Here is a 50,613-nt window from a genome sequence, read left to right on the forward strand (position 1 = left end):
CTTCACTCTAGTTAGTTTTTAGCTTTAGATTCAAATAGTTTGGACCTAAGCTGATATTGTATGAACAAATTTCGTATTTAAAAATAGGGGGTGTACCCTGTTCCACCCCTTATTTTTTGTCAAACAGATAGATTTAAACACATATTTTGATTGTTTCTGTTTAAGAATAGAGTCATCTAGAGCCAGGCAAATTTTGAGACTTAAGTGCTTAATAACTCAAATTTGCCATCATGTTGCATTTCACATCAACAAGACTTCGGTTTTGCGAAATTGCATAATCTATCAGCTTTGTAGCAGTTAAAACAAAAAACTTTTCAGTTATGAATATTATTTTGATTGTAATAACTGACACATCCATAGCTCAACATTCTCAGCAAGTTTGAGCTTAATTTTTGGAATAGTTAAAATTTTAACTGAGATTGTATGAATGCACTGTATATGAAAAATTAGGGGGGGTACCCTGTTCTACTTCTGTTTTTGTTTAACTCTGCCCATAAATTTCTAATTTTATTGTTTATTATGCTTCCATATATAATAAATAAAGACATTGCAAAGTTATAACAAATTTGACCATATGGTTTACAAGCTAGGACAATTTTAGTAAACGCTTAAAAAAACTCTATCACAGAAATTGGAAAAAATCCTATGTTAAAAAAATCACATTTTTTAATACGAAAAAAAATCATAACTATTTAACCGTTTGAGCTACATCAAAAAGGAAAACTGTTCTGTTATTGTAATTTTCTGCTCCTTTTAACTGTAGTAGTTGTTTCCCTAAAAAAACAATATTAAAAATTTATCCTAGTACCTAATCTAATCATAGCTACTAATGTTATATAAAATATGTTTTACTTTGCTAAGAAAATAATCGATTTACAACACATATCAATGCATACGTTGTTTCTGAAAAAAAATTAGTTATTGATTTAGACATACAATTTTGATGACATCATGAATGAATCATCGTCTCATGGATTCTTTTCCGTGTTTGTGCGCATGCGCAATGACATTCTGGTACGGGCTTTCACTAATCCAATATGGCGCCCATCACTGAGAAGGAAGACAAGATGGGCAATTTGAAGGAGGGAAATAATACCGATGACGCTGAAAATTTATGGTTCGTGCATCGCATAGAACATTATAACTTGATTAACGAATTAATGAAGTTTTCATCATCAGTTGTTTCATTTAAGCAAACTATTTCTGTTGCTTTATTCTTCTTCTCTTACTCTTGTTTTGACTGCAAAAAAAATGTAGCAAATGATGTTTTCCTTCTTACTGATCAACCTAATGAAAAGCGTAGACAAGAATGTTTACCCATCACGAAACCTGATGTTTAAGTTAAATTAAGGCTACATAGTACATAATGCAATAAAACCAAAGAGTGTTACTACTTAACTGGCATATGATATTTGTAAGCTTACTTTACTTACTTAGTACTTACTACTGCAGTCAAGAAGCCCTGCCCGCCTGGCTTAAATCTGGAATCTAATTTAATTAATTTTATGCAGGGTAGATCTAGACTAGATTTCTAGATCTATTCTAGATTTAGATTTTAAAAATTTAATCTCTTGTTACAAAAAACACATCACAAACTTGAATATTGATAAAGTAAACATTAGGCCTACATTCAAGAAATACTTGAATCAGGCTATTTAGTATTTATTCATCTAGATTCTAGATCTAGTCCTAACCTAAACAGGTTATTCTTTTACTATCACAAGGCCTTGCCTAAATAAAAGTTGGACCTTAGGCCTACTAAAAATAACTGAAATTGCATCGTAGTCATTGCCAGATGACATCCCCACAGCCCATTTTATTTTCTTGTCAGTTGTCTGCACCAGTGAGAAAAGTTTGATTGATGATTTTATTGTTGTTGTTATTTCATTCGGTAATGGAGGATCTAGCATGAGCATGTTGACCCCAACAATAGGTCTACAGTCTACTTCTAACTTAGTAGTATAATCCACCAAATGAAGTTGATTTCAGTTTTGTTTACCTTATCCTCAGTCTGTAGGCCTAATGTGTTAATGTAGCCTACTTTTTGGGTTTAAATTAAGCATAAAGTTTTTTTATGAAACATAAACTAGCGTAATTACTTTTCTTTTTGAAGGTTTATTTATTTATCTGGTTCTTAGGCCTTATTGAAACAATTCATTCTTTAGTCTAAAGATTAAATTTGTTTTTTTATTTTGTAAATTGAGACACCAATAAATGAATAACCTTTAAATTCAATAAACTTATTCAGTCGTTAGGATTCAAAAATTTTTAACTTTAACATTTGTTTAGATGAGTATGAGCTGTCAGATTTGCACAATTTATAGGCATACATGTAAATATGCCTAAACATGACAATTGAAAATTATAAAATAGGTCTTGGTCATAGACATTTATTTGGGGGAGTTTTTTTTTCCAGCAAATCCTACCTAAGACAAAAATGCACAAACAGCACTTTGTTATTCATCACTACTAGATTATTTTAATCTATATTCTGACTGGTGAGATGTACAATCAACCCCGAAAAACTTCAGTTGCAAAATGCCGTTTCAATTTACAAAAAAACAAGTTGCCTTAGCAACAGTGAAGATATATTTAATTTACTCTGTTAATTCCCATTACTTCAGGTACATGAATACAACTAATTAAAACTAAACCAACTTGTGTTTCAGGGCTGACATCCTTAGTGAGGTACAGTCAGGGTCTGCGTCCAAACTACCAACTACTAGAACTGTTCTTGTATTAGGTAAAATAAAAATTTTAATAGCCATATCTATCACATACTACTTTTAAGAAATATTTCAATTTCATACAGTAATGTTTATCAAATGTCAAGTAATTAAATTAAATATTTTAGGAAGGTATTCTTATGTGTGCATTATTTTTAAACTGTCTTATTAATATCCTTAAATTTAGGTGACAATGATTCAGGGAAGACAACATTAATAGCCAAGCTTCAAGGTTTAGAAGAACCTAAAAAAGGTTCTGGCTTAGAATACTATTATATTGACGTGAAAGACGAGTATAGAGATGGCAAGTATCTTTACTTAACAATGTTTTTTTTAAATTGACAATAAATAAAATAGCCTAACAAGGGCTGCTAATTTAAGGTGAGATATAAAAATAGGTTAGTATGTCTACAATGTGAGTACCATCATGGTGTTTCACGCAGTCATAAAAAAAATACTCTTCAATTCTTTTTTTATGCTTTTAAAATCATTTTAAATATTAATATTATTTTTTAAAATAACTTTTCAGAGCAAGCGAGGTTAAATGTATGGGTTCTGGATGGTGACCCTAACCATACCGGACTATTGAAGTATGCTCTTAAAGAGGATACCTTCAGTGATACTCTAGTCATGCTAGTTGTTTCGATGGCCCAGCCATGGTCTCTCTTGGAAACTCTGAATAAGTGGGCAGATGTGTTGAGAAATCATGTGGATAAGCTGAGGATCCCTGGCGAGAAAAAAATGGAATATGAACAAAGTTGTAAGTTGAAATCAAGATTAAATGTCATCTGTCAAAATAGAGTTAAGTGCTGGTTTAACTATATTATGCCACAAGGTTAGATTCTGTAAAGGTCAGAAATTGTATGTTGTAGTTCCATAATGCAAATATATAACTATTATTATTTATATTGGATCTTGCCTATTTGTAACAAAATGTTCTATATTTAAAAATTAAATTAAGCAATATTTGCTTGTTTATAAGCTGAATAAAGCCCATCACTCTTATAATGAAAGTGATTTCCTTGACATAGCATATTCATTGATACTAGTTTTCTGTGTTTTAATGTGTTCATCATGTATGTGTTCATTTTTATTATAAAGAAATTAACTTTTTTTCCAAGCTATGCTAAACTTAGTTTATCATTAGTGGTAACAGGGAGTGTTATTGGAAACTATTTTAAATAGCTTTTGACACTCTAGCCTGTAGTCATCATTCCACCAATGAAAAAACAAGCACTTAAAGTGTATTTTTATTTTTGTGTTTAAGCTTTTATTTAAGCTTTTATTTTCTAGTATACTTAATGCTTGAGTCATATTTTCAGTCTAGAATCTTTACTTAATTGATGAAAAATTCTAAACATAATTATAATTAGCTGATGAATTAATTTGCAGATTGTATTTTTTAAAAAGCAAAACAATTTTATTTCAAATAATTTTTTTGCCTTGTCACCTACGTTTTGCAATTTTTTAAATATAATAAATTACATAATAATTTTAGTACAATTATTTTCGCTTTGGTAGCTTTATGTATTCTAGCTTATTATCTTCCCTTGACTTTTGCTTTAACTTTTATAGAACAGCCAATTCCAAACGTATATCACTCCACCTGCTTTAAAAACCAAATTCCCCTTAGTGCTTGAAAAATCAATCAATATCTGCATCTTTCATGGTATTTGTCTAACCTACACAGAAATGAACAGTCTGGTTAAACAGAGTTAGAAAAGAAATAAAATAGTAACTTCTGCTGTAGAATAGATACATTGCAAAAATAAATTGTTTCTGGAGACAATATGTAATTTTTATGATATATTCCATATAGGCTTACTTTTACTAATGTATATTTTATATTTTTATTGATAGACTACATTTCTGTGAAATATTTTCGCCTCCACTTGCACTAGTCTACTCTTTAGTCTCCTAGTTTGGACATTACTATTTCCTTGGATAAACCGTTTTTTCTTTTGTTTTACGGTCATATTATTATAAATATTATAAAAATATTTAAAATACCTTTAGCTAACTTTGATGAAGTGAAATGGATTACTCGGTCATTAGCACAGGCATGGAAGTTAAGCAAGGCTGTTATTATATTTTTTAAATTTTAAATAAATTTATTTCAATAAGTTACAAAACACCATATGTACACATTGAAGAATCAAAAGTTTGTCATTTAGAAATTAATATAATTAAAAATATAAATGTAATATGAATTAATGCTGCTTAATTTAAACAAAAAAAACCAATGATCTTGTTAATACGGGTATGTTATGTTCACTGAGCTCATTCTTGTTTTTGCAGGATTATGTACTTAATTATTTAGTTGTTTTACACTGGTTGCTTAAAGTCTAAATGCATGCAGGACATTTCACCGTAATAACATATTTTGTGGGTATATAAGTTGATTGAGGCACTCACTGTGTGGCCATACATATTAATACATTTTTTTTTCTTTTTGTTATGAAGTATTGATCTTTTATTGGGTGTAACAGTTTGCATTGAGATTGCTTAGTGTTTAAAGTAATGTAAGTCAATAGTGTGCAACACATGCCCACTAGTTGATATCCTGAATTTCCATTGTGCACAGCTTTATTTAAATTAAGAAAAGAATAATCACAAATAGTATTTTGTCTATAAAATATAGCTTTTCAACAAAATTTAAAAATGAATATTTATTTTTTGGTAACAATTGAAGTTTTGAGGGGTAGAAATAAACTTCCATTTTATTGACCTGTTAAGTATTTCCATGGTAGTTTGGCCCATGTGGATTACATGAAATGGTTGTCCATATCTGATTTTTTTTTGGTTCCTATCTAGTCAGCACCTGTAGTGTTTAGATGTTATTCTTACCTTTTTCATTCATGAAAAATTATTGTATTTTCAAACTTACAATGCAGCATTACATTTATTAGTGGGTGTTTTTGATTGAGCACTTTCGTTGTAGAAATTTAATAGATAATTTCAAAACAAAAAGGTTTATGTAATTAGTGACAGCTGGTTTAGTAAACATTTCAAATACCTACTTTTTTTTTATTATGACCATCCTGTTATTCATATATCCTCACAATTATTAGCACCTTTGACCTTTGTTTACTGATTTCTTGAACCCTTGTAATCTTTTATTTTTCTTATAACAGTCTTTTATCCTACGTTATGAAATTGGTACTATCTTATCCATATTTTTCAAAATAGTTCCACCTGTTTTATAACCTTTTTTCACTATTTTTGCATTATAAAACAATATTATTACAAAATTCTAATTTAAAAAAAAATAAAGATATCTTTTCGACCAATAATATCAAACTTAATTTCAATATTTGTAACCTTTTATACTTGCTTGGTAACAGTTTAAATTTAAAGCAAACCACAGTTTTGTTTTCAGTTTTGAGCTTTATTTGTTATTTGATGCAGTTACTTAAAAAGAATAAACCACCTGTAATAACTGATTGTGTTTCAGTAATCAGGGTCTATCAAGCTTATACTGAGCCTGGGGATGGCCCTATAGTCACACAGGGTCCCCCTAGAGGAGACATCAACCCCCTCCACCCTCCAGCTGCTGGTACAGAGGAGGAGAGTGTTTTACCCCTGGGGGAACTGACTTTATCACAGAACTTAGGAATTCCTATAGTAGTTGTAGTTACAAAGGTGGGTGTGTAAACCTCTATCATGTTAGTTTGTGGAGAAATACAGTCATATCACTGGTCCAAACAAATTGTTTTAGCTCAAAGGGTTTCAGGGTTTACATCAGCTGGTGTAGTCGAGCACGATTGATGAAGTTATTGTGTTGGGGGGTCTTGTGTGGTGATTGACTACAAAGTGTTTGTACAGAAACAAAACCCTTTTATTTTATCTCCACAGAGTGATGCAATCTCAATGTTGGAAAAAGAATTGGACTTTAAAGATGAACATCTAGATTTTATTCAACAACATATTAGGAAATTTTGTTTAAAATGTATCCTTTATATGGAATAACTTAAGTTCTTTTCCCAATGCTATTGTTTCCTACTATTTGCTTCTTAATTTTTCACCTTTTTGTTATCTTTTTCTTTGTTTTGTAGTTTTCATTTTTAATTAATTGTTCTTATAATGCTCTCTGGTTTGTAGTGGATTCTGCATATTTTGAAAAATATGGATAAGATAGTACTGGTTTCATTTCTTATCTTATCTAGGATCAAATACAAAGTGTACATTAATCTTGTATTGTCATGTTGTGTTTGTTCAGTGCTAGAACCCTTAACTCTTTTAAAAGATGGTGCGGCAATGTTTTACACATCAGTGAAAGATGAAAGGAACTGTGATTTGTTGTATAGATACCTAGTTCACAGAATATATGGGTTCCCATTCACATCTCCTGCTCTTGTTGTTGAGAAGGATTCAGTCTTTGTGTGAGTACCTTTTCTTAGAAAAAAATTGTGTGGCTTTATACAGGTAAACTTAACATTCATCAAATTGATGACTATTATTAGGTTTTATTTACTTATCCATTTGGGAGATAATCTTTAGTGAACAATTTTTAACTGCTCTAAAACATTTTAACACAATTTGAAAGCATCCAGTTAAAATATAATTTATTTTACATAAATAGTGCTATGTGATTTTTCACTCATTATGTTTTGTGCCATAGTTAACACTTGTAGAAATATTTTTCATATCTTGTTTTGTAGTCCATCTGGATGGGACAATGAGAAAAAAATTAGCATATTGTATGAAAACATGACCACAATGAAACCAGACGACTCTTTCGAAGATGTTATCATCAAACCTTCCACAAGAAAGGTAATTTTAATTTATTGTTTATCCAAGTAATTGCATTTTTTAACTAGCTTGTCAAAATTATGAATCTTATTCTTGTGCCTATCCTATTATTAGATTGTAATGATTAAAGTAATAACTGCACATGAAAAATTAAGTTGATGCAGAAGTGTTGTAATAAGATTCAGTTTTCTTCTGTGGGCAAGTTTCTAAATACAAGCACTATAATAAAATCACTTAATTTTTAGAAGTATTATTATGATGACATTGTAAGAAATAATTTCTAGTGCATGTTCACTTTACCATGTCAGGTTGTGCAACGTGATGCAGAGATAGTGGCAGAGGACGAGCAGGTTTTCCTCATGAAACAACAGTCTCAGCTAGCTAAACAAGTAGCACCAGGGACTCCTCCTACTGCTGCAGCTGTGAGTTCTTGTTCTCTGAGAGTTTGAGCTGGATAAAGTAAAGTAAATTATGTCTTTGAGCCAAGATTTTATACATTTTGTTTATTCAATCTGTATTTTTTCTTATCTTACAAGGAACCTGCTGCTCCCAGACAACAAAGGCCTCAAGTTCATAAAACACCAGAGAGAACACCAGTACCTGCAAACACAGGCACACCAACAAGAGCTAAAGTAAGGCTTTATTTTCTTTATTTGGTCAAATACCTGAGTTGTTGCTGCTGCCATATTTCACTTCTTTGCTACCATAGTGATTGAATGCTAAACCACCTATGTTCAAAATACACCATGAATTTCCTGCTGTTCTTAGTCATTTAATTTTTTATAGTTACTGCAAATACTGTATAGTTGTTTATCATAAACTGTTGCAACTTCTTAAATGCTAATTTTATTTAGCATTAGCAATGTTAGTAGTAATCCGAGCTGGTTTTCACACCTGTGCTACAAATAAGAGTAAAAAAAACCCATTAAAACCAGTTTTATATAAGTTCTTCTGATTTCTATGCATGAATGAATGTTTTAAAATATTTAATTGAATGTGTTTATGTTTAGCACCATAACAAAAAGTTGTGTTTTTTTTTTCTGTTGCAATGTTTTGTTTGTATGATCAGGATACTCGAGCACCCCCAGGCAATACAACAGAGGGCATGCTGGCCAACTTTTTCAATAGTTTATTGAGCAAAACTCCAGGACAACCAGGACCAAGTGAGTTTCTCTCATCAGTTTTAAATGCTCCCAATTTCTCTTTGTCTCTGCTCCTTTTCATTCTTTTTCTGTTGTCTTTCGCATCATTGAAGTAGAGGTTTCACTTCCTCCAGTGTAGAAAACTGATGGCCGGGCTTGGACTTGACAGATTAAGTCTCATTCAGAAAGCTTTTCTTGTGTGCATTGTTCATTTTTATACAAATCATGTGGTTGAGGGACTCCCTTCTTTTTTTTTTAAATAAAAAAAAATCCAGCTTAAATACTACTCTTTGGAGTAGATATTAATATTCTCTCATTAATCTCTCCAAATATTTAGCATCAATGAGTGGAGCTGAGCATATTGGTAGGACATTTTTTGTTTGTATGTAGATTAGAAGAATAAATTGGTTTTTTTAAAGCTGTGAATTGTGCTGGTTACATGTCTGTTCATGTGGGTATTTCTGTATATGATTCTTATTTGAGTCGAGCTTTTGTTCAGCTTTCAGTTTATGTGGGGTGATGTATTTTTTTTAGCCCGCTACAATTTGTTGGTGAATTAGAATGTACTTGAAAAAGGTTGTGAGCAGGTATATTTGTTGAGGTGCGTTTAGCTTGTTTTAACAAACCTGTATTTTTTTTTTCTTGTTTCTTTTACAGACAAAGCTGCTGTGACGCGGGATGCGGCCGCTGAGCTGGAACGCATGACAAGAGGGAAAAAGTCAATCGACTCAAACAACACATCCACAGACTCACAAGGACCACCATCTTGATGATTAGAGTTAGACGTTTTATTTTAGTTGCCCTGACACATTCGTTTGATACTAGTACCAATGCTAAGAGATTCTTTTGACCCCCACTGTCTGAAGGTGTTGTTTTGTTTTCATTTAAATTTATCTTGATATAAAATTCAGTGACATGTATAGCGACAATCATGTCAGTTTTAACTTGGTATTTAGGTTATTATAATGGGTTATTTTTAAGTCCAATGGGAAATTAAAATGTTTATAGTAAATTGACTGACATCATAACTGACTAGGTTAACTTTTTACAACCTAGTAGGTTTAAAGTAAATGTTAATGGACGATGAGATGTAAAATTAACATGTGAAATCCAAGGTCAAACATATTAGAAAGTTTTTGCTGGTTAAATACTTTTCTATTATTTGTTTAGATTTATCACAGCTCCCTGCTCCCCTACAAATCAGGTCCTAAACAAGTCTTAAGTTATCACAACTGATAATGAAAAAAAAATAATAAATAAATTGAAAAAAAATGTAGAAAGATTTGGTACAATATGTTCATCTTTAGAACCCTGTCAACATTTTTCTAAATTTTGCTGTCGGTGATTGTATTTCCCCTAACATCAATTTAGTGTTTTTGCACCGTAGTGTACTGCTTTTAAATTAATATGTTGATTTTTTTTTAATGTGAATATTCATAGTCAATTAGTGTTTTATATTACCTCAAAAAGGAATTTAGAATTTTACATAACCATTTTCATAAGAAAATATTAAGTCATAATAGCTAAGCTTCACTTATATTTTACATGCATTTTTTAACAGTGGTGTAGATATGATGTTTAATTTATTAGCCTGTATCTCTGTAATTAACAACTTCAGGAAGATTTAGGGGATTTGTTTTCTTTAGGATAATTTAAAAGAAAATTTGATTTAAGACAGATAAGCCATTATCTATATATTTTTGTGTACATAAATAATACAAACCAGTAGTAGCTTTGAATTTCTGAAATATCCATGAAAAATATTGCCTCTTTCTTCTGAGAGATTTCAATGGGATTGGTCTTCCTTTTGTCCCCTTTCTTGCAGTACAGTTGTGTATTTATCTTTGACTTTCACAATTTTTTTTACCACCCTCCCCACATTTTGTCGTACATATTGGTCTTTCATCCCTCCTCAGTGTCTCTCACCTTTTGCTGCAAGCCATCATTGTAGTTGGGTGCAGTGGCATTATTCCAATCAAGTAAAAATGAACTTCTTCATCGTCAGGTTGATTGATTTATGCTCATCATTTCTGTTCTGGGTTTGACTGTTGTAGATAACAAACTAGTTATCCTGCATGTGATATTTGAGTGAGTGATTATTTTTTTTTTCATATTTTTTGGTGCTGTACATAGGTATAAATTTGTTAGCTTTATTCAATTGCATTATTTAAAAAATATCAATGTATGGTTATGATAAGTGTTGAATATGTTTTGCGATTTTTGTGTGAGGTTGTTGTATGTAGGTTGCATTTCAGTGATGGTTTTCATCATTTGATCACAGTCAAGAAACCTTTTAATTTTCAATACTCAATTAACTGTCTCCATTTTTGTTTCATTTATAGTGAACAGTTGTAATAAATCAAAAGTTAAATTTTAGTAGATGCAGATAAAGGAAAAATGAAATAACTAACCATTTTTTTTTAATTCTATTAGCATAACATTAAAAACATTTACACCAAATAACTTGGATTATAAAAGCCTAATTAAATGTTTTGATCTATTATGTAAGCCTAGTATCTGACACATAATTCAACATTTTGAAAGATTTAAGTAATGGTTTTAAAAAATCTGGATTATCATTTTCCTCTTAGGTTTAAAATTTGTTGGCTCAGCCTGCTGCTAACTTAATTGTGTGATTGTAGTGCTGTCTTGATTCTCCTTGAATGGGGTTCTGTAAGTCAATCATTCCTAGTCTTACACTACTCCTTTTTAGCTTAGGCTTCTCCTTGGTGGAGTTAGTCAATGGATGCCTGGATATAATTTTTCCTGTTTTCTGGATTACACAGTGAGTAGAGTATTGTGCCACTTGAGCACAATCTTTAAAGTTTCATCGAAAACAAGTAATGTGCTCTATATACATTTTTTTTTACATCTGCTAAACTGGAAATTTGGTTTTCAGCAAATCTTATTTTGAAATTTTTGTAAGCAGTGATACACATATCCTTGAATTGTAAGAAAATTAAAATTTTCTTTTTTACTTGTTTTTCCTAATGAACAGTTATTACAACACAAAAAAAAAGTTACTTGATATGGCATTGTTTATCTCTTACAAATCCTGAATGAATGAATGTAGTTCACTGAATTTGAAAATGTCCTCAAGAATATTTCTTTATTGTTTGAAAAGTTTGTAATATTTCTTTAGCTGTTTGCTAATCTTGTAAATAGTGTGAAGTACATTTCAGTTTGTCAAGTGTGAACAAAACAAGGTCTTGAACATTGCCAAAAACAAGTGTTGTCAGTCATTCTTTTAACTCACCACTGCAAATACAACTACAAAATTGTTTTTTTTTTGCTTAATTTTATTAAAAAGCTATGAAAAATATTTTTAGTAATATTTTTGGATTGTAATTGTTATATAATGACAAGTGTGTAAGATTCTCTTAATAGTTGAATGAAATAAATTACTCAATGAAGTAAATTATATTATTTCATTGACAAGAAACTAAATACAAAAAATAAACATGTTCTTAATTTGATTTTCATTTCATCTTGTCCCCTACGTCTTCATGAGTTTTTGCTGCACATGTATATTGATTCATGTATAATGCTAAGGATATGAATGAAGTGAAGATTATGTTACAAAATCGCTTGTCTGGCTTTTTAATTTATTATACATGCCTAAAAATAATATGAAATATATAAATATATATATCTTAAGAATAATGTGCATGTATATTTTTAGCATTTAGGAATGCGTGTAGCTTTTTCTAGTATTTGTTGTGGTGATGTTTGTGTACGTCTGTCACATTTTCTTTGCGAAATGGTGTTCTCATCTTTTTTAATTGCTTTTTATTACAAAAAGAAGCTTAAGATAATTTTATGCAAACATGATTCTCTTGTTGACTTGGCTAGTTCAGCTTAAAACTCTTTTTCTAAAAACTCCATATGGACATTTTCAGAACAGGTGGTCATTAGTTTCATTACTTTCAACATTTTGTTGAAGGTGTAGGAAATAAAATTTAAAAGCTGAGGACTTGTTTGTAGCTTTTCAACATATCTCTTACATGAGAGCTAAAAAAAAAGGGGGGTGTTACCCCTTTCATTCTGGATAAGGCACGCCCTTACCTTGCTAGTGATGTCAAGTCAAACCTTGCTAGTGATGTCAAGTCAATATTTTCTTTATTTTTGAGCTGCTGCTGTTGCCCAGTCTGATTGAAGCTCAGGTAGAAACAGGATCATTCAAGAAATTTTTTTATTTATATTTGTTCCGGAGTGTTGGGTGGATTTTTTTTTTTATTAGACAATGTTGCTGTAAGGCATTAAGTTAGCTGTAAGGTGGAAATGGGCGTGGTTCCTGTTTCTGCCTGAGACCCAAGAGTTGTATGTTGGACCCAAAGACTAGGTACAGTACACCCAAGTATGTAGTGTTGATGTCATTGTTGTTACGGCAACCACTGCCTTACCCAGTTCCACAACTTGTTCCTTCTGCATCTGTGGCTTAAGGTTGTTTGTTTTTAAATACTTAATTGGGTACAAGCAAAATAATTCTGCAATTTTAAAAAAATATTTTTATGCTCTTTATTTCCTAATAGGATTCATTTAATAGAAAAATAAGTTTTCTTATGTGATTTGAAAAAAATGCTATGGATCTGTGAAGCTACTTGTGTACAGGTGTTTACATGCCAAGGATTTTTGTACAAGGAACAAGTTGTGTTGCTAGGGTAAGATAAATTCATGTAAAACAGTTGAGCCTCAACACTTGTGCAATAAAACAAATTATGAAACAATTTTTATCTTGACTTCTTTTATTCAATCTGTATACATTGGTCTTAATTCATTGTAATTCATTCGTACGTTTTAACAACTATTGCCACAGTTAAAAAAACCTATGTACTAGGTTATAGAATTGTGTGTTTAAAGACAAATTGCTCCCCTAAAATATTTTAACTTCTCTGAGTACCACTGGGACTCAGAGCACATCCCACTTATAGAATATGTACACATTGCGTTGATCACACTATCTCTTATTCTGTAGTCACAGAAGTGGATAACTACATTCATCTGTTCATGGATGTAACTTTCATACTAAGATATTTTATGATCATTAGATAAGATGTATTGAAAGGAGCTAAATGGATAAGTAAGCTTTATTCACAAACTTCAATAAAAATTGATGTAAATATTTGTAAGTCAGCTTACAATCTGTGTATTCAAAATCTTAAATTAATGTAATTTTTTAAAATATCACCATATAAAAATATTCACAAAACATACATTGCATATGGTTTTTCAGTTAAGTAAAACTGAGGTGATACAAATGTAAGCTGTTACTTAACATATAATGATTAAAAATGTAAGTACATTTATGGTGAAAAATGTAAGGGGTAAATCAAACAAAAGTTTAAAAACCAAATGAACACTGGCTTAGCGAAACAAAAAAAAAGATAAAATAAAAAAGAATAGTGCTGGTTTATTTATCGATGCCCACATGTGGTGGAGACAGACAGATAGGTAGCTTTAGATGTACCGCAAAGGTTGGTGTGTGATACAAATCTGAGAAGGTTAAGACAACTCATTACTGATGTATTATCCCATTGTTAGCCTTCATGTCCACCTAGTTAACCATCATGTCTGATCAGTATTGTACTAGAAATCATAAGTACTAAGCTCAATTTAAGGGTGTTCTAGCTAGAAGAAAGGATTCTAACAAAGCATTCATAAATCAGTATATTGGAAAACACCTTGAATTCTAACAGTCCCTGAAGATCCTAAACTACAACCAATATTTATCTATTGAAAATAAATGTAAAATTTAAAAAAAAAATTTAAACTAGAGCTTACTTCAGGTTATAACTTCAGTAAACTCAAGTCCTGGCAGCTTAAATTTTGACAACATTGTGATATCAAAAGATATCATAAACATACTGGAATTTTTTTCAGAAATATTTGGAGGTGTTGAAAGAAAAATGCATACATTGACTTTTTAAGGCAACAAACAAATATCTAAAAAATGGTTTCAACAAGTAAATTTTAAAAAATAGTTTTAGGGATAAAGAAAAAAGTGACAATTTTCATGTGCATGCTTCATGAATGTCAAGTTCATGGATGTCAAGTAGTTGAGTAAGCTGTTGGTGTAAACAAATATGTTTACCTTTTAATGACAAACATAATAAGCAGTTAAAGTAAAAAATGTTAGAGTGTTTTGTAAAAATAAAGGAACTTAGAGGGGTATCATAGAGTAACAAATATTTGGTGAATAAAAAGTATATACATCATTATGCTCATTTTGTAAAAACAGTTTGCAAAAGGTTAATTAATAAATTTCAAGAACTGTTCTATATAATTTATATTAGCCTTGAAATAACTGAATTATACATAATGGAGAAATCTGTTTAAGATCTGGAAAATTCTAAAAGTGAGCAAGTAATGGAAACACATAAGCAATAAGTTAGACTTAATTGCATAAAATTGTATAGATTTCAAAACATTTAAAAGATTAATTGATGCCTTAAAATAATAAATAAAAACAGTTTTCAGTCTACAATTTTGAAATCAATTTGATTGTTTACATTTAGTTTTAAAAAATAAGTCAAAGCTGAGACAGACATTTTAAAAAATTATCCCCCCCCCCCTCCCTCAAATCTATTTAAAAATGCTCTAAAGATGGCAAAACAAGATTCTAACATCAATCTAGCATTTTGTCATACCTGATAATAATAACTTAAATAAGTACTTTAAACAAAGACAAAGCATTATATTATTGTATCAAAGTGGGTTTTGTTAATGCCTTGATTGCTTTTAGGCTTAGAATGATGATTAGAGGTATGCCTAAGGCTAGAGGGAGATTTAGAGAAAAGGCTATTCAATAGGTCCTGCAAGTGATCTTAGATGTATCAGTTCATAGCAGTCGTTGTAAAATGTCAAAATTTTAAAAGAACAAACTTAGCAATAAGTGAGAAAATATCTAGCAACAATCGCTGCAAGAATTATAGATATATAACGAAATAGTTGAAATACTTTGAAATTTAATTTAGGTTTTAAACAACAACTTTGGCACATAAACCCTTAACTGAAAGCTAACATATTGATGTATTTCAATGACTAAGTTTCTTTCACCTATTTTTACCTAAAGTTGCATTATAAACAAATACAGCTCTCATGTTGGGTATTGTTTATAGCAGCTTGCCTGCTACAGTAAAAAGTAAAAGAAAATTACTTATACTGAGCAATTGTAGAATAAACAATTGTTATCCAATTCAATAAGATAATGACTGAAAGGATAAACTACTAACCTAAAACCAAACTAAGTTAAAACTTAAAAAACATTTGTGATGACACAATTTTACTGAGGCTTGAAAAAACATCAAACAGGTGGTGGGTCTGAGAGGTTTTCTAAAGATGCTGCGCCCAGATACCAGAAGAGGAGCATATACCCTGACGAACACACCAAAATAATTGCACCTATCCATAAAACAATGACCTGAGAAATAAAAAAAACAATTTTACAAGCCAAGTTAAATTGCTCTGTCTGTCAAATATGGTCCTAAACTGGTCCTCACAATAAAGCCTAGCCTCCAATGTTGTTGTATCAATGTTGTCTTCATTTTCATAGATTCAACATTCAGAACATAAAAAATATCAGTTACAACATTCTTTAGACTATACAGAGTTATTCCTCTGTGTGAGGTCACACAAGTCAGCTTGCATTATATATTGATTCTAGCAGATATATATATATATATATATATATATATATATATATATATATATATATATATATATATATATATATATATACAGATATATATATATATATACAGATATATATATATATCATACGATGCTATTTAGTTGTTTAATTTTCTACTTTTCGGTAATCCATAATTTGAATGCTGCCACTGAAAATATTTGCTTTAAAACACTAAAACCCTCCTTTCCCCCAACCCCCCCCCCCCCCCGTGAAAGCAGCCTCCTCTTAGTTACCTCCCCTAAGTTTAAAATTGTTTCAAACTAAATTATATGCCCCCAATAGCCATCACTAAACCCGGCTCTACGATTGTAAACATTTAGCGTGAAACACAGCTCACCAGACAATGTGGGGGTGGGGGTGGTTGCGATATGCCTAGAGAGGAAGAGAGGGGGCTGCTAGGAGGTGTGCTTACAGCTTGGTGTTTTCTATGGTCTCCAAGAAGAGAATTATATATATAGATATTCTTATACAATTAATAGTTTATAGACATTTATATGACATTACCTGAGGTGTGTATTCATTAGAATATTCTGATCTAGATTTCATGCTTCTGATTTCTTTCTTTGATTTTTTCCAGTCCTGTTTTCCTGTTGTAATAAATATTTGCATAATGTTGGTATTGAATTAAGTTGGCTTAACTATTTTGTTTGTGAATGCTTTGTCTATGAAGGGAGTTTATTTTTTTTTGCCAGCTTGCTCTGTGGCCTGATGTATGTTATTATAATTATATGAAAATCATTTTGAGATTGTTTTGTGTTTACATTTTGATGATTTTAATGAATGCAACAAGCTCACCAGATGGTTGAGGCTCAGCCAAGGGGAATGCGTTCTGCTAGGGATTCAACAGGATGGTTCTTATTGTCATCCCAAAAATCTAAAATTGATAATTAAAAAAAATAGATACCTATTTGTTTTCTATACTGTTCCAAGGGTTGGCTGCGATTAGCGGATGCATCTTTTTTACCCATTTTACATACAAGATCAGCATCAAGCTTTGTAGTTCTTAATTGCCTGGGTAATAAACTTGATAGTAACAATAATAATAAATAATAAGTTAATAACTAAGCCTAAGGTATTAAATTAGGATTAAAAGTCTCTCCATCTCTCTCTTGATTTGTTTTAAATTTTAAATGACACTACTGACTACTTCACTACTCACTCCAGTCACTTCTGACTACTAAAGTACTACTCTACTTAGATTCACACAGTAGACTTAAGTCTTAGTCGTCTTAAAAGTAGACTAAATCTAGTCAGTAGTACTAGAATCTGGACTAGTACTAACTAACTACTAACTCTACTAAAAAACTAGATCTAGAGTTAGAGTACTGTTACTCTGTTAGAGTGAGAGAATCTACTACTTGACTAAAATCTAGATTCTAGTACTAGTACTATTACTATTTACTAATCATAGTCGTTAATTTGAATACGTGCCTTAGATTTATTTATAAATCTTGTCAGTTGAAAGCAGGACTAAACACTTAACTTCACAACTAATTGAACTATACTTAGAAAATCGTTAGGGGAAAAATGTGCCGTGTTGTCAAACAAAAAGGTGAAAGGTCATTTTTAATGCGATCTTTTAAAAAGTCTGCTGGAATTTTATTCTCGAAAAAATTAACAACGAACAGTAGTGAAGAAAAGGGGGTTGGCCGTAAATGACGTCAGACTCCTAGGGGGGAGGGGGGGGGGATCCGTAATGTTGTGACGGTGTGTGATGAGGGGGAGCGGGGTGGGTTCAGATGGTGTGACGTCACACTTTTACATTATAAAAAAGCAATGTTAGAAAACGAGTTTTAGTCGTTATTTCGCGTTTTCGAAAACGGTTTTAATAAATTGTAATAGAAATTGATGAAAATACTCTATGTTGACAGAGTTCACACAAGATGTTGGAAAAATATCGAGGTTTTAAGAAAAATTCAACAGCAATTTTTTTTTTGGGGGGGGGGGGGGCTGTTGGCTTTATGTGACGTCATTTTAGGGGGGGGGGTCTGGCTTTTTGAGACGTGTGACCGAGGGGGGGGGGGGGGGGGGTAAAAATCCTAAAATAAAGCATGACGTCATTCATGGATGACCCCAAAGACCAAATTATTAACACCTAGATCTAGCTAGCTAGATTCTAGACTCTAGATCTGGATCTAGCTTCTAGATAAATTAAAAGTTAAATATATTTTGGTGCTGGGATACTATTTAAGAATTAAAAAAATAAAATACAGTTACAGTTATTTAAAATAAAGGTTATTGGAAACAGTGGCTTAGCCAGGATCGTCTCTTAATACTTAATAACAGAGATAAACGATAAGAATAAATCACGGTATGCAGGTGATTTAGACCCAATAGATGTCATTGAATTAGTATACCGAGAGGTGTATCCAGCTTTGTGGACATCCACTCCGCATAGAAAGGTATAGGGGATACAAAAATCCAAAATATTTCTATAGATGATCCACACAGAGGCGTAGCGACCTCTCCCGGCGCCCGCGGGGCGAACTTTCATTCTTTCATTTTGCCCCCCCCCCTATATATATATATATATATATATATATATATATATATATATATATATATATATATATATATATATATATATATATATATATATATGTGTGTGTGTGTGTGTGTGTGTGTGTGTGTGCGACAGAAATTTAATAATTGCCATGTATGATTGTCGTTCCCTAAAACTTTACGGGGCGCCAATTAAATTCCCCTTAAAAATCATTTATAATATCAGAAATAAATAAACCTCATCTGAGTTTAGAGGGAAGTTTGTAGCAGGTGCTAATTCGATTAGGGCAGTCTTTTTATATTTATCTTTGGAATAGTCTCTGTTATATAGTACATAGTTGGATTATAAGTTTGTTAGATTGGCATACAACAATAGCAAATTATTGTACACACTGGAATACGATATGGGGTATTTCGTTGACTGGTTGATTGTGTAATGAAACAGGCTAGAGGAAACAAACTGGAATCCAACGGACACAACACCTCGAAGTCTTGGATTTATCAGATGTGCACTGCCTTCTCGCACACAGTCAACAACAAGTAGAATTAACTGTACTGGTTTAATAAGTTGTAATATCCGGTTGAATGATAGTGGCACCTCCGGTGACGTTCTTATTCGAATCAGCAGCGATAAAATGCGTATTAACGTTCTAAGTCAATGTGGAATTCAGGATATATAGCTAAATATGTGTTATCCATTACTCATCACTGTATGGGTCGGAGCTAGGTCAAATACAGTGGACAATGAAAAGGTGGTGGTTTGGACACAATATGAGAAAGACAAAACAGTCCACGGGGAAAGAGGAAGAGAAAAAGAAAAAAGCGCCCCCCCCCCCCCCCCCCACCATCTAGGAAAGCTGGAAAGCGTTTTTTTTTCGGGTCACTGTATCTTACGGGTATGTTTTACAGTTATATATTCAAGGTAGAAAACAGTTACAACCGTATGCAAAGGCTCTTCTTAACTTTGACTGTTTATAATTAAAAAATGCAGTTTAAAATTAGCTTTTAATTTTTTTTCTATCCCTTTTTGCGCCCCCCCCCCCCTAGTGTCGGCGCCCGGGGAGACCGCCCTTCCGTATACTTAATTGTGTTGGAGGGGATCCCTTCCAACACTAAAATTAAGAACGAAGAAGGAGAACCACTTAAATAAAACAAAACAATCACACAAATTACATTTGTAACAATTCTCACATGCCCATTTATGTAACAAAGGCAGTTACATGTTATAAACATAAGAAAAAAAGTGGACAACTTCACACGAGATCATTGCTATGGTAGTAGATTAATTTTTATTCAGTAAAAAAAAAACAACAATACAAAAATTGCACTGATGCAACCAAATGATGCAATAATGAAAAATACAAGTCTTTAGTTTATTTTTTGCATCGTTTAACAAACTTGTTAGTTCGCAACTTAGAGGGTACTAGTGATGTCTGGTTTGAGAACCATTGAGATGGGGGTATGTATGTGATGAGGATTCCTCGCAGTCTTGTCTCGGCTGTATTCTTTCTTCAACAGATGATGTAGACCTTTTAGATAAGGCGATTTTTAGGCTTAGTCGTTTTATCTTTGAAATGAGGCTGTTCGTACACATGATCAAGATGTCTTTGAAATGAGGCGATTCATTGACATGGTCAAGATGTCTTTAAAATGAGGCGATTCATTGACATGGTCAAGATGTCTTTAAAATGAGGCGATTCATTGACATGGTTAAGATGTCTTTAATATGTAGCGATTCATTGACATGGTTAAGATGTCTTTAAAATGAGGAGATTTATTGACATGGTCAAGATGTCTTTGAAATGAGGCGATTCATTGACATGTTCAAGATGTCTTTAAAATGAGGCGATTCATTGACATGGTCAAGATGTCTTTGAATGAGGCGATTCATTGACATGGTCAAGATGTCTTTGAATGAGGCAAGTCGTAGGCTTATTGAGGTAGAGTTTAAAAACGTCAGAGTTATAGTGTAAGCATTGGCCGATGTTCAAAGACAGTGTAGGCACTGGCCTATGTTCAGAGTTATAGTGTAGGCACTGGCCTATGTTCAGAGTTATAGTGTAGGCATTGGCCGATGTTCAGAACTATAATGTAGGCATTGGCCGATGTTCAGAATTATAGTGTAGGCATTGGCCCATGTTCAGAGTTATAGTTTAGGCACTCTTACAGTGTAGGCTCTGTAGTTAGATGTACCAGATCAACAAAAATGATGTCGTTAGATATACTTAACAACACTGGTAGAAGTGTTTAGTATCAACTCACGATTGAGGGTGCACTCTCCTGAGTTGTTTTATATTGCAGCTGTATCGCAATGACAATGGCCCAGTAGGACCTAAATACGAGACTGATGTAGGACCTAGAGGTAGGAACGAGGTAGCTCACGGTGTGACTTAAATGTTCCCGGGACCGATTATCACTGACAGAGAACATTGTCTTCTCAGGTGTGTCTAGAACGTTGTTCAGATCAAGTCAGTCCATTTTGTGAAAATTGCTGAAGCTCAGATTAGCCAAATCGGTCCTATTCATTTCAGCCAACCACATTGTTACTTATATTTAGCAACTTCGCGTGCTATTTAAAAATCTCAATATACTCAGTACATGGTTATTTATAGCAACGTGGCCTCATTTCTTCTCATCAAACATTGGTCACTTTTCCCTTCCCGCACGAGCAGTGTTGACACTTTTCTTCCTGCTCTGCCTGAAGAGCTCTCAGTGAACTCAACAGCTGCTGGTTCTCTGCTGTGATACGGTCCAGCTCCTGACTCCTGTGTTTCTCGGCTTCCTGCATGCTGGAGAGTTGCTGGGATAGTTGACCGACGTCCATCTTTAGCGCCTCGATCTGGCCACGTAGTGCTGCCTCTTTTTGAACCATGTGACCTACATTTGGGAGAAATTTAGTTTAAAATTAAAATTTTAGTTTTATTTTAATTTACAATACATTCGTATAAAAATGTTTTTAAAAAAGATATAATTATTATAACTTTTAGACTAGCTTCCAACTTAATAAGTCCGAGTTTTAGTGCAAACATAAAAGATTTTTCATTTCGTGAGTAAGACTTGCCCAAACCCATAATTCAACTAAACACATATGCACAAACGATAATAATTCAATAATGTTTTCTCTTCAATTGGCTTGCTTATGTGAAAAATTTTGAAGAAATTAATATACACGAGCAACGTGTCGCCCCCCCCCCCCTCCCCCTATGTTCCCATCTGAGCGCCCTTTATCAGAAGTCTACCTTTGTAAAATTAACACACACGAGTTACGTCCCTGTTCCTAGATAACCGCCCTTTATTAGAAGTTTTCATTTGCAAAATTAACACACAAGAGTAACGTCCCTGTTCCTAGATTATCGCCCTTTACCATAAGTTTACCTTTCTGCATGTCAAACTCTGCTGCCATTTCTTTCCTCTGGTCGTCCATCATTGTGGCCAGTTCGGACTTGAGTGACGAGATGGTGCCCAGCAGTCTGTCTATAGAGTTCTGTGTCTGGTCAGCGATGCCAGACTTGACCAGCCTGCTGTGGCTGGCACCGGTGGGCGTTGACCCGGACATTGGCCCTGGAACACGATAGAAGACAACAGTGTTACAGCTCACTGTATAGGGTGGGTTAAGTTCAAAAGATATACACGACTGACGTTGTAACTCAATGCTGGCACAACGTAGAACTACACTAAGTACAGTGTTTTGAAGCTCAGATCGTTAGGGGCATCCACAGACTAAGGCATCATGACTAGATGCTTTTTGTTGACCGTTAAGTTTTATGTGGATTTGTAAGTTTGATGCGAAACTAAGCCTCCTTTTTGGGAACATATAAGTTTTCTGCAAGTCGAAGTCCACTTTTTGCGAACATTGAAATTGTATGTCCAAGTTTTCTTTTTGTGGACATGTATGTTTTATTTAAGACCAAGTTTTCATGTTGTGGTTATATAATATAAGTTTAATATAAATTCAAGTCTTCATCTTTTTTTTTTGGACATGTTAGTGTTATGTAAGTCCAAGATTTCTTATTGAAGACATGTAACTTTTATGCAAGTTTAAGTTTTCTTATTGTAGACATGTAAGTTTTATGTAAGTTTAAGTTTTCTTACTGTAGACATGTAAGTTTTATGTAAGTCCAAGTTTTCTTATTGTAGACATGTAAGTTTTATGTAAGTTTAAGTCTAATTTTTTTTTAAGTCTAATTTTTGTGGACATGTAAGATTTATGTAAATCCAAGTCTAATTTTGTGGACATGTAAGATTTATGTAAATCCAAGTCTAATTTTGTGGACATGTAAGATTTATGTAAATCCAAGTCTAATTTTTGTGGACATGTAAGTTTAATGCATGAAAAGTGTACCTGTCGTTGTCCTGCTGGAGGCGTGGCAGAGAAAAATGTGTTCCTCTAGTTGTCGTCTGCTCAGCTTCACAGCGCAGGTAGAGAAAGGGCAGACGACTGAAATCATAGGATTTCTCATTAGTTCCATTAGAGTACGAATATACGTATGTAAATTACATCACAATAGCAATTAGAAGATCATTGTTCGTATATATTTATATGTATGTATATATATATATATATATATATATATATATATATATATATATATATATATATATATATATATATATATATATATATATATATATATATATATATATATATATATATCACAAAACACAATAATACTCAAATGATTTTGCAAACATTAGTCTCTGTCACTATTACCTGTTATGTGCTCAAGTGTGTTGTCATTCGATGTTAAACTTTCCATTGATTTAACAGGATAGACAACTCAAGATAAACAAGGGAAAAGTTCTGTATATATGAGTAATATCCTCTGACATTAATGGTAGCTCGAACCTTATGCTTCCACAACCTACAATTATATTTAAAAATGCATTGTTAAAATATGTGTTAAATTTTAAGAATAAAGTCATAGATGTCAAATAAATAATTGAATACAAAAAGATCTAATGTAGAGTTATTTTAGGGCTGTGGTTAAGGGGTAAGTCATCATGGGATAGCGACTGTGATTGTGAAGGTAATGTTTGTGACATATAAGGAAGTAAAACATAAACGAATAAAAAATTAAAAGAATAAATTTACGGCGCCTGAAATAAACTTCACTATGAACATTACCGCTAATGACAAAGTCACGCGACTAGAAGTGGTCCTAGACTGATTACAAACGTTGCAGATTAATGGGGAGAAACTAATTAATCGTAGAATTAGCGAGACTGTCGGGTAAAATCAGGTCGGGGGAGCGGGAGGTAAGGTATTTTTATCAGCGATACCCTCCCCATTCCCCCCACCCCAACCACACATGTTCTCCATCGTACATGTGATTTTTCTTTTCTTTTTTTTGTTTTTTGTTTTGTTTTTTTGAAATCGTATCCATTGTTTCTTTATGCGTAAAGGGGTATAGGGGTTCGGATCCTTAGGGGGACTGGACAACATGAGGGAGGGGGGGGGGTTGCCTGTGGTCAGTGGGGTTTAAACTGAAGTAGCTCGTGTCTGCCCTGGCGTAATGCTGAGACGTAATGGTCATTGCTACTGTCGGATTAAGTTGTATCAATCCCCAATTTATTTTAACAGAAAATGTTTCTCTTTGATCGCACCTACATCGTATTTGTATTGATATTCTCTATAACAGCAAAGTTATAGGGCTGGTAAGTAGGTCACCAACCAGTTCTACGACTCATGCAGGTTTTATTAAGCCGTAGAACTGGTTGGTGACCTACTTACCAGCCCTATTGGAAGCTATATCTAGATTTACTATTGACGTGCTAAAAAAAGAACTTGGGGAAATCAATTTACGTATCCCGTTACATAAATAGATATTTGTGTAGCTGTCTCAAGGGAGACAACAGACCGTATTAGTCTCGTGAGAAGAAAGCCAAATGTGGTGAAACAAGAAAAAAATGGTGTAAGGGGGGTAACTCTATACAAACAGGTTGTCCCCCTTCAAAAGACGAGCTCCGATAACAAACGGTCCAGGGAGGTGGCGGTATCGATGATGAGTCAGACCACGTCTTGATATCGATCCATTGTTTCAAGGTTCAACACCCGGTGGGGGAGGGGGAGAAATTAGGGGGGGGGATATGCGGTGACATTGTGTGAAGGGAGGGAGGGGGTGGGTGGGGTGGGTGGGTGAGGGTACAACACATGGTACACAGATGTCCGCATAAAACATTTCCAGTCATAAAAAGTGTATACGTGATATATATATATAAATATATATATATATATATATATATATGTCACAGACTGTATAATTATGTATCCTTATTATATTGTGTTTTGCATGAATGAAGAGTACCTGGCTAGCGGAAGGACTGTCTGAGCGATCGTCATGTGTTGTTTCATGCTTTTGGGTGAGATCGCTCATGTACGTAAGGGGAGAGAAAGTGGTGAATAAAAGGGAGAGCAAAAAGGTGAACGGGTGTTGTGTGCTAGAACTTGAACCTGAGGACTGTGGCTGTGAATGTAGGATGTTACTACGACACTTTGTTTCTTGACTGTGATTGTACTTATACCAGTTGTGACCATGGATTTACTATGGGTCTATTAATTCTCTGTACAAAGTGTAAATAAAGTTATTGTTTCACAACTACTGTTGCTCGTATGAGTATATTGAAGAACCCACAATAACAACAAAGAATTCATGTTGTTACATATGGTGTCAGAAGTGAGCGTCTACTGTTACATATGATGTCAAAAGTGGTTGAAGAAGTGGTGCTACTGTTACTGATTCTACTGTTACATTGTCAGAAGCAATTGAAGAAGTGATGTTGTTACATTGGTAAATTATATTGAAGTCTGAAATCGTCAACGAAGTTACAGTGTTACTACAAGTGATCAAGAATTGTCACATTATCATTGTAAGCAGTTTTCAACGTTTTTGAAGTGGTCTTCCACTGTTTACCAAGTACGTCAAGTTCTTGAAAGTCATCTATCTACACTCAAGTCAGAAGGGTTGCTGTAGTCAAGTCAGACGTCTTGTTCAAGTCAAGTCATCAACGTGATAATTTTTATCACCTTATTTCGATATTGTCTCACCAATGTCGAGTAAATATCGTCTGTGTGTTTTTTCTGTTTGGATTTAGCCGATCAAGTCTTAGTGTTTCTTTTCTACTGTTTGGATTTAGCTGTTCAAGTTTTTTCTATATGGATTAGCTGTTCAAGTTTTTCTACTGTTTGGATTTAGCAGATCAAGTTTATTTTTGTAACTGTTCCTAAACTGTTCCTAAAGATGTCTTATCTAAAACTGGACAAATTTCTACTCTGTAACAGGCTACTAGAACTATTTTGAATTTTTTCAACTTTTTGGAATCAACAAAGTGAACTATTTTTGTACTATATATGTACTATGAACTTTTCTTGGATTACTAGATGTCTCTAATCAACTGAACAAAGCCAGAATACAAGAAAGGGTATTGTAAATTAATTAACATTTATCTATTGTCAACTAATGAATTTATATTTTATGTCATAGAAAATATATCAAAATGTTATGTTTTGAAGAATATCTAGCACTAGCGAGGGCGCAAGGCATTAAGAAGATGAAGAAGCAGATAGCCTGGGCAAACACTCGATTTGACCGAGACATAGAAAAAGCATTAGAAGCATGGGACGAAGAAAATGAACAACCCAGACTAGCTCATGGAAAAGTAATAAGAGAATTAGATGGTGAGACAGAAATAGTGCGTAATAGATCAAGAGCTATTACAGAGGTGCAAAAAGAAGAAGAAATGTCAGATGGAGATAAAGTAGAGGAGACTGTACAACCAAAAGGAAAGAGAAAAAAAAGAAACAGAAAACAGAGAGCAGATAAAAGGGCTGAAACTTTGGAAAAACAAGTTGGCCTACATGAACTAGAATATAAACAAGAACTATTAGAAATGAAAGCTATAACAGACACAAATGAACCAAAATTAGAAAGTGAACAGACAGAATTTAAAGCAGAACTTGAAGAAGTAAATATTGGCAACCTTTGGAATGAAGAACAGAGTAACATAGTCCAGGAAGAATTGAAACCCAAGGATAAAACAGAGGTTGAACTTAATAATGATTTAAAGGTGACAGATACATTAGTATGTCTTAAGATTGACTCTTTTTTGAATGATACGCAGGTACACGAGAATATTATTGAAAGTTGTATCGTAAGTCCATCAGAGAATGGCAGTCAACAAGAAACAAGTCCATCAGAGAATGGCAGTCAACAAGAAACAAGTTCATCAGAGAATGGTAGTCAAAATGATTTAATAAGCCCATCAGTCAATGGCAGTGATGATTTAATAAGTCCATCGGAGAATGGCAGGAATCATGATAAACTAATGATGATTAATGAATCAGTGAACTTAATAAGCCACAATAAAGAGAACGTACCTATTGAGGAGTTACTTAGAAATCTGGAGTCAAACTTTAAAGAAGATATCCTAGAACTCAAGAATAAATTTAACAAAGAAATGGAGAAATTAACACAGAAATTTATGTGTGAATTAGAATCAATAAAGAAGCACAAGGAAGTTAAGAAAGATGAAACAGTAACTAGAAACTACAATGTCATTAATGCACAGAATGAAAGTAAAAGAAATTTAGCAAATTATGAATACAGTCAACATGTTAATAAGAATGTCATTAATGTCATTAATGCACAGAATGAAAGAAAAAGAAATTTAGCAAACTATGAATACAGTCACCATGTTTATAAGAAGCCAAAATCTAGATGTTTTTACTGCGGAAAAACAGGTCATTACCAAAATCAATGTTGGCATAGGTTGGCAAATCAGAGAAGAAACAATTATGTACACAGAAAGTCATGTGAGAAATACAGTAATTTAAGAAATGTATCAACTTCAAATCAGAATAACAAAAGTGTGAATAGGTATACTAATGGAAGTTACCGACGCAACACATATTATGAGAGGCCAAAGCAATGCCATAATATTTATATTGAGTTGGTTGATGAACCAAACCAACATACACAAAGCAAGATAACCACTGACGTTGTTCAGAAACCAGAGGAGAATATTAAAACAAATGAAGTAACACAAGTTACACGAAATCTAGGAAATGATTATGGTAGCACAGCTAAAAGCTACAATTTGAGGGAGAGATGGCATACAGGTCATCGTCAACTGCACGAGAACGATTACTCATGCTATAGAGGGTGCTAAGATTAAATTATCAATTTACAGTTTATTAATATTATACAGTCTGTAACTGTAATATATAAATATCAAACAATTTGTATCAGTAATATAAATTGTGTACTATTTCAAAAGATTGTAAACTGTATTATGTTAAACCTATTCTATACTATTAATTAACAGTGAATAAAGTAAATCAAGTAAAAGTTAGAGACTATTATTCCGCATAACAATAAGACGGAAGTCTCAATGATGAATTGTGTGTTAGCCATACCTGTGAAAGGCAATGTTGTTGTGTTGTGACCTAGATTTGTCTGAAATGGGTCAACTAGGGGAGACAACAAAGTATATTAATCATGCGTCGTAATAACATGCCTTGATGCTAAGGAAGTTTTTTACTACATAGGATATAATTATTTAATTCATGAGTTGAATTAAGTCTTTGATAATTTCAACTATGTATTATAGTTTGGTAATTCACTAAACTCATTTGTCTTGTTTATACAATTACTTGGTAATTGAAATGTTTTTCTTTCTCATATTTGAATACATTACACATAATGCTTGTGCATTAGTCTACAAAGAATGTATTTTTCCATGTTTTTTGAGATGTATAAAAATTTTGTTGTCTGGCACATGATCCTGCCCTACCAATATTGTATTTATAAATTTTGTTACACAAAATTTTAATTGAAGGGGGGACGTGTCACAGACTGTATAATTATGTATCCTTATTATATTGTGTTTTGCATGAATGAAGAGTACCTGGCTAGCGGAAGGACTGTCTGAGCGATCGTCATGTGTTGTTTCATGCTTTTGGGTGAGATCGCTCATGTACGTAAGGGGAGAGAAAGTGGTGAATAAAAGGGAGAGCAAAAAGGTGAACGGGTGTTGTGTGCTAGAACTTGAACCTGAGGACTGTGGCTGTGAATGTAGGATGTTACTACGACACTTTGTTTCTTGACTGTGATTGTACTTATACCAGTTGTGACCATGGATTTACTATGGGTCTATTAATTCTCTGTACAAAGTGTAAATAAAGTTATTGTTTCACAACTACTGTTGCTCGTATGAGTATATTGAAGAACCCACAATAACAACAAAGAATTCATGTTGTTACATATGGTGTCAGAAGTGAGCGTCTACTGTTACATATGATGTCAAAAGTGGTTGAAGAAGTGGTGCTACTGTTACTGATTCTACTGTTACATTGTCAGAAGCAATTGAAGAAGTGATGTTGTTACATTGGTAAATTATATTGAAGTCTGAAATCGTCAACGAAGTTACAGTGTTACTACAAGTGATCAAGAATTGTCACATTATCATTGTAAGCAGTTTTCAACGTTTTTGAAGTGGTCTTCCACTGTTTACCAAGTACGTCAAGTTCTTGAAAGTCATCTATCTACACTCAAGTCAGAAGGGTTGCTGTAGTCAAGTCAGACGTCTTGTTCAAGTCAAGTCATCAACGTGATAATTTTTATCACCTTATTTCGATATTGTCTCACCAATGTCGAGTAAATATCGTCTGTGTGTTTTTTCTGTTTGGATTTAGCCGATCAAGTCTTAGTGTTTCTTTTCTACTGTTTGGATTTAGCTGTTCAAGTTTTTTCTATATGGATTAGCTGTTCAAGTTTTTCTACTGTTTGGATTTAGCAGATCAAGTTTATTTTTGTAACTGTTCCTAAACTGTTCCTAAAGATGTCTTATCTAAAACTGGACAAATTTCTACTCTGTAACAGGCTACTAGAACTATTTTGAATTTTTTCAACTTTTTGGAATCAACAAAGTGAACTATTTTTGTACTATATATGTACTATGAACTTTTCTTGGATTACTAGATGTCTCTAATCAACTGAACAAAGCCAGAATACAAGAAAGGGTATTGTAAATTAATTAACATTTATCTATTGTCAACTAATGAATTTATATTTTATGTCATAGAAAATATATCAAAATGTTATGTTTTGAAGAATATCTAGCACTAGCGAGGGCGCAAGGCATTAAGAAGATGAAGAAGCAGATAGCCTGGGCAAACACTCGATTTGACCGAGACATAGAAAAAGCATTAGAAGCATGGGACGAAGAAAATGAACAACCCAGACTAGCTCATGGAAAAGTAATAAGAGAATTAGATGGTGAGACAGAAATAGTGCGTAATAGATCAAGAGCTATTACAGAGGTGCAAAAAGAAGAAGAAATGTCAGATGGAGATAAAGTAGAGGAGACTGTACAACCAAAAGGAAAGAGAAAAAAAAGAAACAGAAAACAGAGAGCAGATAAAAGGGCTGAAACTTTGGAAAAACAAGTTGGCCTACATGAACTAGAATATAAACAAGAACTATTAGAAATGAAAGCTATAACAGACACAAATGAACTCTGATGAACTTGTTTCTTGTTGACTGCCATTCTCTGATGGACTTGTTTCTTGTTGACTGCCATTCTCTGATGGACTTACGATACAACTTTCAATAATATTCTCGTGTACCTGCGTATCATTCAAAAAAGAGTCAATCTTAAGACATACTAATGTATCTGTCACCTTTAAATCATTATTAAGTTCAACCTCTGTTTTATCCTTGGGTTTCAATTCTTCCTGGACTATGTTACTCTGTTCTTCATTCCAAAGGTTGCCAATATTTACTTCTTCAAGTTCTGCTTTAAATTCTGTCTGTTCACTTTCTAATTTTGGTTCATTTGTGTCTGTTATAGCTTTCATTTCTAATAGTTCTTGTTTATATTCTAGTTCATGTAGGCCAACTTGTTTTTCCAAAGTTTCAGCCCTTTTATCTGCTCTCTGTTTTCTGTTTCTTTTTTTTCTCTTTCCTTTTGGTTGTACAGTCTCCTCTACTTTATCTCCATCTGACATTTCTTCTTCTTTTTGCACCTCTGTAATAGCTCTTGATCTATTACGCACTATTTCTGTCTCACCATCTAATTCTCTTATTACTTTTCCATGAGCTAGTCTGGGTTGTTCATTTTCTTCGTCCCATGCTTCTAATGCTTTTTCTATGTCTCGGTCAAATCGAGTGTTTGCCCAGGCTATCTGCTTCTTCATCTTCTTAATGCCTTGCGCCCTCGCTAGTGCTAGATATTCTTCAAAACATAACATTTTGATATATTTTCTATGACATAAAATATAAATTCATTAGTTGACAATAGATAAATGTTAATTAATTTACAATACCCTTTCTTGTATTCTGGCTTTGTTCAGTTGATTAGAGACATCTAGTAATCCAAGAAAAGTTCATAGTACATATATAGTACAAAAATAGTTCACTTTGTTGATTCCAAAAAGTTGAAAAAATTCAAAATAGTTCTAGTAGCCTGTTACAGAGTAGAAATTTGTCCAGTTTTAGATAAGACATCTTTAGGAACAGTTTAGGAACAGTTACAAAAATAAACTTGATCTGCTAAATCCAAACAGTAGAAAAACTTGAACAGCTAATCCATATAGAAAAAACTTGAACAGCTAAATCCAAACAGTAGAAAAGAAACACTAAGACTTGATCGGCTAAATCCAAACAGAAAAAACACACAGACGATATTTACTCGACATTGGTGAGACAATATCGAAATAAGGTGATAAAAATTATCACGTTGATGACTTGACTTGAACAAGACGTCTGACTTGACTACAGCAACCCTTCTGACTTGAGTGTAGATAGATGACTTTCAAGAACTTGACGTACTTGGTAAACAGTGGAAGACCACTTCAAAAACGTTGAAAACTGCTTACAATGATAATGTGACAATTCTTGATCACTTGTAGTAACACTGTAACTTCGTTGACGATTTCAGACTTCAATATAATTTACCAATGTAACAACATCACTTCTTCAATTGCTTCTGACAATGTAACAGTAGAATCAGTAACAGTAGCACCACTTCTTCAACCACTTTTGACATCATATGTAACAGTAGACGCTCACTTCTGACACCATATGTAACAACATGAATTCTTTGTTGTTATTGTGGGTTCTTCAATATACTCATACGAGCAACAGTAGTTGTGAAACAATAACTTTATTTACACTTTGTACAGAGAATTAATAGACCCATAGTAAATCCATGGTCACAACTGGTATAAGTACAATCACAGTCAAGAAACAAAGTGTCGTAGTAACATCCTACATTCACAGCCACAGTCCTCAGGTTCAAGTTCTAGCACACAACACCCGTTCACCTTTTTGCTCTCCCTTTTATTCACCACTTTCTCTCCCCTTACGTACATGAGCGATCTCACCCAAAAGCATGAAACAACACATGACGATCGCTCAGACAGTCCTTCCGCTAGCCAGGTACTCTTCATTCATGCAAAACACAATATAATAAGGATACATAATTATACAGTCTGTGACATATATATATATATATATATATATATTTATATATATATATCACGTATACACTTTTTATGACTGGAAATGTTTTATGCGGACATCTGTGTACCATGTGTTGTACCCTCACCCACCCACCCCACCCACCCCCTCCCTCCCTTCACACAATGTCACCGCATATCCCCCCCCCTAATTTCTCCCCCTCCCCCACCGGGTGTTGAACCTTGAAACAATGGATCGATATCAAGACGTGGTCTGACTCATCATCGATACCGCCACCTCCCTGGACCGTTTGTTATCGGAGCTCGTCTTTTGAAGGGGGACAACCTGTTTGTATAGAGTTACCCCCCTTACACCATTTTTTTCTTGTTTCACCACATTTGGCTTTCTTCTCACGAGACTAATACGGTCTGTTGTCTCCCTTGAGACAGCTACACAAATATCTATTTATGTAACGGGATACGTAAATTGATTTCCCCAAGTTCTTTTTTTAGCACGTCAATAGTAAATCTAGATATAGCTTCCAATAGGGCTGGTAAGTAGGTCACCAACCAGTTCTACGGCTTAATAAAACCTGCATGAGTCGTAGAACTGGTTGGTGACCTACTTACCAGCCCTATAACTTTGCTGTTATAGAGAATATCAATACAAATACGATGTAGGTGCGATCAAAGAGAAACATTTTCTGTTAAAATAAATTGGGGATTGATACAACTTAATCCGACAGTAGCAATGACCATTACGTCTCAGCATTACGCCAGGGCAGACACGAGCTACTTCAGTTTAAACCCCACTGACCACAGGCAACCCCCCCCCCCTCCCTCATGTTGTCCAGTCCCCCTAAGGATCCGAACCCCTATACCCCTTTACGCATAAAGAAACAATGGATACGATTTCAAAAAAACAAAACAAAAAACAAAAAAAAGAAAAGAAAAATCACATGTACGATGGAGAACATGTGTGGTTGGGGTGGGGGGAATGGGGAGGGTATCGCTGATAAAAATACCTTACCTCCCGCTCCCCCGACCTGATTTTACCCGACAGTCTCGCTAATTCTACGATTAATTAGTTTCTCCCCATTAATCTGCAACGTTTGTAATCAGTCTAGGACCACTTCTAGTCGCGTGACTTTGTCATTAGCGGTAATGTTCATAGTGAAGTTTATTTCAGGCGCCGTAAATTTATTCTTTTAATTTTTTATTCGTTTATGTTTTACTTCCTTATATGTCACAAACATTACCTTCACAATCACAGTCGCTATCCCATGATGACTTACCCCTTAACCACAGCCCTAAAATAACTCTACATTAGATCTTTTTGTATTCAATTATTTATTTGACATCTATGACTTTATTCTTAAAATTTAACACATATTTTAACAATGCATTTTTAAATTTAATTACTTTTTTTTTCAGTGGGTTTTTTACCAAACCTTTTTCTTCCGGGAGTGGGGGGGGGGCACTTAAAAAATGTCTAAGTGAGTGGGGGGGGGGGGGGGGGGGGGCTAAGTAAAGTACAAAGTAGACTCGTGGACTAAGCAACAATTTCAATAAAATGTAATTACGCCTGCAAACTGGAATTGAAGGAATTAGTACACATTTTTAAGACGAAGGAGGCAAGTAAAATTTGATATGTTACTCTTAATTAATTGTTTTCTTATACGTATGTTTTAGTAATTAATTAAGGGGGCGTTTTAATAAGTTTTGCCAAGGGCGCTAAATGACCTGGCGCCAACACTGCTCCCAAGAACACCATTCTAAGTCCGTGACACCACGCCAGTCGCCGAGTGGTGTTCTACAGGTAACAAGACAAACGGTTAATGATCTCAGGACAAAATATATCAGAACAAAATATATCAAGACAATAGATGAGAAGTAGGACCTACATATATTTTTTTTTTAAACATCGAAATAACATCGAAAAAATTTCCTGAAACTAGTTGATTCACTGAAGTGTGTGTCAGAAATAAAATGTATAATATTTTAGGGAGCATCGCTTTATTTAAACTGCCACATTTTTGTGGCATTTGGTTGGTAAATAAAATGGCTTGTCAGTTTCACACAATTTAAAATAAGATTTTAAACTTCGTTATTGTTCAAAATGATTTAAAGAATTAAAAACTGCATTTACTTACCTTTAATTTGATACCAATTTTATGTATGAAATTTAATCGGTAGCCTAGAAAATGATTTTTGAAAAACCTTGTTTGTTTTTAAAATGGCTACAAAGATATGACTGAAACTCAGGGATATCTTGGGTGAGTTTGTTATGACGCGATCGACCGTTCCCCGCCGTTCAGCAGAAATGTGTCGTCTGCTAGATTTCTTCCCATTCAAATACACGGCAAGCAAAATGGACGGGCCCAGTTATCTGTTGACTTGATCAGGTTAATTTTTGTATGTTTTGTTTTTATCCTGCATGCTTTTAAAAAACAATAATGACATTATTTTAGTAGGACTCAATACATATAATTTTCTATAGCTTACAACATTTTTGAGTAAGTTTAAAACAATATTAAATGAAGCACGTTCTGCTTACTTTTATTATGTTTCGCTCGATATTCTCAGCGATTAGACAAAAAAAAAAGTACAAATTGCAAGTGTGATAGATTGATGTTTCTATTAATGATACACTGACGATAAAACCACGTTGATTGTTAACTAGTCTTTTATTCAGCTACCATGACGGAACAGGAAGTCACCTGACATATATATACACCAGGGACATCACTCAAAACAACATTATAATTATAAGACTAATACAAGAAGAGTGAGTTCCCTTGACTTCACAATTCTCAATATATTACAGCAAGCTTGCACCGAACACTAATCGTCCATTGTTAAAACTAGATCGGTATCGTTGAATATTACGCAAAAAAATTAATAAAAAACGTTTTAATTACAAGCTTTTATGTAATAATGTACTAAAAAGTAGAAAATAAATTATACACTACTATTAAAATAACTATAAAGAAAAGCGGGTCACTTTAGTATCAATTGGATACCTTTACTAATATTTAGGAAGAGACCCACGATTTTCTTTATAGTTATTTAAACAGTAGTGTAGAATTTATTTTCTACTTTTTAGTGCATTATTACATAAAAGCTTGTTATTAAAAAGTTTTTAATTAATTTTTTTAGTAATTTACATGTTTTATTTAGAATAGTTGCATGACTAAAAACCATAGCGCACCTATTGGACGCGATGACCGCCCAATTGAACGTGATGACGCGTGTCAAATAGCGCGGAATAGTTTGATGAGATAACCTACTAATTTGGACAAAATTTTCATTAATTCATAAAAAATTAATCAGGCTACCAATTAAGTCAAATTTAATGTCTTATTGCATTGTCTTCATGTCTTTACCCACGTACCAACTACGAACCGTATCTGTCAGTTAGATGTGCCTGCGATTTCGCTCAGGCGTTTTGATTTAGACAGACTGACGACAGAGGAAGTGAGTTAAATAAAAGCTTGTAAAAAAAATTCATAAAAAAACGTTTTAATAATAGACTACTATTTAAATAACTAGAATGAAAAGCGTGGGTGTCTTCCTTAACATTAGCAAAGGTATCCAATAGATACTAAAGTGACCCTCGCTTTTCTTTATAGTTATTTAAATAGTAGTCTATCATTCATTTTCTACTTTGTAGTGCATTATTACATAAAAGCTTGTTATTAAAACGTTTTTTTAATGAATTTATTTTTCAGTACTTAATATCTTTTATTTACAATAGAAATACATGACTAAAAACCATTGCGCGCCTACTGAACGTGATGGCGCAGCCATTGAACGTGATGGCGAAGCTATTGAACGTGATGACGCGTGTGGTGTGGTTGGATAGACATGCCTACTAATTCGGTCCAAATTTTAATTAATTCATAAAAAATTAATTAGGCATCCACTTAAGTCAAATTTAGTTTCAGATTGCATTGTCTTCATGTCTTGACCCACGTGCCAACTGTGAATCGTATCGGTCAAGTAGAACTGTCCGAATTTTCTCTCCGGCGTTTCGATCTAGACAGACAGACAGAGGAAGTGAGTGAGTTAAATAAAAGCTTGTAAAAATAACGATTATTTGTATACATTTCTGAAATGACCATTAAACATTGTTAAAAAAACGGAACGTCGTTTTCGGACGCCATCATCACCATATAGAGGGTAAAAAAAATAGATCAAGCGACAACCTAATTTAAAGAAGGTCAGGAACTTTTCCGTTGATTGCTAGGGTTAGCATTTATCGCTTGTTATCTGAATGCTTGCGACTGAGAACTAATTCACAATGTAGACCGTATATAGTGATATTTTATGTTTTTTGTTACCACCGAGTAACGCGATCGGATGCGATCTGGCGACATAACTTTCAATTACTTTTTTTCAAGATGGGTCAATCTGTTGTCACCATTCGGCTGCTGTTTGTGTTTTTTTTTACGCAAAAATCAACCCACTACATTGTGATAAGCGATTGCTGGTCCGCCCTATGCTATTTTAGGGAGCGTCGACTTTAAATAAACAATGTCTAGTTTGAGCGTGTGCACGTGTTAGATACTTTGGATAAAGAATGAAACTTGTGATGCAAACATTAAAACTTAAATTTTTATCGTGAAAAGCAACAATTAAGCAGTACATTTTTGGGCTCCTAAAAACGGGATCGCCTGCCTGCAGTCCTCTTTGCCCACTTTCCTCTTTAATCGGCTACTGAAATAATAAAATTAGAACAAATGATCTCAGAAGAAATATATTAGATAATATATCTAACGGTCAAGTGATCTCAAGGACAAATGATCGCAGGACAAATGATCTCAAGGACAAATGATCTCATAAACAAAATATATCAGGACAAGTATGTCAAGACAAATAGATGGGAAGTAGGGCCTACATATTTGTTTTTAAAAAAATTGGACTTAACGGAACCGATATTTTAACACCATTGCCACAGCAAGACCCGAGTTAGAATTGAAAAGGTCATAAACGACTTTCGATATGGGGTCCATTATAAGTTGAGATGATATATTGCAGTGCCAAATAATTGTATTTTTTAAAAAAAATAATTTATCGACGAAAAATTATTGCAACTGGAAAAGAAAGACAACTATCTTTGACGACGATTTATACAAAAAAATAATAAAAAATAAATTCTGAAAATTAAATGCCAACAACATTCCCATCAAGGTTTTAAAAATACATTTGGAGAATCCAAGAAAGAGGGGGGGGGGGCTAAGCTATAGCTTGTTTAGCTTATACATAAATCTTACACTGGTCTCAGGCTACAGTACAGCACAGCGTAATAATTCAAAGTACAATTAGTTAACTGTCATTTAACAATGGGGATGTCATGGGCTAGAGGCGAATAGACTGGATTGAAATTGACTGAATCGATAAGAGGTGGTGACATCTTGTATGTATACTTAAGTGTGTGCATGTCAGCATGTGTTAGATACTTTGAAAAAAATGGAGCTTCATGTTCAAATGTTGAATGTTGAAGTTTTTATCGTGAAAACAATTAAACAGTATATTTGGGGCTCCTACAAATTGGGATTCAATGGCTGCTCACCCCCCCCCCCCTCCCCTTCTCCATAATCCCTTACTGAAATTATCTCCGGACAAAGGATCTCAGACAAAATATCCCAGACAAAATATCTCTCAGACAATTGATCTCTGGACAAATGATCTCCTGACAAAATAGGTGTTTCAGAGAAACGACATCTAGCTCGACAAGTAGTAATCTGCATACAAAGAAAATCTCCCTGTTAATTTCTTGCAATTTTTGTTCGTATCTTTTGTATAGTTGTAAAGTGGAATTGAAATATTTCTTTTATTAAACTACGTTTGCTTACACAATTGTTATTTATTCCTTGTCCCCCATTCAAGCCAGTAGCGATTCGACAAGTACGCCACTGCAAAACTATGTCAACGTTTTTTTTTAAAAGGCCAATAATAAACGTACATGTTCAATCAAACAAGTTTACACGTTGGTATTCCTCGCAATTAGACGATGTTCATACGTACGGTTTGGGTTTTGTGCACGATCCTAGTGTCTCAAATGATTACTGCTGATCTTTCCAGAGGTAGGTTTGTCTTCTTCTTCTTCGTTCTTAATTTTTGGTGTTGGAAGAGATTCCCTTCAACACAATTACGTATACGTGTCAATTGGTTATGCGCAATTTGTTGGCTCCGATTTTAGCCTGCTTTTCTTTTTGAATTGGTGTTTGATTTTGGAGTTGTTCTCTCCTAGAAGATTTACTGTCCCTGGCGGTCAGTCCTCATCTGCCCGAGCGATCAAACTCAAGACTTATCGGTTTAGCAACAATGAGGTTTACCAATCGACCACGCCGCCCCATTTGTATTCTTTAACTAAAATGATTTTTACAAGCTTTTATTTAACTCACTTCCTCTGTCGTCAGTCCTCAGTCGACAGTCTGTCGTCAGTCTAGATCGAAACGCAGGAGTGAAAATTCGGACAGTTCTACTTGACCGATACAATTCACAGTTGGCACGTGGGTCAAGACATGAAGACAATGCAATCTGAAACTAAATTTGACTTAATTGGATGCCTAATTAATTTTTATGAATTAATTAAAATTTGGACCGAATTAGTAGGCATGTCTATCCAACCACCCCACACGCGTCATCGCGTTCAATAGCTGCGCAATCAGGTTCAATAGCTGCGCCATCACGTTCAATAGACGCGCAATGGTTTTTAGTCATGTAACACTATTGTAAATAAAACATGTAAAGTACTGAAAAAAAATTCATAAAAAAAACAACGTTTTAATAACAAGCTTTTATGTACTAATGCACTAAAAAGTAGAAAATAAATTATACAGTACTATTGAAACTAGTTTCATTTGCCAAATTTATCATTTTAATTAACTTCATGCGGGATAAACAAAATCAAAGAAAATGTATCGTCGTTCACAAAGATGTAAAAAGAGTAAAAAGTATTTCCTTTTGTTCCTTTTGTACCAATTTCTTTCCTTGATAGATCACCAAAAAAATCTTTAAAAAAACGTTACATCGGGGAAAAAAACTTTTTATTAGTTTGTGTTAGTGTTGGAAAAAAAATAATTATATAATTAGCATGGATAGATAAAGTGCAATGAGGTAGGTAAAACACGGATATTTAAAATAATGCATTTTACTTATTGAATACACTGAACGTACTGTTTAATAATTATTTTTTAAAATCAATAACAGTTTAGAAGCCGCTCCTAAATATCCTCTACGTTACTTCCATCTTTCCGTTTGCGGATAAGCTGGGGGTATTATAGCCGTTCACTAAATTTAATTAGGCACGTCCGCCGGCGCCGCGACAAGGTGCGATTTGGCGCCCTGGGCTATCCTATGAAATATATGGAGCCTACGATCGTTTTATACTGTGTGATAGACAATGGATAAGAACGGTTACCATGGTCCTTCGCTAAATCAAATCCAGGGCGTCCTCCGACGTCCTAACAGTGCTATTTGGCGCACCGGGACAAACGTTAGCGTTTGCATTTGAGTTTGAGTTTGCGTTTGAGTTTGTGTTTGGATTTGTGTTAGGATTTGGGTTTTATTTGTGTTTGCGTTTGCTTTTGTGTGTGCGTTGGTGTTTTGCTTTGGGTTTGCGTTTGTGTTTGTTTTTTTGGGTTTGGGTTTGTGTTTTCGTTTGCGTTTGTGTTTGCTTTCGTGTTTGTGTTTGCGTTATATTTGGATTTGTGTTTTGGTTTTGTTTGATCGTAGTTAGTATTAAGTTTAAAGTTGGAGTTGGGTTTAGGGTTATGTGTTCTTTTGTCAAACCTGTTATATGCTGCTTAATAAACTCAAACGTCAATGTCCTTTAAAGATAGTTTTTCACAGAGGACTGTGCAGGGCCAGGTTCCCACGGCTAGTTTTAAAAAACAAAAGATGATCAACTTATAAAATTAAAAATAATATAAAAATATTTTTATCCGGATATGTTTTTTTCTGATGTATTTTTAATTCTATTTATAATCTTTGAATTGTTCAGATAGCCTCAAAACTAGAACATTGGAAATTGATTTATCAGACCAGGAAACATGCAAAGCTGTGACGAGCGACTTACCAAGAGTAGTTGTCATGTTGGCGAGTGGACTAGAGGTGATGTGCGACACCGAAACAGAGGGGGGAGGCTGGACGATGATCCAGAGAAGATTTGACGGACACTTGGATTTCTATCGGGGGTGGGAGGAGTACAAGTTCGGGTTTGGAGATTTGGATAAAGGTGAGTTCTACCTGGGCAACGAGAAAATCCATTCAATGACAGCTTCAGGACCACATGAACTGAGGATCGATTTCACATTTAAAGGCAAAAACTACTACGCGAAATATGCCAGGATTCAGGTGTGTTCAGAGATTGAAGGGTATAGGCTGAAGGTCAGCGGTTACTCAGGCAATGCTGGGGATGCTCTCACTGAACGACACAACAATCAAAAGTTTAGCACATTCGACAGAGACACACAATTTAATTGCACCAAGCGTTTTCACGGAGGCTGGTGGTACAAGGACTGTCATTATGCCAATCTGAACGGACTTTGGGGAAGTGACGTGCTCGGCAAGGGTCTCAATTGGTGTCCTATTACAGGTTTTCACAACTCAGCTACGTTCACGGAAATGAAAATAAGGCAGATTTAAACAAGTAATGCATGTAATTTTGACATCAAGGAATAAACGAATTTAAAAATATTTTACACTTGTATGGGTTTCATATGCTATGTGTTCACTTGCCCAACTGTCCGTAATACAAAGACCAATAACAATATTAATACTTCTAATTCGCTGTATCTGTCTTATCCCTCTCTCTCTCTCTCTTTTATATATAAATAAATAAATAAATATATATATATATATATATATATATATATATATATATATATATATATATATATATATATATATATTATGTGTGTGTGTCTGTGTGTGTATGTGTGTGAACAGCTAGGTTGATGAGGTCACATATAAGTATCATACGCCACTATTTAGTTGTTTTGTTGTCTACTTTTCGGTAATTTATAATTAGTGAATTCGACAGTAACAATGCTGCCACTGAAAACATTTGCTTTAAAACACTATCAGTAGCTCGTTAAAGCAGCCTCCTCTTAGTTATCTCCCCTAAGTTTAAAATAGTTTCAAACTATCAAACTAAATTATCTTCCCCTAATAGCCATCACTAAACCCGATTCTACGATTGTAAACCGTTAGCGTGAACCATAGCTCACCAGACCATGTGGGGTGGTAGCGATATGCCTAGAGAGGAAGAGAAGGGGCTCCTAGGAAGAGAATTATATATATAGATTAGCTGTTCTGTATGAACGTTTCAACGATTCCCGGTAACCGGTATTCTACTTTTTTTTTTTTTTAAAAGCGTATAACTTGAGTACTGTTTCTGATAGACGAAATTTCAAATATAAATAAAAGTTCTAATTATCTGCTTTCTGTTTTTCAAACATATCTTAGTTACACTTGGTTAATTTAGCTATTCATGTGAAAGTTATTTCCCTTGAAATACAATTTTGTTGTTTGCATTTTCAAATGGGAGATAATTCGTTGCTTAACTTTACATTCCTTTCAAATTCCTGCACATTAGGCTGACCGCTTACATATAAATACAACTTTAAGTTATTATTTGCTATTGTAAAAATTATATAGAGCTTAAGTTCTAAACAAAATAGTTTGGTAGATTGCAATATTTAATGTTAGTAGACACACAGTCATAGTCTTAAATTGAGTAAATGAAGTAGTTTCCCTTTCAAACGTGACGGTCTATGGGGCAAGTGAAGTTGAGTTCACCTGTTTCTGTGACCTCGGCATATGAAGAGATAGTGTGGTCAGCAATATGCCCAGCCGCATACAGGTAAATGCCCAGCCGCCTTTCCTTTCCTAACGTGAATTAGGTACCCATCAGAGTTGGGTGGACTCAGGGACGGTCTACTGACTTGGACCCGGATTCGAACTCTAGACTTACGGGTTAGCAGTCCAGCTCTCTACCGCTAGAGCACCTACTAATTCGGACAAAAGTTTCAATAATTCATAGAAAATAATCAGGCTACCAATTAAGTCAAATTTAATGTCATGTTGCATTGTCTTTATGTCTTGACCCACGTACCAATTACGAACCGTATCTGACAGTTAAAAGTGTCTGCAATTTCGCTCAGGCGTTTCGATCTAGACAGACTGGCGGCTGACGACAGAGGAAGTGAGTTAAATAAAAGCTTGTAAAAATAACGATTATTAGTATTCATTTCTGAAATGACCATTAAACATTGTTAAAAAAACGGAAAGTCGTTTTCGGACGCCATCATCACCATATAGAGGGTAAAAAAAATAGATCAAGCGACAACCTAATTTAAAGAAGGTCAAGAACTTTTCCGTTGATTGCTAGGGTTAGCATTTATCGCTGGTTATCTGAATGCTTGCGAGTGAGAACCAATTCACAGTGTAGACCGTATAGGCCTATATGTTTTTTTTTACCACCGAGTAACGCGATTGGATGCGATATGGCGACATAACTTTCAATGACTTATTTTTCAAGTAAGTTCTCCATATATCGCTGAAGATATTGATCTCATAGCCTTGGAAAATTTTTGAAAACAGAGAAAGACAGAGAGAGGGAGGGAGACAGAGAGAGAGAGAGAGAGAGAGAGAAGTGCGCACATTGGCTTTTGATTATTAGCTTGCCCAACTGTTCATATTAATTATATTAATACTTCTAATTCGCTGTAACAATTTACAATAGCTTATTGTTGTTTTTCTTTCTCGTTTACAATGTATAGAGAAAATATTGTAATACCTATAATGTATTTAATTTTGTGAGACTGCGCATCAAAAATGGGAAGTTTCTCATTTTCCTCCCCAAACAATTCAGTCAAAATGACACTACTAATTAAAAGAGAAAGTTGAATTTGAATTTTTAATATAAGAGTAGAGAAGCTTTATCGACCATAGGAGCCATCCATAGCAATCACTATAAATTTAAAAAAAACAAAATATTAGATTAATACTCGCATAGACATGGCTAGCCAAAATAAAAACAAGAAATTACCAAACATTCTAAGACAACAAACACAAATAGACGTGAAGTACATATCATTTTTTTAATGTGGAAATAACGGCACCGCTATTTTAACACTGTTGTCACAGACAGGACTGGATTTAGAGTTGATAAGGTTATAAACAAATTTCGATATGGGGTCCTTTATAAGTCGAGATAAATTTTGCAGTGCCAAATAATTGCATTTTTAGAAAAGAATTTTATTGGAAAAAAAATCTTTGCATCTAGAAAAGAAAGAGAAAAAATTAAATTAAAAATAAATGGTAAAAACTAAATGTCAACGAAATTCCCATCAATGTTTTTAAAATACTCTTGGATGACCCGAGATTGCAAAGCCAAAGCTCTAGCTTTCTTAGCTTACAAGTACATCCTACCAGTGTTTCTTCCAGACTTTTTTCTCCGGGTGGGGGGGGGGGAGGCACTTGAAATTCTGGGGGGGGGGCGGTAAACTTTCTTCGGTGGGGCGGACACTGTTAAAAGTATATATTTTCTATAAAAATTATATAAATTTCCTTTCGTCCGAGGGGGGGGGGGGCGGTAAAAAAATTTAGGGGCTTAGCCCCCCCCCCCCCCCCCCGAAGAGATGCCCTGGAAGAAACTCTCAATCCTACAGTCTACAAAAGTCTGCAATACAGAATAGAATAATAATTAAAAGGACAATTAGTTAACTGTCATTTAATATGTAGATTTAATTGCCTGTATCGAATTAACAAGATTGAAATTGACTGAATCGATCAAACTATATTAATTAAATTAAAATCTGTGACCCAATGAACAGATGGATAGGCAATTAGATGTCAACCTCTTTGACCTGCGTCTACCTTTAAAATTGTAATTGTCATGAAACCATCGTTTTGATTTTGTGGTACATTCGTTAGGAACATATATCATCCTCATCTTTTTCTCGTTCGTGACCAAAACAAATGAAGCAGATGAAGTAGAGTTCATCTGTTTCAGAGGCCTCGGCATATGAAGCGATAGTGTGGTTAGTTCAATGCCCTGCCGCCTTTTGGTTTCCCAGTTTTGAGTTAGATACCTAGCTGGGTGGACTCAGGGACTTTCTACTGACTTGAACCCGGATTCGAACTTGTGTATATGTGTATATATATATATATATATATATATATATATATATATATATATATATATATATATATATATATATATATATATATATATATATATATATATATATATATATACATACATATATACATACATATATATACATATATATATATATATATGTATGTATATATATATATATATATATATATATATATATATATATATATATATATATATATATATATATATATATATATATATATATATATATATATATATATATATGATTTCAGAAAGGCCGGGTGAGTAAAAAAAAAAAAATTTTATTTTGCTAAAAAAACACTTTGAAAACGTATTTGGATTATCAAATATTAATGTTAACCAGTGTTGGGTCATTACAAAGTGATGTAGAGTGAATCTGTGGTAGTTATGAGTCACGATGTGACAGTGTAGAGTGTTAGATCATAACAAAGTTTTACAACCTAATATGGTATTGCTGACAAAGTTCAGCACTAAACCTCATAGCCAATTTTCCGGACATTAATTTTTTTTTTCATCAGCAGATGTTTTAGAAAAATGACATTAAGCTCAAAACCTGTTTCCTGCATACAAACAACATCTTCCTGTTAATTTCCTGCAATTTTCTTTTGCATGGTATGTATCGTTTCAAAACAAAATTGAGTATTCGTTTTTACAAACTTTTATTTAATTAGCTTCCTCTGTCACTCTGCCGCCGTAGATCGAAACGGGCGAGCGAGATTTCGGGCATTTCTAATCGACCAATTTCACTGAATTTCGGCACGTTGGTCAATACTTGAAAACTATGCAATATGGCATAAAATTTGGCTTAATTGGATGCCCAAGTAATAATTAATTAATAGTTTTTACCCTTGAAACTCTTTAAAACAATTTAAAATACCAAAAAAAGCATAAAAAACGTTTTAGATAAAAACTTTTAAGTAATAATGCACTAAAAAAGATAAAATAAATTATTATACTTATTTAAATAGTGGTGAATATATTTAAAGAAAATAATTTTTTGCATTATTACATAAAAACTTGTTATTTAAGCGTTTTTAATGCATTTAAAAAAAGTTAAACAACGTTCGTTTACAACCATTGCTAGTGATTGCAGCAGTCGACAAGAACGCCACTGCAAAAATATGTCAACGCTTAAGAAAATCTAATTCAAATACTTTCGTGTTCAATCCCCACAGTTCACATTTTGGTAGATCTCGCCAGAAGAGAATGTTCCTACATACGGTTTGGGTTTTCTCCACGATCCTAATGTCTCAAATTTTTATAGCCAAAATTTCTAGTGGTATGTATCTTTTAATTAAAGGCGTTTTTTTAAATAGAAAATGAAGCATAAATACATGCAATGTTTAGAAAGATTAACTACATACATTACATTGTAATTATATATTTAATTTTTTAAGGGTAACTTAGTTAATTTGTCTTCTGATATACTGTCTTTCAAAAATTGTCTTGAGATATTTTTAATCTTGAGATATTTTTTTCTATATAATTAGTTCTTAAACATTTTCTTTGTTACTTTTTAAAAGATATTTTGTCGTAACTAGTTTTGCCCTAAATAGTTTTCGACATACTCTGTCCTCAGAATTTCGTTCGTTTTCCATTAGTTTATTGGTCCTGAAAATACTTATCATCATATTTGTTTTAATGCAGAGAATTTTTGTTCTATTATATTTTAACTTCTACTTATAATTGTATATTATGTTTAGACTACACCAACACGATAAAATCAAACAGTTTTGTTTGCAATGCCCCGGGATCTTGCAAAGCTGTAAAGAGCAAGTTCCCAAGGACAGTTGTCTTGTTGGCAAATGGACTAGAAGTTATGTGCGACACCAAGACAGAAAGGGGAGGCTGGGTGGTGATCCAGAGAAGATTTGACGGACACTTGGATTTCTATCGGGGGTGGGAGGAGTACAAGTTCGGGTTTGGAGATTTCAATAAAGGTGAGTTCTACCTGGGCAACGAGAAAATCCACCAGTTGACGATATCCAGAAGACACGCACTGAGGATCGACTTCAAATTTAACGGCAAAAACTACTACGCGAAATATGCCCGGTTTCAGTTGTATTCAGAGTTAGAAGGTTATAGGCTGAAGGTCAGCGGTTACTCAGGCAATGCTGGGGATGCTCTCACTAAACTACACAACGATCAAAAGTTCAGCACGTTCGACCGAGACAACGATACCGAAGAGAAAGATCATTGTGCACGGCATTTCAACGGAGGCTGGTGGTACAGCGACTGTCATGAAGCCAATCTGAACGGACTTTGGAAAAGTGACGAGTCCGGCAAGGGTCTCATCTGGGTCCCAACTACAGGTCAAAACGAGTCAGCTACGTTCACGGAAATGAAAATAAAACCGATCTATTGACATCAAGGAATAAACAAAGTGGTCAATATTTTACAAGTTTATGTGTTTATTTTTTTTTTCACTTGCCCAACTGTTTATTAAACAAAGACCAAAAAATGTCACACTTCTTATCCAATTACACACTTTCTATTCTTTTTTTTCCATATCAGGTTTCACTTATCCTGCAATTCATATAAATTGGAGCAACAATTTAGTTATTATGTTGTCTCATTTAATCTTAGCCGTACTGTGTATTTATATATAGACTCTACTACCAAAGCTCAGCTATGTTGATCAACTTGTATGTTTGTTAATTTGTAGGTTTTCCGAGATCCGAACTGTGAGTGTAGAACATTTAAATGCATATTTATATGTAGAAAAATATTCAATTTTCTTAACATAATATATATGAAGAAAAAAATAAAAATAATTTATTTAAGAACAAAACACTTTTTTATTACTGAACAATTTCAAGTATTAAATATTTCACATACATCTTTCTTAGGAATGGAATCAGTAAAATTATGATATAATTTTATTAAAATAAGATTTGGCTTGATTTTTACAAGCTTTTATATAATTTGTTTCCTCGTCAAGTCAGTCGGTCTGTAGTCATTTTTTTCTATCTTTCGTTATAGAACGAAACAATTGAGCGAAATTTCGGGCACTTATCACAGACAGATTCGTTCCGAAGTGGGTACGTGCCTGATTAATTTTTAAAATTAATTAAAATTTTCTATAATTAGTAGGAAGCCTAGTGCTACTCTTTCCGCATTATTATACTCACGTTGTAAAGTTCATTTGGTGCCCAGTAGATTTTTGTCATGAAACAATTGTATTAAAAATTTTAAAGTACTAAAAAAAATTGCATAGAAAAAGTTTTAATAATAATCTTTATGTAATAATGGACTAAAAAGGAGAACATAAAGGATTTTTAAAATATACTAGACTTACCTGTCATCCCTTGGATAACTGTGGGTTTCGGGGGTCATCCATAAAAAAACATCACGTCTGTCACTTATCGTCACAAAAACCAGACCCCACATTCAAAAGACGGTTGTTTTTTTATCATTTTAGCATTGGTCTGACCACACTATCCCTTCTTATACTGACGTCAAAGGTGATCTACTCAACTCTACTTCACCTGCCCAGTGTCCCGCCAAGTCTCAGACAACATGTTTTTGTCGTTTAAAAAAACTTTTTCGGCAGAGCATGTCTCTGACCACACTATCCATTCATATGCTTAGGACAAAGAAACAGTTGAACTCGACTTCACCTGCCCTGTATCTCGCCAAGTTCAGATAGTCAAACTTATCATTCACATTAAAAAAAAATTGAAAAAAAAATGTAACATTGACGTGATATGTCTAGAGCCCGCGCCACCCGCATGAAAGCCTGTTACACTAACAACTTAGCTGTCTAGACTCGTGACGTCACTGATGTTTTTGTGGTATAAGTTAATACTATGAGCAGAGGCATAGCGAAGGGGGGGGGGGGCGGGGGTGCGGACCGCACCGGGTGACACCACCAATTAGCTTTAGAGCGCGTTAAACATTGGAATGGGAACACAATCTTCTTCAATAGAAGCAGGCCATTGTTGATGTAAAAAGTAAACAAATCATGTGACGTCACTATTAAGTCAAAGTAAAGCCACTGTTTGAAACTTTTATAATTAATGTGGTTAATCTACCAATGAAAAAATCAATAAATTAATTAACGTCTTTAAATAAATTTGTGATTAACAGTCTGTCTGAAAACAAAAATTGTTCTCTACATACATACTATTTTACAGCTCTTCACATAGTGCAGATTCTCTCCAGTAGCCAATCAGACAAACAAATAAAAAACAAACAAACAAATAAATATTCAAACATGTAAACAAACTTGAGTTTTAGTAGTATATAGATAATATATATTACACTATTCAAATTACTATAAAGAAAAACGTGAGTGTCTTCCTAAATATTAGTAAAAGTATCCAATCTAATATATAAAGTTCAATTCTGTATGTATGTATGCAGCGGACAGCGGACGGACCCGTGATTACAAAGGAATATAGGGAAAAAAATAGACTTGATCGCCATAGTGTAATATTTCTAAATTGCTCATCATCTAAATTAATGATGAATAAAATATTTTGGTTTTGGTATATGCTGATTACTAAACACACAAGTCATGGTCCTTTACAGATAGGTTTATTTATAGAGGCCAGTGTAGGGCCTGGCCGGGACGGCTAGTAGATAATATAGTGACCCGCGCTTTTCTCTATAGTAATTTAAATAATAGTGTATTATTATTATTATATATTTAAAGAAAATCATTTATTTTCTTCTTTCTAGTGCATCATTAGATTGTTATTTAAACGTTTTTATGCAATCTCTTTTGTTGAGATTTTAACAAGTGCAGTCACTAAAATAGAGTGTCTTCCATGTTAATTGCGTTTTAAGTTCCAATAATTAGTAAACAGATGGAAATCCCAGTCCTAGCCACTGCCTGTAGTTCATTTTATTATTTCGACGTTATATGAAATCATTTGAGGCCCGAGAGCAGAATTGTTAAAGATAGACTGTCCACCGAAGTGGATTGGGGTGACACCACATTAGAAAATTGCAAAAAACAATATAACATTCGATGCTTGGACATGACTGCTAAGTATCGTATATATTCTAAGTTCCTTATCAGCAGCCTCTGAGTGTAAAAGTATGTGTGTGTTAGTAGACGAGAGATGTAAATTTGACTATGCGAGATTGCCTAAGCAATTTAGACTTATATCAATACTTTTACATTAGTTTTTGTATTGATTTGTAATACATGTGTATTAGTAGACGAGTGATGTAAATTTGACTATGCGAGATTGCCTAAGCAATTTAGACTTATATCAATACTTTTACATTAGTTTTTGTACTGATTTGTAATACATGATTTGTCATATTTATAATAGGCTATTTTTCTTTTCGTATTAAAAATGATGTCTTACAGTAGGCTATGTCTTTAGATAATAAGCGAATCGTGGACTAATGGTAATGTATTGAACGCTATGTTTATTGTTTTCAATTATAATTAATTGCAAAATGTCAATGTTGGACTCTATTTTAACCATTAAATTAATTAATTTAGCTTAACACGTTTTTCTGCCATTTTAGCATATACAAGACTATTTTTACCATTTATAATTTTTTTTTATCTTTCTTTGTTAAATTACAAACCCTACTCGGTGTAACGTCTGATGAACGCGTTCAAGCCTATCACAGCATAATGTAACAAGATTATAAACTGGTCGTTGGTTGAATAGCAAGAAGGGGACGAGGGGGTGGACTTAGTACATTCTTCAAACTGCCAGACAAGTCCATGACGCATTGTTTCAGCTTAGTATAAAGAATACTAAACGGTGTTTAGTAGTGTTCCAATGACAATCAACAGTACACTTCTTGGCAAAGTTTCAATTATTAACCTAAATGTTGTTGTATAATTTTAAAACAACAAATAGAAGAGTATATGCAAATGAGGTAAAAAACGAAGACATGTGATTGTTTTGTTTATCTAGAAACAAGATGGCTGCCTAGCACACGTGGTTAGTTGCAACCTATCGTGAATTATTTTGATTTACTGTACTATAATATGATTGGTCAAGCTTAGCAATGAATCTCTTCCCATTCATAATTTTTTCGTGCAAATAAAGTTTGGCATCAAATTTTACTTTGAAGAAAACAACGTTCATCTCACTTATTTGTAGAACAAAAGAAAAGGTCGCTACACCAGCGTGTACACAAGAGCTTGGTCGATATGTTGCTGTATACTTTACGCTATCTTGTGAACAATA

General features: G+C 33.7%; 6 protein-coding genes across 7 annotated transcripts; 4 read left to right on the plus strand and 2 right to left on the minus strand.

Annotated features, from left to right (window-relative positions):
- The first annotated feature begins 1,017 nt into the window (after window positions 1-1,017).
- LOC131941091 (cytoplasmic dynein 1 light intermediate chain 2) lies at window positions 1,018-13,347 on the plus strand. 2 transcript variants are annotated; one of them, XM_059300086.1, is made up of 13 exons: window positions 1,018-1,117; window positions 2,670-2,743; window positions 2,914-3,030; window positions 3,256-3,486; window positions 6,181-6,368; window positions 6,582-6,675; window positions 6,973-7,108; window positions 7,388-7,499; window positions 7,787-7,900; window positions 8,015-8,110; window positions 8,548-8,641; window positions 8,958-8,984; window positions 9,278-13,347. In XM_059300086.1, the coding sequence occupies exons 1-13, from the start codon at window positions 1,038-1,040 to the stop codon at window positions 9,388-9,390; spliced, it is 1,476 nt and encodes a 491-aa protein (XP_059156069.1). In that variant the 5' UTR covers window positions 1,018-1,037; the 3' UTR covers window positions 9,391-13,347. The 2 variants fall into 2 exon arrangements, with proteins under 2 accessions (XP_059156069.1, XP_059156070.1); XM_059300087.1 differs by lacking the exon at window positions 8,958-8,984.
- A 1,771-nt stretch (window positions 13,348-15,118) lies between these two features.
- On the minus strand, window positions 15,119-17,859 carry LOC131941108 (triple QxxK/R motif-containing protein-like). Its single transcript, XM_059300115.1, has 4 exons — window positions 17,742-17,859; window positions 17,215-17,321; window positions 16,815-16,897; window positions 15,119-16,040 (listed from the first exon to the last, which is right to left on the minus strand). Exons 2-4 carry the CDS (start codon window positions 17,276-17,278, stop codon window positions 15,924-15,926), a joined length of 264 nt encoding a protein of 87 aa, XP_059156098.1. The 5' UTR covers window positions 17,279-17,321; window positions 17,742-17,859; the 3' UTR covers window positions 15,119-15,923.
- A 2,235-nt stretch (window positions 17,860-20,094) lies between these two features.
- Window positions 20,095-23,607, minus strand: LOC131941101 (uncharacterized). The gene is made up of 4 exons (XM_059300103.1): window positions 23,524-23,607; window positions 23,155-23,250; window positions 22,188-22,373; window positions 20,095-21,689 (listed from the first exon to the last, which is right to left on the minus strand). The coding sequence occupies exons 1-4, from the start codon at window positions 23,567-23,569 to the stop codon at window positions 21,448-21,450; spliced, it is 570 nt and encodes a 189-aa protein (XP_059156086.1). The 5' UTR covers window positions 23,570-23,607; the 3' UTR covers window positions 20,095-21,447.
- A 1,831-nt stretch (window positions 23,608-25,438) lies between these two features.
- Window positions 25,439-28,892, plus strand: LOC131941078 (uncharacterized). The gene is made up of 2 exons (XM_059300064.1): window positions 25,439-26,501; window positions 26,532-28,892. Exons 1-2 carry the CDS (start codon window positions 26,307-26,309, stop codon window positions 27,975-27,977), a joined length of 1,641 nt encoding a protein of 546 aa, XP_059156047.1. The 5' UTR covers window positions 25,439-26,306; the 3' UTR covers window positions 27,978-28,892.
- A 9,321-nt stretch (window positions 28,893-38,213) lies between these two features.
- LOC131941102 (ficolin-1-like) lies at window positions 38,214-40,966 on the plus strand. The gene is made up of 2 exons (XM_059300104.1): window positions 38,214-38,357; window positions 40,280-40,966. The coding sequence occupies exons 1-2, from the start codon at window positions 38,285-38,287 to the stop codon at window positions 40,921-40,923; spliced, it is 717 nt and encodes a 238-aa protein (XP_059156087.1). The 5' UTR covers window positions 38,214-38,284; the 3' UTR covers window positions 40,924-40,966.
- Window positions 40,967-44,230: 3,264 nt separating this feature from the next.
- Window positions 44,231-46,844, plus strand: LOC131941103 (ficolin-1). The gene is made up of 4 exons (XM_059300105.1): window positions 44,231-44,324; window positions 44,968-45,061; window positions 45,625-45,728; window positions 46,153-46,844. The coding sequence occupies exons 3-4, from the start codon at window positions 45,656-45,658 to the stop codon at window positions 46,812-46,814; spliced, it is 735 nt and encodes a 244-aa protein (XP_059156088.1). The 5' UTR covers window positions 44,231-44,324; window positions 44,968-45,061; window positions 45,625-45,655; the 3' UTR covers window positions 46,815-46,844.
- Window positions 46,845-50,613: the final 3,769 nt, after the last annotated feature.

Source organism: Physella acuta, unplaced genomic scaffold (genome assembly GCF_028476545.2).
Source record: "Physella acuta isolate Inbredline_101_S28 unplaced genomic scaffold, ASM2847654v3 ptg000345l, whole genome shotgun sequence".
NCBI classification, from domain to species: Eukaryota; Metazoa; Mollusca; class Gastropoda; family Physidae; genus Physella; species Physella acuta.

Excerpts from the sequence above, each read along its gene's own strand:
- LOC131941108 (XM_059300115.1), bottom strand. The coding sequence starts at position 17,278 with ATGGGTAAAAAAGATGCATCCGCTAATCGCAGCCAACCCTTGGAACAG. Across the intron at positions 16,898-17,214 it reads ACAGTATAGAAAACAAATAG|GAAAACAGGACTGGAAAAAA; the intron begins GTATCTATTTTT and ends TTATTACAACAG. Across the intron at positions 16,041-16,814 it reads CTAATGAATACACACCTCAG|GTCATTGTTTTATGGATAGG; the intron begins GTAATGTCATAT and ends TTTATTTCTCAG.
- LOC131941101 (XM_059300103.1), bottom strand. The coding sequence starts at position 23,569 with ATGGAAAGTTTAACATCGAATGACAACACACTTGAGCACATAACAG. Across the intron at positions 22,374-23,154 it reads CTCCAGCAGGACAACGACAG|GGCCAATGTCCGGGTCAACG; the intron begins GTACACTTTTCA and ends ATCGTGTTCCAG. Across the intron at positions 21,690-22,187 it reads AGAGTTTGACATGCAGAAAG|GTCACATGGTTCAAAAAGAG; the intron begins GTAAACTTATGG and ends TCCCAAATGTAG.
- LOC131941102 (XM_059300104.1), top strand. The coding sequence starts at position 38,285 with ATGTTCATACGTACGGTTTGGGTTTTGTGCACGATCCTAGTGTCTCAA. Across the intron at positions 38,358-40,279 it reads TACTGCTGATCTTTCCAGAG|ATAGCCTCAAAACTAGAACA; the intron begins GTAGGTTTGTCT and ends TGAATTGTTCAG.
- LOC131941078 (XM_059300064.1), top strand. The coding sequence starts at position 26,307 with ATGTTATGTTTTGAAGAATATCTAGCACTAGCGAGGGCGCAAGGCATT. Across the intron at positions 26,502-26,531 it reads TAGATGGTGAGACAGAAATA|GTGCAAAAAGAAGAAGAAAT; the intron begins GTGCGTAATAGA and ends GCTATTACAGAG.
- LOC131941103 (XM_059300105.1), top strand. The coding sequence starts at position 45,656 with ATGTTCCTACATACGGTTTGGGTTTTCTCCACGATCCTAATGTCTCAA. Across the intron at positions 45,729-46,152 it reads TATAGCCAAAATTTCTAGTG|ACTACACCAACACGATAAAA; the intron begins GTATGTATCTTT and ends TATTATGTTTAG.
- LOC131941091 (XM_059300086.1), top strand. The coding sequence starts at position 1,038 with ATGGCGCCCATCACTGAGAAGGAAGACAAGATGGGCAATTTGAAGGAG. Across the intron at positions 7,500-7,786 it reads TCAAACCTTCCACAAGAAAG|GTTGTGCAACGTGATGCAGA; the intron begins GTAATTTTAATT and ends TTACCATGTCAG. Across the intron at positions 7,901-8,014 it reads CTCCTCCTACTGCTGCAGCT|GAACCTGCTGCTCCCAGACA; the intron begins GTGAGTTCTTGT and ends TTATCTTACAAG.